Source organism: Falco cherrug, chromosome 9 (assembly GCF_023634085.1).
Source record: "Falco cherrug isolate bFalChe1 chromosome 9, bFalChe1.pri, whole genome shotgun sequence".
Classification (NCBI taxonomy): Eukaryota; Metazoa; Chordata; class Aves; order Falconiformes; family Falconidae; genus Falco; species Falco cherrug.
The window spans coordinates 52,270,801-52,331,748 of record NC_073705.1 but is presented as its reverse complement, the minus strand read 5'-3'; the positions used below and the strand labels follow the sequence as shown (position 1 = coordinate 52,331,748).

Sequence of the window (60,948 nt, the reverse complement as noted above, 5' to 3'; positions counted from 1 at the left end):
CTGTACAGAAAGAAAAATAATTAGCTCATTCCTTTTGAAGCCTACGTTAAGGTATTTGGAAATTCCCTGTTCAGTATGTCAGAAGCTGGAACTGAGTCCATCGCTTGGTGAATTTTTAATCCAACAGACTACATTCTTCCACACAGTAAAATGTTTGTATTTTAATCAGAGACATTAATTTGAAAGACAAAATAGAATTATTGCTTTGTAAACATTCCTTCCTTTGATTTTAAATTCCACGGCTCACCTAACAGATTACTTTAGCTTGGAAATCTCTGTATTTTATAAATAAGCACAGATACATTATTGTTTCAATGTGAAAATTAGCATTAAAAGCAATAGTCAAAATAATTAGAATATTGTATAGTCGCAATTCTAGATGCCATGGTAAGATCAATTATTACATTTCCTTTCCAGACATGATCTATTACTTCTCCCCAAATTAACTCTTCCTCCCATTTAATACACCTTGGAAAATTTATTGATACCTCATTCATATTTTCTCTCTAGCTCACAAAATTTTGAGCCATTAGATAAATAGTCTTAGAAGGATGTGAGAATAAAATTGAAGACGAGGAAAACGATAAAATGACTGTATCAAACAATGCATAACATTAACGTTTAAAATATTTCTTCATTGTTTAACAGGTGTTAGGGTTGCAAAGTTATTCTAAAGCACTTTAAGAGGCTAGGACTTGTAGATAAAGGCATCACAGCTTCTTACAAATGGCACGTATGTGACTGCCGCACTGCCGTCAGTGAAGCATTTCGGTAGTTCGTAATACGTGATGTTTGCCCTGTAACCATCATGGATGATGCTGACCTTTGATCTCACATTACCCCATGAGAAAATGGTTTCTTCAGTGCAGGTCTTGCCAGAAATCCGGCAAGAACGAAAACGGCAACGGCCAGGACGGCAGCAGCAGCAACGACGGGTACGAGGGGATTGTCAGCAGCAGTGGGACCCGCCTGGGGAGGAGGCACAGGAGAGTCCAGCCCTGCAAGTGAAGGCAGGAGGGGTTTGATCTCGGTGTATTAAGCATCAGGGCATAAAGAGCTGCTACATTAAAAGGGATGGTTCCCAGACCAGTCAGAAATAAGCTAACTTCTTACAGGTTCATTGCTTTAAACTATTTGAACAGGTTTTATGTTAGCAGGGATGACAACTGAACTAAGCAAATTTCATAAGCAGAAGGCAACTGAGGGAATTAAATGTTTCCCAAGAGAGCTGGGAGTTTGCTCCCCGCTGGCCATCACGTTACACAAGCAGGCTGGAGCTAATTAGGTCAAAGGACTCATAGCACTAAAATGGGTTACATGCTACCTCTCCTTTGGGACCGCCACAGCAATTGTACTTTTTATATGTGCATGTGAAAACAGGGGGGCTGCAAGGTGTTAAAAGAAAAGATTTGTAGACATTTGGGTCAGCCAGACAGTCCCTTCTTTTTTATGGAGAAGTTAGCAAAAGCCAGTTTCAGTGGTGCCAGAAACGCAGAGCTCTGGCTTTCCTTGAAGCCCGAAGTAGTCTTAGAGTAAATACGAGACAAATTTATTTGACTTTACCCATATTCCTGCTCTGAGCACCCCCTTCTCGAAGCCCAAGTGGTCCAACAACCACATTCACTCTTTCCTCAGCAGAACGTGCATCTCTCTTGGATCTGTTCATACAGCCCTGGTAGCAGCGGGAAGCATAGTCCCGGAGCCGGCACACCACCAGCTCGCACTGCAGGTAGACCAGCCTGTGGCGGCTGATGAACTCAAAGGCATTAAATCTGAACCGAGCAAAGTGGCTGTAGGGGGACTGGTAGGTAGCATAGGAAGAATCTCTAGCACATCTGGAAAGAAGTGAAAAAAGGGAATTAACCTTCAGGGATACACACGTGAACATTCCTGCAAAAAGCCAATAGATTAAAACAAAGTTATATCGTAGCCAGGTACTAGGAACACAATGGGATAACAATGCAACTTTGTAGCACAGTATAGACTTCAAAAATATTGACTTAAGTCCTATGAAGCAGCTAGAGCATTGGTGACTTTTTTTTTTTTTTTTTCCCAAGAGAAGGGGACTGTAAGTGGTGAAGAGAGAAGAACAGACTCTTACTAATGTCTGTGCTTGTACTAGGCATAAAAAAAATGAGTCTAATGCTTGACCTCTTTTTACTGAAATATATAATGCCTGGGACAATAGATTTCTGCTGCCAGTTTTCACTGTCTCATCTACCTCACTCCCACTACTTTGAATTTTGCATATAGGACAAGAATGAAGTAAGTGAAATAAAATGTTAGTAAGGTCTAAATGTAATTTCTTATTTTGAGGCTCATACTGTAAAACTAAAAAAACAACAGCCCTTTTTAAGAGTCTGTGGATAATGAGATCGAAACCAATTCAGATTGGCTCTCTTATTTTAACTAAAGGCAGAAAGGGTATTACAGCCAAGCTTCTAATGACTTTATCGATAAAGCTCTTACCCATTCTTGATTATGTCATAGGCCAGAGTGCTAAAATCATGAGGATCAGGTGATGCCACACATGTATCCACAAACACGATCAGATTTGGGTCAGAGCTGTGAAGAGAAGCTTGAAGGTACAAATTTTGGTTCAAGTCAATGTAGTATGGAGAGTCGTGCACTTGCCGCAAGAATGATGAGGAATCATAAAAAGAGATGTTCATGTCATATCTTCCAAACTGATTTTCATTCACATCTACAGTATCTTCAGCAGCATACATTATTTGCATCCATGTGTTGTGTAGCATTTTGCAATTGATATGTAAGTGAATATTCTTTTTCCTCTTGATTATGTACCCAGAAGATGTAACTTTGATCATGTTGGAATAGTTGATTGTATCATTGTTCTCCTGTTTAACATATAATTTAAAATGAGGAACCACATTTTTTTCATGTTCCATGTTCTAAGCTTTGGTAGAGTAATAGACAATTTAAAAATGCAGATTCATCTTAAACTCTTTAAACCAAGAAACTCTGTGTGGGTCTTTTCTGCTCACACATTGTAAATAACCTTACTAGAGTATGTAATTAAACAGCAATCAGTGGAGAAAAACTCTGATAAATCCAAGGCAGAGGAAACTTCGTTGAGCATCTGTACAAAATGCCAATTGTGTTGTATGCAGCCATCCCAAACCTGCACGGCACTTACAAGGCTACGTCTACTTTAAATCAGGCAAAGTTGATATAGCTTCCTTCCACACTTTCCTCCCTAGAAGCTCATTTCTATTAAGCATGGGGATTCTCGAAGGTATGGAAAGCAAAAGCACTAAAACCCTCCAGGTCTCGCTGGTTCACTTCTTCATGCTGTGGACCACAATGGCCCTGTCATGACTCTTTTCAAAGTGAGTCCCGCAATCCAGTGTGCACAACGGTGAGCGTACCTCTCGTATCGTCCCACAGCTGTTGTAGGGAATGTTGAAGATAACCTCGTGTGACGTGACCGTTGGTTTACAGCGGTTGTCATTCAGGGTGACCGTCTGTGCTGAGTAGCCCTGAGCCTGGAGATAGTCTCTGTTAACCACAGCGTGCATGTAGTCTGGCAAGCACAGGAGGGCTGGTAGAAGAAGAAATGACAATGTATTAGTGACTTCAGGAACTTGTTAATTATTAAAGTTTTAATTGTACCATATGTTGGGTTTTTTCTTCATTTAGAAGGCAAGCATCATATTTTAGACACATAATTTCATTTCCCTAACATCTTTAAATATACACAAATATTTATTTTGCAAACAAAAGCAATAAACAGGCTTGTTTATTGGGTAAGAGCTTTCCCAAGTCATTAGAAACAGAAACGCTGTCTGGGAACTTACTAATGTTGTGATTTGATGGAATGGAGGAGTAGTGAGCCTGAAACCCTCGGAAGGTGTATCTAGAATCGCTGTGAAAGTGAATGGTCATCATGTTTGAAGAGGATATGTACGTGAGAAAGGAACCAGAACAAAGTCTCCCAAGAAGCGGGGAAGAGTGTGGAGGCCCATCGTAGACTTCAACATAGTCGTACTGGCATCTGCTGCCTTGCATCCTGGTGAAGAAATAGCAGCACCTTGTCAAATGTGTTTCAGAAACTCTGATGTGACTGCCTAACGTGATAGAATCTTTCAGCACTCAAAGTTTTTACAGCAGAGGTTTTATTTGTTTTGTATGTAGATGTCACAGAAAATGGTGGGTAAAAAGTACTGCAGTAATCCAGATTTTGTTCTGGCTTTCCAACTGCTGGATGTTATTGGAAGTATCTTTAAAATTGGGAAGGTTGCTTGTTTCAAATAAATTTTCAAACTTCTCATATAGCTTTTAACTTTGTTATTTGCCCAGGAAATCAATGTTTTACTTACACAATATCTCTAAATGTGAGCATAACACGGAAATTGTTCTCTACTTGTATTTCCCACATGCAGTCAGCGTTGTTTGGATATCTTCCAGGGAAGAAGGGGCTCTGCAGCACCCCAGAAGAATTTGAGATTGAGCCACCGCAAAAATAAGGTGCTGCAGAAAGAAATGGAAGATAATTCACTTACAGTAACCCCTATAAAATTGAACCCGAGCTGCACACGTCTCATCGGCAGCTGCTGAAAAGCAGATCTCCTGCTGACTGGAGGTGATATTCTGCATGACCCAAATAAAAACAAATATTTGGTTTTGCTTTAGGTTTACTTTTGTGATGGAGTTGGGATTCCCTGTCACATCTATGGTGTCAGACCACCCTCTGCAGGCTGGGCTGGTAACACCTTGACGCTTTCTGATCTGGTGTCTCCTTTCTGCAGTCAAGGAGGTGTCATGGAAGTACCTTACTGAGCAGACAGCATCCCTTTGGTTACTCTGCTGCTTCTCTTTATTCCCCTGAAGACTTTGAAGGATAAATTAGCTGCAAGTCTTCTAGGAAGCTCTGTAATTTTACAGTCTTGAACTAAGCACTCCAGGATGCTGGGCCAAGTCTTAAATATACCTTATTTCTCCTATAAGCACAGCTGCAAAAATCTTTCATGTTCCTGCCAGCATGAATGACATAATTCTTATGTTAAACAGAAAATCCTAAAAGTTTCCTTATAGGAAGGAGAGCACAAGCTCTGAACTTAATTCTTAAAAGATGTGAAACATAAAGGCAATAACACCCCATTTTATTTTCCTGCACAGGGACACCCCCCAGATCAGCACACTCCTCCCTGCCTCAGGTTTTTGGGATTCTCTGGTTATTCCAAGCTTGGGAGCACCAGCTGTACCCAGACACTGCCATTCCTCTGAGCTGACTCGATGGGCCTCTCAGACACCTTCACTTTCATACTATTTCCAGTTGTAAATGGTTTCGCTTTAAATCAAAAATCCGATTTCTAAGGCAAAAATAGCAGGCTGAAGACCATAGCACCTTTAGCAAACAGAAGAGCCAAAAATTACATTTTGCAATACTTGAACACCACACTTCCAATATTGATATATGTTGTTAGAAGTCAGAGGTTTAGAAAAAACTTCCTAAACCTTCACCCAGCTGAAGATCTCAGTGAGAAAATGGCTTGCCCAAAGCCAAAGAGCATAACAACAAAATAAGCATCACTGAAATTCAAGGGGTTATCGTAGCCTGTCTAAGAATTAGCATGCAACTGTAAAGTCATATTGCCACAGAAGCAAAAATCAAATTTAAAAAAGCCCAACAGGGAGACAGACCACAAATAAACAAGGTGAGAAGAGCCAAAGAAGAGCATTACCTGCTGAAGGTGTTGGCGTGGTCATGGCAGCTGTGGGTGTGAGGGAAACAGAGCTGGAGGTGAGATGTGTTGCTCAGGACAAAGGTGCTGGGGCACAGACATGTCCCCACATTGGGGCCATAGGGTACCACAATGGGGAACGCAGTGAAGAGGGGACGGAGATGCAGGGGGCCAGGCACAGAGGGCTGTGAGACCCATGGTATAGCCAGTGGCCTCCGCTATGTCACGGCAAAGGGGAGCAGCAGCCCTGCACCCAGCAGGCACCAGCCAGCAGCTCCCCCTGCTTGCTGTAAGGCTGGGAACAAGCTGGGTGGGCACAAATTACCTGTTGTGTGCGGCCATTCAGCAGGAGGAGTTGCATGAGGGGTTGAATGCACATCTGCAAGGAAGAAGAGGGAGTGAATGAAAGCGCAGCAAATGCAGCAGGCTCGTGGCAATGGGTGGCTATGGCCATGGCAGTGGCTATGCGTATGGAAATGCAAGACTGAGGCATTAATTCAGGGAGAGACTGTGCAGCTCTTTTCTGACATTCCCCATCCAGGCACCACCTGGACATGTCCCCAGTGCTGCCCTGACCTCCCCACATTGCAATCCCAAAATCCTGCTCTTTGCAACCATGCTGAGCCGCTTCAGCTGCGAGCGTGAGGAGCTGGCTGTGCCCTCTGTGAGTGCTTGCAGCACCAGGCAGCAAAGGCCCCCAGGCTCGCCACTCCGCTCTGCCTCTACCCAGGGAGGTAAGCATGGCTGTTCCAAGGGAGGGCACCGAAACCTGCCTGGTGTGATCTGCCGAGAGCCGGTGGCCTCCGCTGCCCACGCACCTGCACAGATGACGCCGGCGTCCTCTACGTGCCCGCAGTTGTGCATGCCCCAGCCGTTGTGCCGGCACATCCCGAGGGAGGTCTCATCCCCGCGGCACTGCACGTCATCCAGGAGGATGCTCCCGGAGCCGAGGCCGAAGTACGCGCTGCCCGGGGCGTTGGTGGGCTGGCCACAGCCCAGCTGCTGGCACACCACCTGGGCATCCCTCAGGTCCCACTCGTCATCGCACACCGTCCCCCAGCTGCCGCCGTAGTACACCTCCACACGGCCCTCGCAGCCGTTCCTGCCACCGGAGAGCCGCAGGCGGGCACCTGGGGTGAGGCATGTGGCACTGGGTCAGTGTCATGGACCCCAGCTCCCTGGCTGCTTCAGGGATTTGGCCACAGTGACCAAGAGCTGGGGTGGGGCAGACCTGAAGGCTCTGGGGGAGCGCAGGGGCTGAGCAAAGACCCCAGGTATTTGGAGGGCAGATTCACCCTGCCCAGGGCCCTGGTGGGGGATACATGGAAGCTTCCTGGGGGTCCTGGGGGCTGCTCAGGGCATGGGGGCATTTTGCGAAAAACATCCTTTGTGCACATAGAGTATGGCTCATCCCCTGAGGGTGACCACTGATGCACCCTGGAAATGTCACGGCAAAGGGGAGCAGCAGCCCTGCACCCAGCAGGCACCAGCCAGCAGCTCCCCCCGCTTGCTGTAAGGCTGGGAACAAGCTGGGTGGGCACAAATTACCTGTTGTGTGCGGCCATTCAGCAGGGGGAGTTGCATGAGGGGTTGAATGCACATCTGCAAGGAAGAAGAGGGAGTGAATGAAAGCGCAGCAAATGCAGCAGGCTCGTGGCAATGGGTGGCTATGGCCATGGCAGTGGCTATGCGTATGGAAATGCAAGACTGAGGCATTAATTCAGGGAGAGACTGTGCAGCTCTTTTCTGCCATTCCCCATCCAGGCACCACCTGGACATGTCCTCAGTGCTGCCCCGACCTCCCCACATTGCAATCCCAAAATCCTGCTCTTTGCAACCATGCTGAGCCGCTTCAGCTGCGAGCGTGAGGAGCTGGCTGTGCCCTCTGTGAGTGCTTGCAGCACCAGGCAGCAAAGGCCCCCAGGCTCGCCACTCCGCTCTGCCTCTACCCAGGGAGGTAAGCATGGCTGTTCCAAGGGAGGGCACCGAAACCTGCCTGGTGTGATCTGCCGAGAGCCGGTGGCCTCCGCTGCCCACGCACCTGCACAGATGACGCCGGCGTCCTCTACGTGCCCGCAGTTGTGCATGCCCCAGCCGTTGTGCCGGCACATCCCGAGGGAGGTCTCATCCCCGCGGCACTGCACGTCATCCAGGAGGATGCTCCCGGAGCCGAGGCCGAAGTACGCGCTGCCCGGGGCGTTGGTGGGCTGGCCACAGCCCAGCTGCTGGCACACCACCTGGGCATCCCTCAGGTCCCACTCGTCATCGCACACCGTCCCCCAGCTGCCGCCGTAGTACACCTCCACACGGCCCTCGCAGCCGTTCCTGCCACCGGAGAGCCGCAGGCGGGCACCTGGGGTGAGGCATGTGGCACTGGGTCAGTGTCATGGACCCCAGCTCCCTGGCTGCTTCAGGGATTTGGCCACAGTGACCAAGAGCTGGGGTGGGGCAGACCTGAAGGCTCTGGGGGAGCGCAGGGGCTGAGCAAAGACCCCAGGTATTTGGAGGGCAGATTCACCCTGCCCAGGGCCCTGGTGGGGGATACATGGAAGCTTCCTGGGGGTCCTGGGGGCTGCTCAGGGCATGGGGGCATTTTGCGAAAAACATCCTTTGTGCACATAGAGTATGGCTCATCCCCTGAGGGTGACCACTGATGCACCCTGGAAATGTCACGGCAAAGGGGAGCAGCAGCCCTGCACCCAGCAGGCACCAGCCAGCAGCTCCCCCCGCTTGCTGTAAGGCTGGGAACAAGCTGGGTGGGCACAAATTACCTGTTGTGTGTGGCCATTCAGCAGGGGGAGTTGCATGAGGGGTTGAATGCACATCTGCAAGGAAGAAGAGGGAGTGAATGAAAGCGCAGCAAATGCAGCAGGCTCGTGGCAATGGGTGGAAATGGACGTGGTCACGGCAGTGGCTATGGAAATGGCCATGGCCATGGCCATGGAAAAATAAGGCTGAGGCTTTCATTCAGGGAGAGATAACATGGCCCTATCCTGCCATTCCCCATCCAGGCACCACCTGGACATGTCCTCAGTGCTGCCCCGACCTCCCCACATTGCAATCCCAAAATCCTGCTCTTTGCAACCATGCTGAGCCGCTTCAGCTGCGAGTGTGAGGAGCTGGCTGTGCCCTCTGTGAGTGCTTGCAGCACCAGGCAGCAAAGGCCCCCAGGCTCGCCACTCCGCTCTGCCTCTACCCAGGGAGGTAAGCATGGCTGTTCCAAGGGAGGGCACCGAAACCTGCCTGGTGTGATCTGCCGAGAGCCGGTGGCCTCCGCTGCCCACGCACCTGCACAGATGACGCCGGCGTCCTCTACGTGCCCGCAGTTGTGCATGCCCCAGCCGTTGTGCCGGCACATCCCGAGGGAGGTCTCATCCCCGCGGCACTGCACGTCATCCAGGAGGATGCTCCCGGAGCCGAGGCCGAAGTACGCGCTGCCCGGGGCGTTGGTGGGCTGGCCACAGCCCAGCTGCTGGCACACCACCTGGGCATCCCTCAGGTCCCACTCGTCATCGCACACCGTCCCCCAGTTGCCGCCGTAGTACACCTCCACACGGCCCTCGCAGCCGTTCCTGCCACCGGAGAGCCGCAGGCGGGCACCTGGGGTGAGGCATGTGGCACTGGGTCAGGGTGTCCAGATGGGCTCCTGCAGCAGGGCCTCTGCATGGCTGCTGCAAGGTCAGAGTTGGGTCTGGTGGGCTTGAATTACCTGTTGAATATGGCCAGTCTGTGGTGGGCACTGGAACAACAGATATGAGTAAGAATTTAGTGTAAATGAAAAAAGCAGTCAGCACATCATGCACACGAAATTAGCCTGTGTTCATGGAGCTCCTGTCCTATGGTACTTCACATCATGTGGAGGTCTTTCATTCAGCAGAAATGACTATCGTGAGTTCTCTGTTTCACACAGTCACCTGTTCCTGGGCAGAATTCTATCTTCCTTTACAAAACATTCGGTGCAGCAGCTCTCTCTTTTTCCTGTCCCATCCCAAATCCCAGAACTTGTCTAGGAAATAGCTATGGTACTACCCATGCAGGATCTGGAGGGGCAAAGGTAGAATGAACCTTTGTTGCCATCCCTCCCTGAACAGTTTCCTTCACCAGCAATTCCTACAGAGATCCTGGCCTTAAGCCTCAGCACCCCCAGTTTTCCATCTCTTCTCCATCCTCCCTGTGGACTTCTGTGCCAGGAATGGCCTAACTGGAGTGGCCCAGTGATGGGAGACTCCCTCCAGTGCAATCAGGTCTAGGAAGGGAGATCAGGGGCAATAAGAAGATCAGGGAGTGACAGTGGACAGCGTTACCTGGTGTGCTTCTCTCTGTTGTGGTAGCCATTGTCTCTGTGGTCATCACTGTCTCTGCTAGGGTCGTTGTCTCTGCTAGGAGAGTGGTTGGCACTGTCGTGGTTATGTCTGCTATGGAGGACATCCACACTATGGAAGTCGTTGGTGCTGCGACAGTTGTCTCTGCTAGGGAGGTCATTGCTCCTGTGGTACTTTTCTGCCCCATGGAGGTCATGTCTGATATGGACACTGTAGGCAGTGTTGAGGTCTTTGGTACGGTGGAGGTCAACAGCGCTGTAATTGTCTTTCCTGTGAATATGGAAGAAAAACACGCTGCACATGAGGACCATGCTTGTGCAATAGGCACACCTGTATGTTAGTTACAACCCCAGTTCCTCAAGGATGAAGTGAAATCAGGACAAATTATTCTGATGTGATACTCCATCCTGACTGGGGTCAATGGAGAGAATGGGGGTGGGTAACAGTCAACTGAATTTTTTTCTTGAAAATGGTATTGCCAGATGGTGACAGCAGGGAAAGGTACTGATGGGGCATCTGCTGCCAGCTACAGGACACCACAGCCCAGGCACAGCTGGACGCTGTCCTCTTGCAGGCTCCTGCCACAGAGCCAGGAGCTGTAGGGTTGCTGGCAACAGCAAGGCTTGGACCTATCACCATCTCAACACCCTTCTGCAGAGGCTCAGGTCATCCCCAGGGGCTGCCCGGTCAGTGGTCTTGGGGTGGTGCTTGGTGCAAGGCCAGGAGTGGGGCAGGCCAGCGTCAATCACCTGTTGAATACGGCCAGTCTGTCGTAGGCACCGGAGCTGCAAACGCAAGCAAGAAATAAATGGCACTTAAGAAAACACTGAACACAGCACACAAATGGTAACAGAAATATCACAGAGAGTTTTGCTGTTTTCTTCTAAGGCCAAAGCACTGATGTAGCTAGCATTTTCTTCCAGCATGAATTCAGCTCTTTAGGCTCTTCCTCTTTGAGGAAATGTAGAAAACTGCAATATATATAAAACACCTGAACACCCTGTTGTCATTAGCCATGCCTCAGTTCATGATGATCTGTTGTTAATACAGGAGAAAACAACATACAGATGAACTACCTTTTCTTAAAAAATACGGGGGGAAGCAAAACCTGAAACCCGCAAGGTGACGGAGTACTCAAAATGGACGGATATTTGTGGAGGAAAAGAGTATTAAGGGACCTAAACTTGAAGGAAAATTTGAAACATACAGAAACAACACAAAGTAAGTTGTCAGCTATGACATTTTGGGTTATGACTGTGAAATTATTATTGCTCATAATGAATGCATTAAGGCTTACTGTAAGAATATGGGTTTCAACTAACCCCATTCCTCCCTGATGAACGTTGCCTATCAGACATAGCTTTGCCTCTAATTTCAACTTGTTTTGTTATTTGCTTTCTCACTGCTGGGTGATTAGAAGGAATAAAAGTTTTACACATTGCAATGAACATATCTGATCCTTGGGTTTTTTGATTGCTTCGCATGGAGTGAGCAAGCACAGCTGGTATACTACCCTAGTGAGAAAAACATGAGTCCATGCTGGCTCTGCAGGGTCAGTGGAGTGAAAAGACAGGGTGGTTGGGAGATCAGACCCTGCTTCCTGAGAACAGGTCTTTTCAGAGGGAGTGTGCCCTTCACAGATAGAAAATTCTTCATAATAAAGTAGAAAGAAAGGTTAGACATTTATCTGGTGTATCCGATATCGCTTTCCATCTGAATGTTATCTCAGGAGGAGAATATCTGCATGCCCCCATGCTGGCACATGTATATCGAGTGTAATTTATAGCAAAAGTATTTTGAAAAGAAAAATGCGACAGCACCTGAACAGACAACACCAGCATCTTCATAGTGGTCACAGTTGTGTATCCTCCATCCAGGGTGATTACAGTGCAACAAGGAGACCTCACTTCCATTGCACTTCACATTGTCCAGCAGGATGTCACCCGAGCCTTCCCCAAAGTAAGCGTTGCCTAGAGCTGTAATGGCCTGGCCACATCCCAGCTGCCTGCACACAACCTGGGCATCAGAAATGTCCCAGTAATCATCACAAACTGTCCCCAGCCGTCCTTCGTAATAGACCTCAACGCGACCTTCACATCTGTGCTTTCCGTTCACCAGCTGGAGATGGGTCGCTTTGGGAGACAGGACATCGAGCACAAACACAGTCAGATAAATAAGCTGGAAGTGACCTTAAGAAGTCATCTCTTCTGTCCCGTCACCCCATCGTTCCCAGTAGGTGCTTGCCTAGCCCAATATTAAATGCCTGTAAGGACAGAGGTGATACCCACCTTTCTTCTTCCTCTCTTTCACATCTCAAAATCAGCTGCATGTATTTTATGCAAGGTTTCTACAGAAAATTTAGACAGTAAGATGGGCACCAACCATTTCAGCAAAAAAGGAAATTATTTAATAGTAAGAAAATCATAACAGGAAAGTAAAGAGGAGACAATTAATTTCAGTATCTGAAATCCACGTAAAACTGTATTAAGAAAGTAACTTGACATTTTTTTCATTTTGTTAATAGGAAGAAAACGGCATGTTTTAAGAACATGCCATGTTTATGTATTTCTTTTAGCCATAGTTAAAAGGTTTTATGCTACAAAACAAGGAAATATCACATTTTGCATTGAATCCTAGCAGGACTGAGGATGTACAGCACAGCTTTCCTGCCCTCAACCTGTGTCATCCCAGAAGCACAGGTGTATAGCAGTTCTACATGATGTACAAACTTTCCCAAATTTATTCTCATGGAGCTGCTACAGTGCTGCCATGTAAAAATTGCCAGGCAGATAAATGGCAACTGAAGGACAACAAGCAGTACACTACTTTGCTTAAAATTATGTCAGAATTAGCCAAGTGAATCCTTCAGAAAAACTATGGAGTTTTACAGAAAAACAATAGCCATTCTTTATATTTCTCCCTGCTTTATGCAATTTAACTAGGATTTATCTTATTCCTCTAGAATTTTTAGGAGAATTTTAAGGATCTAGAGTTCACACATCACAACCAAATCATATGGTTTTTAAAAGTAATTTTAGTGGAAGAATTCCACTAAGTGTTCAGCAGAATGGGCAATGGTCTCAAAGAGATTGTAAACATTTCAATAGGAATCCTGCAGCTTTATTTCTTATACGCCAGTAAAATGTTATTAGAGTTTGAAATAAAGAGATACCTGATAACCTGTCATGTATAGATCAGGTTACTGCATTCATTCAGGTAAAGCCCATCTGCTTTCCAGTTTGACTTAGGTTGTTTATACATTCTGCAGTGAACAGTATGAAAATCCTGATTTTAGAGATCCATTTTTAGTGAAGTTTATTGAAGACTTTACCACTAAGTGTGAGCAAATAACTGTTGTAACTTAAGATTTGCAGTATGTACACTTTGAAAATCAAAACATGCACGCTGTGCTTGTTATACATTACATTTCTGCTCAATACATATTTAACTTGTTATTAAACTCTGAATAAGTCCTCCAAAGCAAAACATTCTGTTTGGAGAAGCTCCTCCCAGTTTCTGTACTGAGCATGATGTTCTATGGCATGGAATATCCCTTTGGCCAGTTGGGGTCAGCTGTCCTGGCTCTGGTCCCTCCCGTTTCCTCATGCACCTGCTCACTGGCCGAGCATGGGAAGCTGAAAAGTCCTTGATTTAGAGTAAGCACTGCTTAGCAACAACCAAAACATCAGTGTGTTATCAACGTTATTCTCATGCCAAACTTAAAACACAGTGCTGTGCCCACTACTAGGAAGAAAATTAATTCTATCCCAGCTGAAACCAGGACACACACTCATAGGATTTTTGAGAAGTGAAACAGCAAACCTGGCAAAAAGTCAGAGTGGGATTAAGAAATTAAAGCTGATCTAAACCAGTTTCATTTGTTCTCATTCAGGGTCTGTCACCACTGTGAGAGCATAGCCATCCGCTGGGCTGGTAATTAGATAGGTTGCATCTTGCCTCACACTTCAAAGGTGTCAAAAAGACAAAAGCCAGTGATTGTACAAATACAACACTTACTCTGACCCAGGAGAGAGAGGCAGAGTTCTGGGGAATGAAGCCAAGAGCAGGGAGAACTAGAATAGCCAGAGTGAGATGGCTTATCACCAGGCAAGTAGAGGAAAGATAAAGAAAACTGGGTGAGGTAGATGATGGCAAGATAAATTATCGTAATCATGATTATAACCCTTTGCAGTTATTCTAGGATATACATAGAACTATTTAGCTCAAAGTCACCCAAGTCTCTTAAGAGATAGAAACTAGTCATCTAAGGAAAAAGTCCATGACCATTAAAAAGTTGAACTAAAGGCACTTAATGCATTTCAATATTTTTAGATGCCCCTCATTTATCTACAGTGCTAGATTATGAAAAGTAACTTCTTGCTATATTTTTTTAAAATTTTACATGAGATCAAGAAGAATCAAATAATACAAGCAATATTAAATATATAGCAAATGTATGCACACATATATTCTTGAATAAATACACATTTTCTAAAAATTCTTCCCTAATTCTTACATCAGATTTCTGGAACTGGAAGAATAACTCTTCATAACGTACAGACACAATTCTTGCAATGATATAAGGCACTAAGACAAGTACAACCCTGTGGCAGCAAAATGAACTCCACTAAATGGTTTAAATCCTTCTTACCGTTCAGTACGACGGTTAGTTCATAATTTTAGCAGAACAAAAGCGTGCTAGCCCTTTCACCCAATTTCCCCGTTAATCTTTTGCCCAAACCAATACCAGCATGAATGTGGTTTCTATTCATGGAATCAACAGAGAGGACATCAAGCAGTCTTTATATTTATTTTATGCATCCTGGAACAAGTCTAAGTGCTTTACCTGATTTGGCCTCCAGAACTGCTGGCCCCAGCAAGAGGAGCCATGTCAAAATCATAGTGGTACCCAGCTCATCAAGGTTGTTGACAGAAAGGACCGTCAGAATATATAGTCTCTATTTCTGAAGGGGAGTGGCTCTGTAGGTTTCTTTTTCTACAGGAGAACAATAAAACAACCACAGTCCTGTGATCTGAAACAAACATATGTTTGATTTGCTGTTTAAGTTTTTAGAACTTCCTGGATTTTGCAGAAAGATAATAGATCAAGAGTAACATTTTCCACTGCCTGGGAGGAAATATTTATGCTACCATGGGTTTCACAATCATTTCATTGTACAAAGAAATGGAGCTCCTATCCAAAGATACCTTTCAATTCCGGCTGATGAATCTCACTATTTTTCTTATACGAAGAGATTCCTTGGCAGGTCTGGGGAAGGTAGTGGAATCTTGAAACTTAGACTGACTCTCCAGCAAAGGAATAAAAAAGTTTCATAACTGGATGCCAACTAGTGTGACAAGTCTCTCTGAGGAGCCGTGAATGTCTTAAAGCTTCAGCATATTTTAAATAAAATAAGACCTGGTGGCCCTGTTTAAGTATGACTGGGTGGTCTCAGAAAAGCCTTGCAGTTGAAGTCAACACCTCCAGCCCCAATATGATCCCACTCCTTTTTGGCACTTTTAAGTTCAAGTCAAAACACAGTTCACTGAGAGACTTAGATTGCAAGAAAGTGTCAAGAGAAGCAGGGTCAACCAATAACTTTTCATGAAAACTGCAGAAAAATCAATGGATTTTATGCATATTTAAGTAAATCACAAAGGTTGCAACTTAACTTTATTCTAAAATTTCTTTTGATCCTCTGCACCATCAGATAGCTGGAGGGGGGAGGTTCAGATTTCTATTAAGAATCTTTCTAAATATATTCCTTGTTTAATTGTGCATAATGACTATTACAGCTGTATCATTCTTTAACAAATGAAACCAAAACCTTTCCACAACATGAAATAATGCTTAATTCTCATTCATCATTTTCTTGCCAGAGTGGTTACTTTTCGTTATTTCTGTGTTTTAACCATTTAATGAGAAAAAGCTGGCAACCATTCTAACATTGAAGAGACAGAATATTGCTCTTCATCTGATTCCTACCTCTAAGAAGCCATCGTGTCTTGGATGGCATTATCAGGAGTTAAAATTTGTGGCACAATTGTTGCTGTATATGGATTTATTGTCTCCAGAGGCAGTCATCAAGGGTAAAGACTAAAGTCCAGGAGCCCAAGAGAAAAAGAGAATGACTTAGAAGGTCTGTCCACAGAGGCCAGCATTATTGGAAGGGAAGAAGGAAGTGCAAAACACAAGATGCCAAAGATCATGTTGGAAGCCTTGAAAGTGAATGCTGAGAAGGGTAAATATGTTTCTTCTTTATACAAACAACTGCATTCACACACGAATGAGGAAATGTATACAACACCTGGTATTCACTCTTCATATTCTTCTGGTTTTGACAACTTGGCAAGAAGCAGAAAAAAATCAGTATATTTGACTGACCAGTCAAACACGGCAATCAATGAAGCAAGAGTAAGTGGTGGATAGCAATTCTTCTCCAAACTCTTGTAATAATTGAAAAAGGTGGGGAGGAAGGGGAACGTGAAAGTGATTTCCGGGTGGTTCAAGTGAAAAACCACACAAGTCAAACTGTCCAAGTAAGTGAATAACGCTGACTGATTAATTATTCACTCCTTTCTTCACTAATTAATTCTTTATTACAGACTTCAAAGACCTAGGTGTTTCTAGTGATCTTGATTATCAGACAATCTCTGCACAGCAGGACTAGAGAAAGGTTGTGCTCCAATTAATTTGAATTAATTAATTAATGCAAATACCATACAGGACATGTCATCCTACCCATTGGCTAGGTAAGTCTTTTGCAGTAACACGTTTTTGTTCTCTAGGGTCTCTTCTGGCAACTTGAAGTGTTTCTCAGCACATTGCTCTGTGAAAGAAGCTCCACCAAACTTTTAAAACACTTTCTCTTCTGCTGACTATTGTTAGGAGACTTCTCCAGACATACTGGCTTTTGTGACATCCAACCAAAACCATTGAAAGGACAAAGAAGATTAATCAGCTTTTAGCCATGACTACAAGAAACTACCTACATAGGAATAAAGGTATCCAAGACTTCTTCACAAAGGCGTGATAGTTTGAATCCATGCATTATGGTGCAATGTGGTAGCTTAGTCTTATTTATTTGGTTCCCTGATGGTCTCCTGGGGGCTGTCGCCTGTCTTATGTGAACCATGTCATTGCAAATTGATTTGCGTTTGTTCAGTGGTGAGGATGCAAGTGGATCAGAACTGTCTGCTGTTGAGAGTCAAATCCACTGGATATGCCAGTAAAAGATTTCCTGAACGTGGTGAGGCAGGAGGTGGGAAGGAAGGTTCTTGGCAGAAAAATCACTCACCAGGGACATGTACTTTAGAACACAACCCTTTCCTCATCATCAAATCCAGTTCTCTTGAATCCTGCATTTCTAGAATACTTGTGGATCAAGGAAGATGGCAGGAAATAAGGAGGATGAGTCTGAGACACTAACTACTTGAACAGTTTAGCAGTGTTTTCTACAGCAACATTTAATATGGAAACCACTGAACTCGGTACTTCTGCCTTGCATTCTGATACAACCTTGGTATGTCTCCATCTGGGACCCATGGCACAGACATAGTACGGGAAGACTCAGCTCTCAGCAGCACAGACACATTGCAGATTCAAGTACCAACATCCTAGGTCTAGGATCTTTCTGCTTGTCTGATCACAATAATATTCAGAGACTAGGAGAAGTAGAAGAAGTACCATCAAGCTATGCCCTGAAAAATGGTGGGGTAGCAACACTGCAGCAGCAAGATCACAGCAGGAGCAGGGGCAGGAGAGAAAACAGAAGTCTGGGCAGAGCAGAGGGGAAGGTCCTCTTCTAGAGAGGCAGGAAAGCCCAGGTCCAAGAAAGTCTTCACTGTGCTGAGCAGGTCAGTGGATTCCTTCAAGCCTGGACAATCTCTGGTCGACACAACAGGACTAGAGGAAAGGCAGGTCAGCCTCCTGGGTTGCTCTGCCCTTCAAGGTGTCTGTAGGCAGAGAAGAGGGGAGGACTCTACTCATGTTCCTCATGTTCCTCGTTACTCATGTGTGACAGATGCATTCAGCCCCCTAACCAAACTAGCAGTAGTTTGTTACAGTCTCCAAAGGAGGTAAAGGCCTGAGCCATAGGTGGGCCAAGAGCCCCTTTAGAAAACCCACGAAGGAGCAGAGCGACCCAGCGAGCGTTGATGCATATGGGCTTGGAACACAGATCATACAATTAACACATGAACAGTGGGTGGCTTTTCCAAGACTCATTTACCAAGGAACAAAGCAAGTTGTGGGTACAAGGGGTTTCATGCATACCTCCCCGGTGTCTGCAATTTGACTATGAGCCAACCACTTCATCCCGTAAATATGACAGCCTGTGAGCCTTCTTTGGGCTCTCCCTGCTAGGCAGCATGGCCACATAGTGGTGATGTTCCCTTGAGATGGGACACCCCTCAAAGCTGCTCCTTGAGGCAGAGAGACCTTTTTATCAATGACAGATTTTTGGATGAGTCCAGTTTGAGCTTTCTCTAAATTACAACTGGACTGCACACCAGTGACTCTCTCCTTGAACTATGACGCCTCTTAAGGTTTGAGATTCCTTACCTGAGGCCAGGAGATTCTTCCCTACCCAAGGTGGAGAGATCCCTTATTTGAAACAGATCCTTGGTAAGTAGCTGATAGTATGCTAAATTGCTACTAATGAAATCCATGTAGCTAATTCCTTTAGACATAAAGCATTGTCCAATTCTGAGACTAAGATTGGACCTAGACGCACCTAAGCTCCATCAGGAGTTTAGAAAGCAAAGGAGTTGGTCCACTTTGAACCTTGTGACTCAATGGGAGCGTGTCCCTTACCCTTTGCTTCTCTGGTCTCTACATAAATCTTCCTAGCTCAATTCTAACTCGATTTTCCTTTGTATGTTTCATCCATGTAGTAAGTGGTAGAGTGAACCTTGCCATCAAACTTTGTTAAATTGCACATCTACAAATTAATATTAAAACTCTTTTTGCTAATAACTTTGATGATGATTCTTGGAACGACCCTAAATCACTCATCCATGACATCATGTGTAGACAACAAAATTCATTTCGACTTTCTGTGGGCAATGTTAATCCCTCCTTGTATGGTGCCTTCTCCACAGCATGGAGAAGTAATGAAAGGCCTGCCTGGAGTCACCAGGAAAAGGCAGCTTGAAGGAAGAAATGGCACAGGAAGTAATGATGATTCCCGTCAGAGCTGCCCACATCCTCCTCGTCAGGTCAAGATGTCACCCTAGAGTACAGCTCACCTTCCTTACACGTCACTACTTTGTCTCTGACTCACCTCACGCATAGTACATTATACTGTTCCCAAAAAACTTTCCTCTTTCATAGCTGGCTAGAAAACAGAAAAGTCTAAAGAAGATCATTTCTCAATCAAATACCAATGACCTTTCCACCTGTAATGTGTAGTTTCTTCCAAACAGGTTCTTCCTTTTTTATTGTTTTTATTTTCTTTTCGCATGGAGACAAGAGACAAGTCACGCTTCCTTATGACAACTTACGTACATTCTCTCCCTCCTGCCCCCATTAAAGGTGTAGAAATGCGTAAGAACAAGAGCAGAAATCATCACTTGGCAAAGCCACTGTGTCAGAAGCCACCTTCTCCAACCTGATAATGCGTTAGCTGGGAGTTCGGACACTTGGGTTGTATGTGTGCAAGTACACAAAAAAAAGTAGTGCTCAAAAGATGTTTTCTTTCCTGCATTTTTTAATTACCCATTTAAAATAAGATTTGATTATATTCATCCTTTATACAAAATCTTATAAATGGCCTGCATTTTCTCAGAGGAAAATGTAATTGTGAAGATCCGTACCCCAAAAAACAAGGAATGCTGTACAGGAGCAATTCCTTATGTGCAGCCCCTGTGCATTTTTGGCTATGACTCATTACTGAGATATTTTTACTGCAAAGAAACATTTTTCTTGGACTATTTTCCAGACTACCTCACGGTGCTACACAGGTGTTTTATCTGCATATCAGCAATGGCAAAATAAGTTAGTTCTTTCTCAGGTCACCCAAATCAGTCTTCTTAGATGGACACTCAACCAGGAGCTCAACAGAGATGCTCTGAAATATCCAGCGTTGAAGATGGCCACTTATTTGGATGCCGAGATGGAAGAATCAACATTTCTTTAGATCTCAAGTGTATTTGGACTTGAGGATTTCAAAGCCAAGCTCCTTTATAAATTCAGTTCATGGTAACACCAGGTGTTATCTTGATATAGTACATTTTTCAAAAAAGATAAAAGATCTGGATGGTGGAATAGTCAAGTAAGAGTTACTCTCTACGCAGATTGCAACATTAATGAATGCAGTAGGTGGCGGGTGAAAACATCTTTCCAGCTTCAAGTCTTGGGTTTCCTTTCACATTATCTGGTATGGTATGGGTTCTTCAGTTTACACTTCAAAAGAAATGCTCCCACCATGAGAACAGCAGCTAAAAGCACCACAGTGGTTACAGCCAAAGAAACGTGGGAGCTGGCAGCAGGCACTGAGCTCTGAGACTCCCCTTTCTCCTGAATGTCAGAAGCCAGCTTTGTGGGAAAAAAAAAAAAAAAAAAGAAAAAAAAAAAAAAAAAAGAGAGAGAGAGAGGGGGGTTTAATTTCCTTTTTTCCTGAGCTAGTTAATCTCAAAGGTAATGAGGCAAAGAGAACCTGAATTTAAAAAGTTGCAATCTGGATCTGATCAGAAACCAAATTGTTTTATTGTGCATTGTTTCACAAATGATTCTGTGGCCATGCCAAACAAGTAAAGATTATGGTAGGAAATTGAAGAGCAACTAAGAGTTTGTAATGATTACACTCTAAGACCATAAGATGCTGGGTTTTGATAGTGGAAACAGCAGCTACAGGACAGTGGGAGACAATATTTCCAAGAGGACCTACAGACTGGTTTCTAATAAATAAGAGACATGTCCATCAGGCACAGAGAGCTTTGAAAAATTAATATAAATCCTGCAGGGATATGAGTTACATCTCATCCTTCTTCCCACGGAACCAAATCAATTGCCATTTGACATGTGCAGGACAAGTAATGGATCTACACTATGACAGAAAGGAAGTAGCTGGTAAACCTTATAAAAAAAAAAATCCCCCTAAGAATTATAGCAGAGTTGTGAATAAATCAGCAAAGGTTTGTCCAGAGCTGGATTTCGAGTTCGAACTGATGCACAAACATGCAGTAATCTACAGAGTTTTATGTCATTTAAGTTTTTTAAACTTACCAGCAGTCCTTTTTCCAGTGTCAGCTTCCCGAAGTTGGATAGGTCCAAGAACAACATTCATTTTTTCATGGGAAGAGCCTACATTCCTCTTGAACCTACTAACACAGGCCTGGTAGCAGCGGGAAGAGTAGTCACGGTACTGGCACACCACCAGCTCACACTGCAGGTAAACTGATGAGTGTCGATTAAAGAATGAAAAAGCATTAAATGCAAACCGAGTAACATTGTGGTATGGTGAATAGTAAGAGGAGTAGGTAGGATCCTTAACACACCTGGAAAGATATAAAATTAACAGATTAGCTATTGGGAATACAAACACTATTTCACTATCTCTGTGCAATATGTTTCAACTTTAAATATAAAACCAGAAGGTAACGGTATAAGAGAACTCAACAGGATTAAAAAACCAAGTATTCTTAGCAAGAAGGGAAATTAAGAAACAAAAAAAAGTAACAGTGGCAGTGATTTCTACCACAATAATATATACAGCACAGAAATTTTGTAGCTCATCAAAGTTTCTGCAAACATGAGTAGCTGAAAAATAACTAGTGGTGAAGACCTGATTTGCATTTGCAAACAGGATTGCCTATTTCCAAATAGATCCCAGCAGATCGCTGCAGAAAGTGCCCCTTTCTATTCTGGAAGAACAAAATTACTTCTAATACACAACTTTTTGGGGAAAGAAACATGCTTTCTAGTCCTTCAGTGTTGGTAGTGTACCTTGCTTGAATCGTGACACCTGACAGAAATCTCCAGGTTTTTCGCAGAACAAGTTGCTAAATTAACTTTTCTGTCAATGAGTTTCACTTACTGTCAATTACTAGCCTTAGAAGTTACCTAACTTAGATCCTAGTCCATCTGGTTTAATTTAACCGCCATGAAAAAAGATCACAATAATCAACCCAGAATTGTTACTCCAGGATATGTCAGAGTTGCCCTTAATTATATCCGTGCTCATTTCCCTAATAAATACACCAAGGATTTTAAATCCTTCTCATTCCTATTTTATTTTATAGCGCAGTGATATCCCAACACACTTTATATTTACAAATAGATATTACTGATTTCAGATTCAGTAAATACATTTGCTTTTGGCACAGCTCCATGTCACATGAATAAAAATTAACTGGAATCACAAGCCTAACTTGCAGCTTCTCAGCGGGTTACTACCCTGCTAAGGTTACTGATGTGAACACCCTCCTAGCAGGCAGAAAAATTCACATGCCACCAAGCACAGAAGGGAAATAAACTAGCACAAGCCTTTCATTCCTGGAACAAAATGGCACAGTGAGAGCCACACTTTTATGCTTCCAGCTCCATCAGTTTTACATTCTTTACAAGAGTCCACAACTTTCCCATTTCAAATCAAAGGCACATCTTGTATCAAATCAAGCAAAATGTTTTAGGTTTCTAGAATAGCAAGAAAAAACTAAGGGTTTCTCTTCTTTTTCTTTTTTATTTTGATGTATGGAACCATAAAGCTATTGACATCTCTATGTTTCAGAAACAAATTCAGACCTCATTTTCTACACTACCTCCTTGAGTAAAGTCTTAGTGCTTGCCTGCAAACTTCTGAATGGCATTTCTTTGACATATTATATTTTATTCAGGCTTTGCCAAGAGGCCTTTCTTAGAAGTATATTTATATTAAGAATTGCAAGCACCGTATACCAGCCCTAGAGCAATTCTTTCATAAATTAAGCTCTTTCAGAACTATGCATAGAGCTACTTTTAAAGTGATTCTTTAGAAAGTTCTTACCCATTTCTGATCAATATATAGGCCAGTGTTCTAAAATTGTTAGGATCAGGTGATGCCACACATGTGTCCACAAACACCACAAGATTTGGGTCAGAGCTGTGAAGAGAAGCTTGAAGGAACAAATTCTGATTCAGGTCAACGTAGTATGGAAAGTCATGCACTGGCCACAGGAAAGATGAGGAATTGTAGAATTTCAAGTTCATGTCGTATCTGCCATACTGGGTTTCATCAACGTTAATGACATCATTGGCATCGTACATTACTTGCACCCAGGTGTCCTGGAGCATTTTGCATTTGGTGTGCAAGTGAAGGTCCCTTTGCCTTTTGATGATGTAACCAGAAGCGGGCACTGTTATCACATTGGAGTAGGTGATTGTTTCATTGTTGCCCTGTTTGACACATTAGATAAGTACAAAATTACCACATATAGTCATGTCCACAGTGAGTACTATGACCTTCTCTGTATGTGCCAGGTCCTAGTATTAGTCAGTAAGAACATGGCATACTCAGTGTCATACATACAAACCCAAGCATCCTGGATGGGATTGTTTGCTTAACTCTCTCCTATACTTTGTTCTCTAGAACATCACTGAAATAAATACAGGGATTACTTAAACCCTGGGAAGGACAACCTCCAGGAACACATGCTTCTTTTCTGTGTTTTGAATACCTGTGGGCCACAACACCCTTTGTGATTCATGACAGTTTTCCAAATATCTATTAAATTTCCATGCCCAGACTTAGACATCTCTCCTAAAATATGTTGATACCAACCTGTCTCTGTGTACCACAGCCGTTGTATGGAATGTTGAATATAACTTCAGTTGATGTAATTGTTGGTCTACAATAAGAGTCTGACAAGCTGGCGTTCCACACTGAGTAGCCACGTGACTGGAGATAGCGTCTGTCTATAACTGCGCGCATGGAAGTTGGCAAGCACACAAGGGCTAGGGAATAAAATATTAATTATTAGTGATTTCAGGTACTTGATAATGCCTGCATGTTATGACTTCAGCAAATACAATAAATTCTGTCATTTAGGGGAGAGAATTCATAAGCCAAACCACTTATTTTTATACCTTAGACCTTAATATGAATAAGCAATGGTGTCTGACAAACTTCAGCTGACCTTCAGTTAGTCTCCTGACAAAAAGTAGCTTACAATAGGCTGCTGCTGAGACCTTGGGCCAGTATCACCACTCGCATGAAGATGCTAAGTGGAAGGTTTTATGAATAAGAATTCAAAAGCTCTTGTGGAAGGTGTAGAGCTAAATGTTCCCATTGGCTTGCAGAAACACTGTTTGGGTGGGAGAGGATCCTGAAACCACCTCCACGACATTTCACTGAATCCATGACATAAAAAAAAAAAAAAAAATGATCCCAGGGAGATTTTGGCTTTTGGTAGAGAGAGATATTTGATAACAGGGACCAACTGGCAATGCAAAGCCTCTTGAAAGGCAGTTACAAAGACAACAGACCCAAATGTGATGGCCATTGTTTGTGCCTGGCATGGCTGTGAGTGCACATTAGATAAACTTTCCCACTGGGACTGCAGGACAGAAGTGCAACAGGACATCCAGAGAAGTGGCTTTGAAGATTTCATCTCCTGAATGTTTCTAGATACTCATATATAAATCCATAATGTACCTGAACCGCTGTTGGCATAGCTCTGCTTTGAATAGTTTGACTAGGAAGCCTCCAAAGGTCCTTTCTAACCAATATATCTATGAAAATATGTTCACAAAGGTAGAAAAAAGATATATGAATAATGACATGATAAGAAGAAATATGAATTTAGACTGGCCATCATAGAAAACATGTAAAGACAATTTGATACTTGAAGATTTTTTTTTTAAATAAAATATTTTTTTTTTGTCTGAAAGTGATCCAGCAGTAACCAGTCATGAAATCCAAGTAGGAATGTTATCTATGTGGGATTTCTTCAACAACATCAACAAATCCTTATTTAGCAACTAGAATCAGGGTATTAAAGATCCTTACCAAAGAAAACATTACAAACAGAACAGAAACTCACTGGTGCTCTGGTCTGCTGGAAAGGACTGATACTCAGCACGAAACCCTCTACTGGAATATCCAGAGTCACTGTGAAATCTGACAGTCAAAAAATTTGAGGATGATGTGTACGTGAGATAAGAACTAGAACAAATTTTTCCAAGCAGAGGAGATGTTTTGGGAGGCCCATCATAGATCTCAATATAGTCATTCTGGCATCCACCTTGCAACCTGGGGAAGAAATGTGAATATATAATAAAATGCATGAGGTAAACTCTGCTTTTTAAGTGATGAACAAACAATAAACTAAGATACCGCACTCACACAACTCCCACGTAATATTTATACTTCATTTGAAAGCATGGGAAATGTGCTTGGGAGCTGTGTTTGTAGTTGAGATTTGGGACCCATTTATTGCCAAAGCAAGAAGTGGCTTACTTACTGAATGCTTATAAATGTGAGCATAACACGGAAATTATTTGTCACTTGTATCTGCCATAAACACTCAGCATTATCTGGATAATTCAAAGGATAAGAAGGACTCTGGATGGTTCCGGAGGAATTAAAAAGCAAGCCACCACAAATATATTTTTTAGCTAAAACAAAAAACAAACAAACAAACAAAAAACATAAGATACGAAACTTAATAATTTAGATTTACCCCTCATAAAACGAAAAATACATTTTATGTATCTAAGCAAAAGCAACAGCAAGTTAAATCTCCAGAGAAACTGAAATATTGTGCTCTTCTCATTCAGGCTACAAGACTGATGACCTCCAGAGAACGGTGACGCTTCCGTGTCCTTTTACATTTGGTAGGCTTAAAAAATAAGTATCTATGAGAAAAAGCAGAAGCTCCTACCTTAATAACATTGAAACTAGAAAAGAAAGAAAAGATTTCCCAAAAAATCAATTCAGTGAAATCAGGCCAAGCAATAGAATCACATAGAAATAGGAGAACAGTATGAAGGATTTGAAATGTAAAAAAATTTTTTGAAAAATTATAACAATGTAAAACTTGAAAACCTCAAATATATCAACGTATAAAAAAACCACGTCAAAATTAATACACTGGACAGAAGAAAAAAGCTGACACACCTGCAGTAGTAAATGGTGGACTCGAAACATTTGTCATGGCCATGGCATCTGTAGGGGAGGAAGAGAAAGGAGCAAGTGAGGACCTTGTGGATGAAGGACAAGGGCACGTTTTCTCCCAGAGTGGGGATGCTGGGGCCACCCGGTGACACAGATGATGCAGAACCTGGCGGTCTCACCAGGGTGGTCTTCCATGGTGGGAACAAGGCAAAACAAAGCCCTTGAGCACCTCTCCAACACATAGCCAACAGCGGCCAACAAGGGCTGCTTCTTGAAAGCGTCCCGGTGTTGAGGAAGGACAAGCAAGGGTACCTGAGCACACCACACCAGCATCTTCACCGTGGCCACAGTTGTGGATGCCCCAACCATTGTTCCTGCACTCGAAGAGGGACGACTCATTCCCTGTGCAGTGCACGTCATCCAGGTAGATGTTGCCGGTGCCTTGTCCAAAGTAGGCACTTGATGGTGCAGATACAGCATAGCCGCACCCCAGCTGCCTGCACACGACCTCGGCATCCTGCAGGTCCCAGCTGTCATCACAGACGGTGCCCCGGTTCCCATACTGGTAAATCTCTACACGCCCCTCACACCGGCTGCTGCCATTCACCAGGCTCAGGGAGACACCTTGGGAAGGAGGAGACATGGAAAACATGGGAGACCCCTGGTCACGCGGACACCTTCTCTTGCTGCCACAATGGCAGTGCTCTCCGAGTTTCAGGCCACCGGGACGGCCGCCCTCAGCATAACTACTCTGTGTGGTTCCCTGGCTCTGCTGTGCCGTGGAGAAGACCAAGTGGTACCGCCAGAGGCAGTGGCCAGCAAAACCGTGACAAAGTGAGACCCACCTGGAGGAATGGATACTGTGAAGCTGGGTGCGGTCGTCCTTGTGGCATCTGTAGGGGAGGAAGAGAAAGGAGCAAGTGAGGACCTTGTGGATGAAGGACAAGGGCACGTTTTCTCCCAGAGTGGGGATGCTGGGGCCACCCGGTGAAACAGATGATGCAGAACCTGGCGGTCTCACCAGGGTGGTCTTCCATGGTGGGAACAAGGCAAAACAAAGCCCTTGAGCACCTCTCCAACACATAGCCAACAGCGGCCAACAAGGGCTGCTTCTTGAAAGCGTCCCGGTGTTGAGGAAGGACAAGCAAGGGTACCTGAGCACACCACACCAGCATCTTCACCGTGGCCACAGTTGTGGATGCCCCAACCATTGTTCCTGCACTCGAAGAGGGACAACTCATTCCCTGTGCAGTGCACATCATCCAGGTAGATGTTGCCGGTGCCTTGTCCAAAGTAGGCACTTGATGGTGCAGATACAGCATAGCCGCACCCCAGCTGCCTGCACACGACCTCGGCATCCTGCAGGTCCCAGCTGTCATCACAGACGGTGCCCCGGTTCCCATACTGGTAAATCTCTACACGCCCCTCACACCGGCTGCTGCCATTCACCAGGCTCAGGGAGACACCTTGGGAAGGAGGAGACATGGAAAACATGGGAGACCCCTGGTCACGCGGACACCTTCTCTTGCTGCCACAATGGCAGTGCTCTCCGAGTTTCAGGCCACCGGGACGGCCGCCCTCAGCATAACTACTCTGTGTGGTTCCCTGGCTCTGCTGTGCCGTGGAGAAGACCAAGTGGTACCGCCAGAGGCAGTGGCCAGCAAAACTGTGACAAAGTGAGACCCACCTGGAGGAATGGATACTGTGAAGCTGGGTGTGGTCGTCCTTGTGGCATCTGTAGGGGAGGAAGAGAAAGGAGCAAGTGAGGACCTTGTGGATGAAGGACAAGGGCACGTTTTCTCCCAGAGTGGGGATGCTGGGGCCACCCGGTGAAACAGATGATGCAGAACCTGGCGGTCTCACCAGGGTGGTCTTCCATGGTGGGAACAAGGCAAAACAAAGCCCTTGAGCACCTCTCCAACACATAGCCAACAGCGGCCAACAAGGGCTGCTTCTTGAAAGCGTCCCGGTGTTGAGGAAGGACAAGCAAGGGTACCTGAGCACACCACACCAGCATCTTCACCGTGGCCACAGTTGTGGATGCCCCAACCATTGTTCCTGCACTCGAAGAGGGACAACTCATTCCCTGTGCAGTGCACATCATCCAGGTAGATGTTGCCGGTGCCTTGTCCAAAGTAGGCACTTGATGGTGCAGATACAGCATAGCCGCACCCCAGCTGCCTGCACACGACCTCGGCATCCTGCAGGTCCCAGCTGTCATCACAGACGGTGCCCCGGTTCCCATACTGGTAAATCTCTACACGCCCCTCACACCGGTTCCTGCCGTTCACCAGGCTCAGGGAGACACCTTGGGAAGGAGGAGACATGGAAAACATGGGAGACCACTGGTCACGCGGACACCTTCTCTTGCTGCCACAATGGCAGTGCTCTCCGAGTTTCAGGCCACCAGGACGGCCGCCCTCAGCATAACTACTCTGTGTGGTTCCCTGGCTCTGCTGTGCCGTGGAGAAGACCAAATCCCACCCTGTGAGCCACAAAGTGGTACCGCCAGAGGCAGTGGCCAGCAAAACCGTGACAAAGTGAGACCCACCTGGAGGAATGGATACTGTGAAGCTGGGTGCGGTCGTCCTTGTGGCATCTGTAGGGGAGGAAGAGAAAGGAGCAAGTGAGGACCTTGTGGATGAAGGACAAGGGCACGTTTTCTCCCAGAGTGGGGATGCTGGGGCCACCCGGTGACACAGATGATGCAGAACCTGGCGGTCTCACCAGGGTGGTCTTCCATGGTGGGAACAAGGCAAAACAAAGCCCTTGAGCACCTCTCCAACACATAGCCAACAGCGGCCAACAAGGGCTGCTTCTTGAAAGCGTCCCGGTGTTGAGGAAGGACAAGCAAGGGTACCTGAGCACACCACACCAGCATCTTCACCGTGGCCACAGTTGTGGATGCCCCAACCATTGTTCCTGCACTCGAAGAGGGACAACTCATTCCCTGTGCAGTGCACGTCATCCAGGTAGATGTTGCCGGTGCCTTGTCCAAAGTAGGCACTTGATGGTGCAGATACAGCATAGCCGCACCCCAGCTGCCTGCACACGACCTCGGCATCCTGCAGGTCCCAGCTGTCATCACAGACGGTGCCCCGGTTCCCATACTGGTAAATCTCTACACGCCCCTCACACCGGTTCCTGCCGTTCACCAGGCTCAGGGAGACACCTTGGGAAGGAGGAGACATGGAAAACATGGGAGACCCCTGGTCATGGGGACACCTTCTCTTGCTGCCACAATGGCAGTGCTCTCCGAGTTTCAGGCCACCAGGACGGCCGCCCTCAGCATAACTACTCTGTGTGGTTCCCTGGCTCTGCTGTGCCGTGGAGAAGACCAAATCCCACCCTGTGAGCCACAAAGTGGTACCGCCAGAGGCAGTGGCCAGCAAAACCGTGACAAAGTGAGACCCACCTGGAGGAATGGATACTGTGAAGCTGGGTGCGGTCGTCCTTGTGGCATCTGTAGGGGAGGAAGAGAAAGGAGCAAGTGAGGACCTTGTGGATGAAGGACAAGGGCACGTTTTCTCCCAGAGTGGGGATGCTGGGGCCACCCGGTGAAACAGATGATGCAGAACCTGGCGGTCTCACCAGGGTGGTCTTCCATGGTGGGAACAAGGCAAAACAAAGCCCTTGAGCACCTCTCCAACACATAGCCAACAGCGGCCAACAAGGGCTGCTTCTTGAAAGCGTCCCGGTGTTGAGGAAGGACAAGCAAGGGTACCTGAGCACACCACACCAGCATCTTCACCGTGGCCACAGTTGTGGATGCCCCAACCATTGTTCCTGCACTCGAAGAGGGACGACTCATTCCCTGTGCAGTGCACGTCATCCAGGTAGATGTTGCCGGTGCCTTGTCCAAAGTAGGCACTTGATGGTGCAGATACAGCATAGCCGCACCCCAGCTGCCTGCACACGACCTCGGCATCCTGCAGGTCCCAGCTGTCATCACAGACGGTGCCCCGGTTCCCATACTGGTAAATCTCTACACGCCCCTCACACCGGTTCCTGCCGTTCACCAGGCTCAGGGAGACACCTTGGGAAGGAGGAGACATGGAAAACATGGGAGACCCCTGGTCACGCGGACACCTTCTCTTGCTGCCACAATGGCAGTGCTCTCCGAGTTTCAGGCCACCGGGACGGCCGCCCTCAGCATAACTACTCTGTGTGGTTCCCTGGCTCTGCTGTGCCGTGGAGAAGACCAAGTGGTACCGCCAGAGGCAGTGGCCAGCAAAACTGTGACAAAGTGAGACCCACCTGGAGGAATGGATACTGTGAAGCTGGGTGCGGTCGTCCTTGTGGCATCTGTAGGGGAGGAAGAGAAAGGAGCAAGTGAGGACCTTGTGGATGAAGGACAAGGGCACGTTTTCTCCCAGAGTGGGGATGCTGGGGCCACCCGGTGACACAGATGATGCAGAACCTGGCGGTCTCACCAGGGTGGTCTTCCATGGTGGGAACAAGGCAAAACAAAGCCCTTGAGCACCTCTCCAACGCATAGCCAACAGCGGCCAACAAGGGCTGCTTCTTGAAAGCGTCCCGGTGTTGAGGAAGGACAAGCAAGGGTACCTGAGCACACCACACCAGCATCTTCACCGTGGCCACAGTTGTGGATGCCCCAACCATTGTTCCTGCACTCGAAGAGGGACAACTCATTCCCTGTGCAGTGCACGTCATCCAGGTAGATGTTGCCGGTGCCTTGTCCAAAGTAGGCACTTGATGGTGCAGATACAGCATAGCCGCACCCCAGCTGCCTGCACACGACCTCGGCATCCTGCAGGTCCCAGCTGTCATCACAGACGGTGCCCCGGTTCCCATACTGGTAAATCTCTACACGCCCCTCACACCGGTTCCTGCCGTTCACCAGGCTCAGGGAGACACCTTGGGAAGGAGGAGACATGGAAAACATGGGAGACCCCTGGTCATGGGGACACCTTCTCTTGCTGCCACAATGGCAGTGCTCTCCGAGTTTCAGGCCACCAGGACGGCCGCCCTCAGCATAACTACTCTGTGTGGTTCCCTGGCTCTGCTGTGCCGTGGAGAAGACCAAATCCCACCCTGTGAGCCACAAAGTGGTACCGCCAGAGGCAGTGGCCAGCAAAACCGTGACAAAGTGAGACCCACCTGGAGGAATGGATACTGTGAAGCTGGGTGCGGTCGTCCTTGTGGCATCTGTAGGGGAGGAAGAGAAAGGAGCAAGTGAGGACCTTGTGGATGAAGGACAAGGGCACGTTTTCTCCCAGAGTGGGGATGCTGGGGCCACCCGGTGACACAGATGATGCAGAACCTGGCGGTCTCACCAGGGTGGTCTTCCATGGTGGGAACAAGGCAAAACAAAGCCCTTGAGCACCTCTCCAACGCATAGCCAACAGCGGCCAACAAGGGCTGCTTCTTGAAAGCGTCCCGGTGTTGAGGAAGGACAAGCAAGGGTACCTGAGCACACCACACCAGCATCTTCACCGTGGCCACAGTTGTGGATGCCCCAACCATTGTTCCTGCACTCGAAGAGGGACAACTCATTCCCTGTGCAGTGCACGTCATCCAGGTAGATGTTGCCGGTGCCTTGTCCAAAGTAGGCACTTGATGGTGCAGATACAGCATAGCCGCACCCCAGCTGCCTGCACACGACCTCGGCATCCTGCAGGTCCCAGCTGTCATCACAGACGGTGCCCCGGTTCCCATACTGGTAAATCTCTACACGCCCCTCACACCGGCTGCTGCCATTCACCAGGCTCAGGGAGACACCTTGGGAAGGAGGAGACATGGAAAACATGGGAGACCCCTGGTCACGCGGACACCTTCTCTTGCTGCCACAATGGCAGTGCTCTCCGAGTTTCAGGCCACCGGGACGGCCGCCCTCAGCATAACTACTCTGTGTGGTTCCCTGGCTCTGCTGTGCCGTGGAGAAGACCAAGTGGTACCGCCAGAGGCAGTGGCCAGCAAAACTGTGACAAAGTGAGACCCACCTGGAGGAATGGATACTGTGAAGCTGGGTGCGGTCGTCCTTGTGGCATCTGTAGGGGAGGAAGAGAAAGGAGCAAGTGAGGACCTTGTGGATGAAGGACAAGGGCACGTTTTCTCCCAGAGTGGGGATGCTGGGGCCACCCGGTGAAACAGATGATGCAGAACCTGGCGGTCTCACCAGGGTGGTCTTCCATGGTGGGAACAAGGCAAAACAAAGCCCTTGAGCACCTCTCCAACACATAGCCAACAGCGGCCAACAAGGGCTGCTTCTTGAAAGCGTCCCGGTGTTGAGGAAGGACAAGCAAGGGTACCTGAGCACACCACACCAGCATCTTCACCGTGGCCACAGTTGTGGATGCCCCAACCATTGTTCCTGCACTCGAAGAGGGACAACTCATTCCCTGTGCAGTGCACATCATCCAGGTAGATGTTGCCGGTGCCTTGTCCAAAGTAGGCACTTGATGGTGCAGATACAGCATAGCCGCACCCCAGCTGCCTGCACACGACCTCGGCATCCTGCAGGTCCCAGCTGTCATCACAGACGGTGCCCCGGTTCCCATACTGGTAAATCTCTACACGCCCCTCACACCGGTTCCTGCCGTTCACCAGGCTCAGGGAGACACCTTGGGAAGGAGGAGACATGGAAAACATGGGAGACCACTGGTCACGCGGACACCTTCTCTTGCTGCCACAATGGCAGTGCTCTCCGAGTTTCAGGCCACCAGGACGGCCGCCCTCAGCATAACTACTCTGTGTGGTTCCCTGGCTCTGCTGTGCCGTGGAGAAGACCAAATCCCACCCTGTGAGCCACAAAGTGGTACCGCCAGAGGCAGTGGCCAGCAAAACCGTGACAAAGTGAGACCCACCTGGAGGAATGGATACTGTGAAGCTGGGTGCGGTCGTCCTTGTGGCATCTGTAGGGGAGGAAGAGAAAGGAGCAAGTGAGGACCTTGTGGATGAAGGACAAGGGCACGTTTTCTCCCAGAGTGGGGATGCTGGGGCCACCCGGTGACACAGATGATGCAGAACCTGGCGGTCTCACCAGGGTGGTCTTCCATGGTGGGAACAAGGCAAAACAAAGCCCTTGAGCACCTCTCCAACACATAGCCAACAGCGGCCAACAAGGGCTGCTTCTTGAAAGCGTCCCGGTGTTGAGGAAGGACAAGCAAGGGTACCTGAGCACACCACACCAGCATCTTCACCGTGGCCACAGTTGTGGATGCCCCAACCATTGTTCCTGCACTCGAAGAGGGACAACTCATTCCCTGTGCAGTGCACGTCATCCAGGTAGATGTTGCCGGTGCCTTGTCCAAAGTAGGCACTTGATGGTGCAGATACAGCATAGCCGCACCCCAGCTGCCTGCACACGACCTCGGCATCCTGCAGGTCCCAGCTGTCATCACAGACGGTGCCCCGGTTCCCATACTGGTAAATCTCTACACGCCCCTCACACCGGTTCCTGCCGTTCACCAGGCTCAGGGAGACACCTTGGGAAGGAGGAGACATGGAAAACATGGGAGACCCCTGGTCATGGGGACACCTTCTCTTGCTGCCACAATGGCAGTGCTCTCCGAGTTTCAGGCCACCAGGACGGCCGCCCTCAGCATAACTACTCTGTGTGGTTCCCTGGCTCTGCTGTGCCGTGGAGAAGACCAAATCCCACCCTGTGAGCCACAAAGTGGTACCGCCAGAGGCAGTGGCCAGCAAAACCGTGACAAAGTGAGACCCACCTGGAGGAATGGATACTGTGAAGCTGGGTGCGGTCGTCCTTGTGGCATCTGTAGGGGAGGAAGAGAAAGGAGCAAGTGAGGACCTTGTGGATGAAGGACAAGGGCACGTTTTCTCCCAGAGTGGGGATGCTGGGGCCACCCGGTGAAACAGATGATGCAGAACCTGGCGGTCTCACCAGGGTGGTCTTCCATGGTGGGAACAAGGCAAAACAAAGCCCTTGAGCACCTCTCCAACACATAGCCAACAGCGGCCAACAAGGGCTGCTTCTTGAAAGCGTCCCGGTGTTGAGGAAGGACAAGCAAGGGTACCTGAGCACACCACACCAGCATCTTCACCGTGGCCACAGTTGTGGATGCCCCAACCATTGTTCCTGCACTCGAAGAGGGACGACTCATTCCCTGTGCAGTGCACGTCATCCAGGTAGATGTTGCCGGTGCCTTGTCCAAAGTAGGCACTTGATGGTGCAGATACAGCATAGCCGCACCCCAGCTGCCTGCACACGACCTCGGCATCCTGCAGGTCCCAGCTGTCATCACAGACGGTGCCCCGGTTCCCATACTGGTAAATCTCTACACGCCCCTCACACCGGTTCCTGCCGTTCACCAGGCTCAGGGAGACACCTTGGGAAGGAGGAGACATGGAAAACATGGGAGACCCCTGGTCACGCGGACACCTTCTCTTGCTGCCACAATGGCAGTGCTCTCCGAGTTTCAGGCCACCGGGACGGCCGCCCTCAGCATAACTACTCTGTGTGGTTCCCTGGCTCTGCTGTGCCGTGGAGAAGACCAAGTGGTACCGCCAGAGGCAGTGGCCAGCAAAACTGTGACAAAGTGAGACCCACCTGGAGGAATGGATACTGTGAAGCTGGGTGCGGTCGTCCTTGTGGCATCTGTAGGGGAGGAAGAGAAAGGAGCAAGTGAGGACCTTGTGGATGAAGGACAAGGGCACGTTTTCTCCCAGAGTGGGGATGCTGGGGCCACCCGGTGACACAGATGATGCAGAACCTGGCGGTCTCACCAGGGTGGTCTTCCATGGTGGGAACAAGGCAAAACAAAGCCCTTGAGCACCTCTCCAACGCATAGCCAACAGCGGCCAACAAGGGCTGCTTCTTGAAAGCGTCCCGGTGTTGAGGAAGGACAAGCAAGGGTACCTGAGCACACCACACCAGCATCTTCACCGTGGCCACAGTTGTGGATGCCCCAACCATTGTTCCTGCACTCGAAGAGGGACAACTCATTCCCTGTGCAGTGCACGTCATCCAGGTAGATGTTGCCGGTGCCTTGTCCAAAGTAGGCACTTGATGGTGCAGATACAGCATAGCCGCACCCCAGCTGCCTGCACACGACCTCGGCATCCTGCAGGTCCCAGCTGTCATCACAGACGGTGCCCCGGTTCCCATACTGGTAAATCTCTACACGCCCCTCACACCGGTTCCTGCCGTTCACCAGGCTCAGGGAGACACCTTGGGAAGGAGGAGACATGGAAAACATGGGAGACCCCTGGTCATGGGGACACCTTCTCTTGCTGCCACAATGGCAGTGCTCTCCGAGTTTCAGGCCACCAGGACGGCCGCCCTCAGCATAACTACTCTGTGTGGTTCCCTGGCTCTGCTGTGCCGTGGAGAAGACCAAATCCCACCCTGTGAGCCACAAAGTGGTACCGCCAGAGGCAGTGGCCAGCAAAACCGTGACAAAGTGAGACCCACCTGGAGGAATGGATACTGTGAAGCTGGGTGCGGTCGTCCTTGTGGCATCTGTAGGGGAGGAAGAGAAAGGAGCAAGTGAGGACCTTGTGGATGAAGGACAAGGGCACGTTTTCTCCCAGAGTGGGGATGCTGGGGCCACCCGGTGAAACAGATGATGCAGAACCTGGCGGTCTCACCAGGGTGGTCTTCCATGGTGGGAACAAGGCAAAACAAAGCCCTTGAGCACCTCTCCAACACATAGCCAACAGCGGCCAACAAGGGCTGCTTCTTGAAAGCGTCCCGGTGTTGAGGAAGGACAAGCAAGGGTACCTGAGCACACCACACCAGCATCTTCACCGTGGCCACAGTTGTGGATGCCCCAACCATTGTTCCTGCACTCGAAGAGGGACGACTCATTCCCTGTGCAGTGCACGTCATCCAGGTAGATGTTGCCGGTGCCTTGTCCAAAGTAGGCACTTGATGGTGCAGATACAGCATAGCCGCACCCCAGCTGCCTGCACACGACCTCGGCATCCTGCAGGTCCCAGCTGTCATCACAGACGGTGCCCCGGTTCCCATACTGGTAAATCTCTACACGCCCCTCACACCGGTTCCTGCCGTTCACCAGGCTCAGGGAGACACCTTGGGAAGGAGGAGACATGGAAAACATGGGAGACCCCTGGTCACGCGGACACCTTCTCTTGCTGCCACAATGGCAGTGCTCTCCGAGTTTCAGGCCACCGGGACGGCCGCCCTCAGCATAACTACTCTGTGTGGTTCCCTGGCTCTGCTGTGCCGTGGAGAAGACCAAGTGGTACCGCCAGAGGCAGTGGCCAGCAAAACTGTGACAAAGTGAGACCCACCTGGAGGAATGGATACTGTGAAGCTGGGTGCGGTCGTCCTTGTGGCATCTGTAGGGGAGGAAGAGAAAGGAGCAAGTGAGGACCTTGTGGATGAAGGACAAGGGCACGTTTTCTCCCAGAGTGGGGATGCTGGGGCCACCCGGTGACACAGATGATGCAGAACCTGGCGGTCTCACCAGGGTGGTCTTCCATGGTGGGAACAAGGCAAAACAAAGCCCTTGAGCACCTCTCCAACGCATAGCCAACAGCGGCCAACAAGGGCTGCTTCTTGAAAGCGTCCCGGTGTTGAGGAAGGACAAGCAAGGGTACCTGAGCACACCACACCAGCATCTTCACCGTGGCCACAGTTGTGGATGCCCCAACCATTGTTCCTGCACTCGAAGAGGGACAACTCATTCCCTGTGCAGTGCACGTCATCCAGGTAGATGTTGCCGGTGCCTTGTCCAAAGTAGGCACTTGATGGTGCAGATACAGCATAGCCGCACCCCAGCTGCCTGCACACGACCTCGGCATCCTGCAGGTCCCAGCTGTCATCACAGACGGTGCCCCGGTTCCCATACTGGTAAATCTCTACACGCCCCTCACACCGGTTCCTGCCGTTCACCAGGCTCAGGGAGACACCTTGGGAAGGAGGAGACATGGAAAACATGGGAGACCCCTGGTCATGGGGACACCTTCTCTTGCTGCCACAATGGCAGTGCTCTCCGAGTTTCAGGCCACCAGGACGGCCGCCCTCAGCATAACTACTCTGTGTGGTTCCCTGGCTCTGCTGTGCCGTGGAGAAGACCAAATCCCACCCTGTGAGCCACAAAGTGGTACTGCCAGAGGCAGTGGCCAGCAAAACCGTGACAAAGTGAGACCCACCTGGAGGAATGGATACTGTGAAGCTGGGTGCGGTCGTCCTTGTGGCATCTGTAGGGGAGGAAGAGAAAGGAGCAAGTGAGGACCTTGTGGATGAAGGACAAGGGCACGTTTTCTCCCAGAGTGGGGATGCTGGGGCCACCCGGTGACACAGATGATGCAGAACCTGGCGGTCTCACCAGGGTGGTCTTCCATGGTGGGAACAAGGCAAAACAAAGCCCTTGAGCACCTCTCCAACGCATAGCCAACAGCGGCCAACAAGGGCTGCTTCTTGAAAGCGTCCCGGTGTTGAGGAAGGACAAGCAAGGGTACCTGAGCACACCACACCAGCATCTTCACCGTGGCCACAGTTGTGGATGCCCCAACCATTGTTCCTGCACTCGAAGAGGGACAACTCATTCCCTGTGCAGTGCACGTCATCCAGGTAGATGTTGCCGGTGCCTTGTCCAAAGTAGGCACTTGATGGTGCAGATACAGCATAGCCGCACCCCAGCTGCCTGCACACGACCTCGGCATCCTGCAGGTCCCAGCTGTCATCACAGACGGTGCCCCGGTTCCCATACTGGTAAATCTCTACACGCCCCTCACACCGGTTCCTGCCGTTCACCAGGCTCAGGGAGACACCTTGGGAAGGAGGAGACATGGAAAACATGGGAGACCACTGGTCATGCGGACACCTTCTCTTGCTGCCACAATGGCAGTGCTCTCCGAGTTTCAGGCCACCAGGACGGCCGCCCTCAGCATAACTACTCTGTGTGGTTCCCTGGCTCTGCTGTGCCGTGGAGAAGACCAAATCCCACCCTGTGAGCCACAAAGTGGTACCGCCAGAGGCAGTGGCCAGCAAAACCGTGACAAAGTGAGACCCACCTGGAGGAATGGATACTGTGAAGCTGGGTGCGGTCGTCCTTGTGGCATCTGTAGGGGAGGAAGAGAAAGGAGCAAGTGAGGACCTTGTGGATGAAGGATAAGGGCACGTTTTCTCCCAGAGTGGGGATGCTGGGGCCACCCGTTGACACAGATGATGCAGAGCATGGTAGAGGACGAAATCCCACTCTTTTAGCCATTTTTAAGCCATTTTTTTCAGGGAAATGAGCCGTAATTTCTTTGTCAGCATGGGAGGTTGCAGTTATCACTGACCTTGAAAAGTTTAAGGTCAGGTGGAACACTGCTCTGAGCCATCTTCCTTCTGAAAATGTCTCAAATCATTACTGGTTGGCTGGACTAAATTACTTTTGAAGTTTCAGTCTCAGGCATTCCTTAATTCTTTGGTTCTGTGATTCTGTGATTCTTGTAGTAAATTGCTGTTTTTCATTCAATTACTATGTTTGACAGGGAAAGTCGTAAAGAATTTCAGTTGATGTATGTTTTCCCTAGATAGATGCACATTTGTTGATGCGGGGTGCTCTACCGCAGACCTTTGCTCTCGCCAGGTTTTATGCTGCATGCCTGATAGCCTCCCAAGGACATGGCTGGCAGAACAATCTCCTGCCCTGGGGCCTGTGGTTCACAGTACCATGCTCTTATGTGTCTCTCCTGCTACCATGCCGCTTTGGCCCCCCATGCTTGGGTATTAACTATTACAGCTCAAAAATAATACATAGACAGAAAACATGAGAAATGTAGACACACCTGAAGATGTTAGGATGGTGACATTTTGGATCTTATTTGTAATTGTGAAGGGAAGAGGAGAAAGAAGCAAGTGAGGAATGTTTTATCACAATAAAGCTATAAAGATTACTCTCCCAGATCCATACATTTCAATTGTGGGAACTATTTCAGAAATTAAAAACAAAACAATGATGTGGAACTTATTTTTTAAGGTCACATACTCGTTCCACGTGGTGACTCGTACAACAGAATACTGACTCACAGCTTTGGACAAGACAGGAGATTTGTTGGTGAGATTTGTTGAAAAAGATTTAAGAAAAGAGTGTTGCATATTTTGCCCACTAATATGCATCCACTGAAGATACGGAGGCATCCCTTCCTCTAGGACACATTAGTAGTCAATTTTTAAAACCGCTTTATTAATTTGCTAATTTTTGCTAGTAATATTTGCCATATGTTCCTGGCTTACCACCCTTAACATTACAAAAATCCAGGGACAGAGCCTATGTATTTTATGCATGGATAAGTGTGACAGTGATTCATTTAGCTCTGAAAAAATATATATAAATACATATATATTGGCAAGGAACAAGTGATGGTTGAGCTGACTGTCAGAAATTGTCCTTTGCATTGTTTTTTCTTTCTGCTTTGATGACATACAGATTGTTCTTTGCTGTGCAATTTGTCAGATAAATGCAAGACTCTTTCCAGCATTAGGTCAGGTCAGCCGTGGCTTTGTGTCTACACAGCAAGCATTGATAAACTCCAAGGACTGGGAATCCCTAACCTTTGTTGTAGCCTGAAGCAGAAAGTGTAATGTTAAAACATTTAATTAAAATTTAAGGTAGCTCCCTTCTGTTAAACTCAATGGAATATGGCTAATCTATTCAAAAGACAGAGGGGAGGGCAATGCTGCACTGTAAGGTCAATCTGCATGAGAGACTGGCTTACAAAGCATCGTCCAAGCATTGCAGCAAAGTGCACTGCTGTATGCTAAAGCTGTGGTGCAAGGTCTCTGGGAAATAAGAGGCAATTAGTGGTGCCATGTGCCACAAGATCTTGGTAGACTCCCAGAATTATCTTTTCAATTCATAAGACTGTTAGCAGAGACAACTGAGGACAAATCTGCCATCTAGCAAACCAATTTTTCATACATACAGCTTTGGATAAGTGTTCTGTCAGACTAAGGAGAACAGTTTGGATTTTTGGCTAATATTTGAATTGCCTGTGGTAATTCTTAGTGTGTATTTGCTAGCAATAATGGACAGAAGGTGCTAGGAGCTAAACAAATGAAGCATAGCACAGTCTTAGTGTCATGACAATAAAAAGCAACAGTCATAGTTTACAGAAAGACATGACTGGGTGGGAGTAATGTAGAATATTCGTGGTGCTACCTTAAATCTGCACTTCTAATTTGAGATACCCACAGTATTTTAAGTTGTGGAACACGTTGTTTATCTGCTATTGTGTTTTATTTTCTGTAAACTTAAATGTGTAGTAAAAACATATAAAACAAGTATGAAGAAAACTTACGTAAGGTATTCATTTCATACGTAATAGCAGAAATGTATTCATGATTTTCACATAAAGTAGCGACATACTTATCCATGGCCCATGGTCTGATACAGAATTTTAGAAGTGTTGTGCATTTCTCAAGCTTTTTTTGAGTAGCACACACAAAAACCTTGGTTATTCCCACACATTCAAAACGTGACTTTATACAATGAAACAGATACCAGACTTTAATGTACAATGATCAGCAAACAGCAATCACTATATAAATTCCTACATACATTTCCAGGCTGGGTCATGTAAATTCTATTGGGCTTCATGATTAAAACATATATTCTTGTAGCAGGGAAAAATTTTTGGAAAGCCAGAGTAACTTTGGCTTGGACATGGTCCATGCATTCTACAAAACTGCACAACTTGATTTGAAACAAACAAAAAACCCCAATGCTCACTTCAGCCCTCCCCAAATGAAGTACTTTTCTTTAAGAAATTATGTATAAATCCATGGGTTTGAGTCACACCATTATGTTTGTATAACACATAGTTTATTCAAGTCATCTCTCATCTGAATAATACTCTAATCCATTGTAGATGTAAGTCAGGCTGCCTACAAAAATTTCAAACTCTGCCTTGCTTTTGGTGTTAATTTTTGGGCTTCTTTATTCTATTATTTTATTTTTCTACATGTCTCATCCTGATTTCCTTGGCCTAGTTTTTGTTCCACTATTTTTAGACTTTTTTTACTGTATTTTTGAAAGCAGTGAGCAACACACTCTATATCCCTCATATTCCTGGGGATGACGGGTGTTGTATTATTTATAGCTGCAGAGAACAGGCAGGTGTCCTGATCAGAACAATTTCTGTGCAGGAACACAAGACTTTAAACCTCTTCTCTGAAAGGAGAGTAAGGATTACGCTTTTGTTTTTCTTTTTTTTTGCCTTGCTCTTACAAATGCATGTGCTTGAAGTAGAGCAGGGATATCACCTTGCCAAGGCAAAGTGAGGGGCTAGCAGGCATGATACAACTCAAGAGGTGTTTGCTGCGAGTAGTAAATCTAAGATTTCATCCCTGTAAAATAGCGACAGTATTCAGACAGTCCTCAGCAATGATAAATATTTTTTTCTGAGAAAACCCAACACTGTTCTGATTTAGAAATGTGGAAATGTGCATAATGGATTGCTACAGCCTATAGGTTTTTGTTCCACATGCATGAAAGTTTTGAGGGTCCAACTGTGAGCCAAATGCGTACCTCTGCGACTTCCTGATAGCATACAGGATAGCAACCGTGTCTTACTGTTATGCTTCCATTAAATTATGTAAAGTAAGTATTGGGTGGTTCCATGTGCATCTGAAAGGTTGAATTTGAAGTCTTTTAAAGCAAATATGCATTGCAGCCAAAGAAACTCTATGGCCTCTTAATTCCATACTGAAAACCGCGGATTTATAGGAACAAAGTCTTTCAGTAGTATTGTCATGGTAGGTTTTGGTTTTTGTAAAATATGGTTTAAACTATGCTACAAGACACTGCTACAAAACAATTAGAGCAATATTAATTTCATTACACTAAATGTACTTCAATGTGAATAACAGTTAATCATGATAACGATCAATTAATATTTTTAATAAGAAACATGATGCTATCTAATTTCAGTCTGTCTTACTTCTAATCTTTACACAAAGCTGATTGTACTAGCGTGTAAGTTATGTGTATGGAACCAGTGTAGAGGAGTGAGATATCCTCTTTTTCCTACCTTTTTTTGAAGAAAGTTCTTTAAAGATCCTAAGCGGGTTATCTGAGGTGGCATCCAGGAGTGCTATATTTAAGAGAAATAACCACAGCAAGTTCTTAGTGGTACACATCTTGTCAAGAGATACCAATAAAGCAAGACATCAGAATTTATACTCTGTGCTTATGAAAGAGTGAGGGTTCCAAGGTCAGTCTAGCCCATGTAATGTCTGATCTCTTATGCAATATTTTTACGACTACCTGATCTTTACAGAATGGTTATATGCAAACGGTAAATTTTCCATTTCCTGTGCCCTTATTATAAATTATCTTAACTATATGTGCAGGCCCAGTGTTACCTTTGGAACCAGACTGGTGAATTTATGTGTTTCTTTGCCCCCACCATCCAAATTTTATTTATTTACTGCCTGTAGTTAATGACTTTACTAAGCAGACTAATACATTGCAAGGTGAGGCAGCAAATTCATAGCAGGGTTTCTGATAAATCCTTCACCAGAGAGCTCTGGTGTCATACATGTTCATATTACTGATGGTTTCCACTTGAAATTACAGGCTTGTTTCCCTGCTGCTTGTACCTAAACAGCACACAGTAAATGGGACTATGATGGGTATCCAAAGCAAATTAATACCAGTTATTTGCAACATACCCTAAGTGGAACTCACTTGGGGACCTCTGTTGAGCTTGCTCTATTTTACTGACGTCTTCCCTCAATCTTCTGCTACAGTCCTTAGCTGAATTTGCCAACAGGACTTCCTTCAATCCTTTGAATCACAACATTTTAAAAAAGGGAAAGAAATAAGGGTTGAAGTAAAATCCAAATTCCCACTGAGCAGGTTTCCTTGGATGTTCTGTGTGAAATCTTAAGCAGTTATAGATCGCTTAGGGCACAACAGCCCATAATAATCCTGTCCTGCTGATCTGTTTGCTGGAGTCCTTATATTTCACTTCTACCGTTTCTCCTCATCTGATGAGGAAAGAAACAGGCCAGCTAGAAACAGGCCAGTTGTTGGTTTGATGTTCTGTTCAGTACACTTCATCCAGGCTGTACCTATCTGTTCATTTTGGCTATGATACAAATGGCAACCAAACCACAACAGTTGACATGACACCTGCTGGTATATTCCAGCCTTCTTCCTGCAGAAAAAAGCACAGCTTGGGTCTAGAGACAAAGGGGATAAAGAGTCCTCTTTCTGCAAGAGGAAAGAAACATGAAAGGCCAGAGTTCAGAAACAGAATCAGAAGCTGTCAAAGCAGTCGCTGAGAAGAGCAAACAAACTGGAAGACAATGGTAAATACAACTGATTGTATTCATATGTTAATAAAGAAATGTAAGTCTGAACATTGCTATTCACAGCTCTACTGTTCCTGTCTTCCTGACAAAAGCAAAAACAATACCATGTGCTCAGTGGAGTGATCACACACTGTCATTGGGAAGGGGCTATGGGGTCATAATCCTGCCTTTAAATTCTTGAAAAATAAGACCTTTGTACAGACCAAAGAGTCCAAGCAGCTAGAAAGCAGTTTTTCAGAAAAGGACCTGGGGGTCTTGATGTACAATTGACCATGAGCCAGCAATGCGCCCTTGCAGCAAAGATGGCCAGTGGCATCCTGGTGCTGCGTTCAGAGGAATGCTGCTAGCAGGTGAAGGGAGGTGATCATCCCACTCTGCTCAGCACTGGTGAGACACTCCTGCAGTGCAGGTTCCAGTTCTGCACTCCTCAGTACAAGAGAGACATGGACATGTTGGAGCAAGTCTAGCAAAGGGCCACTAAGATGATTAAGGGACTGAAGCATCTCTCGTAGGAAGAGGGACCCAGAGAAGAGAAGGCTCAGGGAGATCTCAATAACATATACCAATACCTGATGGGGTGGAGTAAAAACAGAGCCAGAATCTTCCCAGTGGTGCCTGGTGACAGAATAGGAAGCAACAGGCATGAGCTGAAGCACAATACATTCCATTTAAACATAAGAAAAAAGAACCTCACTGTGAAGAGGGTCAAGTAGTGGAATAGGTTGCCCAGCAAGATTATAAATTCCTCCATTCTTCAAGATATTGAAACCCAACTGGACACAGTCCTGAGCAGCCTGCTTTATCTGACACTGCTCTGAGCAAGGGGATGGACTAAAAGGATCTCCAGATCATCCAGCCTTAGCTAGTCTATGACACAGTGAACAGAAAATTTATGGATGACGTCAAGGAGATTCAAGATCAGAGGATGGCTAAATGTGCTGTGATTAAATTTATCCACAGCAATTCAATCTGCTGGCATGGCTCTTTGACACAAACTTGGCTGTCAGAGTTCTTGCCAAGCCTCACCAATTCCAGTTTACTGGTGCATTTCTAACATTTCCAGTAAATGTTCTTTAACTTGTACGAGGACCTATGTCTCCAAGTTAGGTAAGAGGCACCTTTGATGTGCAGCTGGCTAAAATGCTGGCGTTGTCTGTACAAAACATGCCATAGTTATTACCTCTCCTTTCTATTGCACATAAAGACGTCAGAGCAGGAAGAAGTTTGCTGCAAAATAAAGTATCATAAGAACCTGGAAATAACCTGATATACCAGGCTGCCTTCCTGATAGCGTATCAGCAATCCCTTGCTCTTCTTACATCAGTAATAAATAGAAACTGTTGCCTTGGCTCTTGACCATGTATCACTGAGACAGAATACATGAGGTCGAATTTGTCTTACCGTAATACAAAAGATGTCAGGCACATGAAACCTAAAGAGGCTTGTCTAAGAAAATCAGCCTCAGTTAACCCATGATATCTTCTGTCAGAATTCAGCTGTTCACTGGAACAAGTGTTCACTAAATTATACTGTTATACTTGGATTAAGGAAACACATATTATTATTTCTATGCTATTTTAATAAAAAATGCAGGTCCAAACTACCAAAGATTGAATTTTTCAAATGCAGTTGTCATTTTTAGTGGCACTTAGAGCTGTTAAAGACTATAGAAAGTTCTGCCATCTCTCTTGATATTTCCTTTCAGTTTGAGAAAGAAAAAAAATGAAAGATTTTACTTACTATAACACTCTGTGTTCTAGATCCATGGCTGGTTTTCTGTGGTGTGCTTTTTGCAGGATGGAGCTTGAACACATCAATATTCACCTTGATCCTCTGTATCTGCCCAGGAATGCCCTGCAGGACTTAAGTTTTTGGATATGTTCCCATTAATTTCATGTTGTACATACACAGATGGGTAATACCCCACCAGGAGAGTACCCAGTATTCCTCAGACTTTTATTCTTAGTCTGCTTTGCTTTGTTCCTACAACATGTTCAGCTGTAAGTCTAAGAAAGCGGCAAAAAACCATATTTATCAGAAATCTTATGAAGAGCTATATACAGATGAAATAAAACTGTACACCACTTGTACTTAAGTCTAACATTTGGATAGCATCTTGGTTGGGTAGGGTCTCACATCCCCAAAACAATCCAGAAAAGCTAAAGAAAATTTTAATCAAGAGTTTACGGCAACATCTCATTTCTTGAATGCTCAATTTCAAACTGATTCTTTCTACCTATAGCAGAAAAGTCAATAGCAAAGTTTTAGCTATTTGTCACCTCTGGCTGCCAGCACATTTGCACTTGGAATCTGAGTACAGCCATATTGGATAGCATAGAGTGATTTTTCTGCCCTTGTACAGGCATAATCAGGCAGAAATATAGAGCCTTTTGATGGTTTTCTTGAGGATGGGCATATCAGGCACCTATAGTATTCTGCATATGCCTATATGGCAGCTGTTCAGCTAAGTAGCTGACTGCCCCAGTCTGGCACGTAGAGTTGAATACATGCCCCTAAACCTTTTGTAGAGCTGTTTATACTTATTAAATAGTAGGCATACCAAAAGATTAACATATATTCTGCTAAATCCCTAAGTATAAATCCCTTTCTATAAAGATTTCAAGTGATGCATTACCAACGCCAGTGGCAGACCACACCACTTGATCTGGTCATGCCTAAACCAACAGTCCAGTCTTGCCTCCTTTACTGTCCCTAGCAATTACCTCCTTATTCTAATAGTCACCTATTTCACGCTACTTTTACCTCTTTTACAGTTTTACTGCATTTGTGTTCTCATTGCCCACTCTCCTATTTGATTTAAATTCTTCTGTAGATCTCTAGTATGCTCATCTCTGATTTCTGTGCACTGCTTAGCTTACACCTCCTACATTGAGTCTGGGAGGGTCCAGTAAGATTGCAAGACCTCTGGCAAAAGCAGGATAAAGCTGGCAACACCTAGCCACGTTGAGCAGAATTTCACAGTGCTTATAGTTAATTGCTAATATGTAATTCATACATTTTTGGACTCTCGTTTTCTGTGAGCTTCCCTGCACTATCCGCCAGTTTCAAGGAACACGTTATGTTTGCAGACCCTAGACAGCCAGGGTCCAACAGAGATGATCTGGGAACAGGTAGCACAGCTGCCTTCCAGTGATATGCCTGGAATGTGGGATGTACTAGTCTTCAAGGATGCAAACCAACCTGCAAGCCACTTTCCCATCATATGGACAGACCTGCACTTGTCTCATGATGTGATACACGTGCATTTTGGTCACATAATGAATGAAAGTCCTCAACAGTCAGAACAACCTACATTTGAAGGGGTTTTGGAAGAGAGGTTCAGTACAACCTCGGTGAATGCTTCTTACGGGCCGTATCTGTTCCTGTGGTATACTGCACTGCAGCTGCATTCTTTCCTGCTGCTTAGATCTGATCCTCAAGCCTGGCTTTTGCCTTACAGCCTCTTTTTATACTCCTCTATCCAAATCATCCTTATTTCTTTGAAGCATTTTTAGTTGAGTGATTTTTAGTCTTCAAGTAATGCCAGTTTTCTTTCTAAGCTTTACTCAGATAAAATATAACAGATGTGGGGGACCGTGAGGTAGCTGGCTACTGGAAGAGAAGGTGTGAACTGAGAAGACAACTTCGGTCCAAGACTTCCAGCTCTCTTCAGTGTTACCATCTGTTCATCTTCATGCCCTGACCTTGCCTTCAAACCAGGAGAAGGACCAGCAGGAAGGAAATGATGCTGCTCGTTGCCAAAGGGAATTACTCAAGGAAAGTCACCATGTGCAAAAATACCTAGATGCATGAAAAGCCACATGCTCCCAAAACAGAGAGTCCATCAGAAGTGTTGTACAAGTGCATGCTATGTGATTTACATATAAACCCAAAGAAAGTATATAGGGAAGTACTACGCATTTCTTGCTGTGTGAAAGATTAATATGAGACAGAAAAGAAGTTAGTCAGCAGTTTCACAGTGATTGCTTCTCACGACCAATCCACTTATGTGTTGCTCAACTTTTATGCTACTTTACAGCTCATACAAACCAAGAAACAGCAAAGCCCTACAGAAAGCTAAAAGTGACCTGTACATACCATTTTGTCTAAATGCTTTTAACCGTTCCAGCTGCTTTCAAGAACGTGTTTCCATGTCTGGTTTTAGTTAGCCTCCATATTTTTCCCTTTGTTCTCACAACTTGACAACAATAACAAATCTCTGAAGCCTTTTAATGACCCTCTGAACTTTGAAATTGTATTTAAATCTAATTCTCTGGCCACAATATGGTATCTTTGTCAAGGACCTTTTGTTTATCCTGCCACAACTTGTCATCATCCAAAAAAATTTCTTAAAGCAATTTTTCTTCTGGTTAAACATAGAAATGCAAAGAAAAAGCCGAATTAAGCTACTTAAAAATTAATACATTTACTTGGAATGTTATTGAATAAAAGCATTGCTAATTTTTTTGTATGTATGGTGTTCAAGTAAATTCAAAAGCTAATAGAGTAAGAATTCCTTTTTGTGATGGTAACTGTGGTGCTGGATTCCAGTGCCATGTCTCATCATATTTGTGTTTCAAGTATATGTATGTGCAGAGAAACACCTGTGGTTCTAAGGGAGAGAAAAAACACATTAAAATTACTTAATGCTTTTAATTTTAAAGAAGCCAATTGAACTAACATCCTCGTTGCGCAAAGATGTAAGTCAACAGTGCTAGCCAGTGCTGCTTTCCATGATTTCCCCACTCTGCCCAGCTCAGGCAAGACCTTCCCAAATATTCCCAAACTGGTAGCCTGGACAGCAGATGTCTATGTTGTGCTGCGTCTCTTTCAGGAATTTTATCTTTTTTTGACAGGTTAATAATCAGAAGAAACAAAGGGCCACAATGGAAAAGGCAGGATTACTGATTTTAGATTTTTTCAAAGCCCCAAGCATTTGTACCTGTCATACAAAGGTTTTGTGCCTTGATTCATCACCTAAAGTAGAACTAGATTGTCGTTTGTATATATCATATTTTTAACACTTTCTAGTACTTTTTATTGCATTTCTTCCTTGCACTAATCAAAGATCTGAAAGGCTCGAGCAGTCTGACTTTGGAATGTGCAGTCTTAATAGTTAACATCTGCACTGAAGGAAAAATTAGCAATTAGAAAAAAAAAAATTCATATCTCTGGTCTAACACCTGGTGCAACATGGCCCAGTTTTCTGAGCTGCATGTTTGATTTTCTCTGAATCACAAATATAGCAAGATAGAATGCAAAGCACTGCATGTGCCATTTCCATTTGCTTTCTTTTTTTCCCCTATGAAACTGGGCACATAATTTCTGCCAGCATGCTTGAGGCAACAGGACCACAGTGTTTACTTAACAGATGGGCAATGACAAATATAAGTACATCTCATCTGTTCCTCCCCTACCTTCCATTATTAGGCATTATATAACAATTCATAGACAGGGGAAAGAAGTGAGTGGGTTTTGCCACACTAGATGAAATCAATTTTACACTTATATTGCTGTATTAGATATTGCACTATGTATTGACATTTAACTGGGAGCCAAGATAGCTCATTAAAATTAAATATTTGAAATAACAAAAAAACCTTGTGAACATTTAAATAAGCTATGTGCATAACTTTTCTGCTATGAATAGTCTCCCAAAATCTTTGAAAATTATTGAGATAGTTCAACATTTGTCTTAACTTCTGCAAGGTCAGGTCTCCAATACTTCTCAAAATCCACTCTGATGATATCTGCTGAAATTCTTACTGCTCAGCTGATGCACTGAGTCCATAAATTTCACAATGAAGATGCATACTGAGGGCAACATACCTCAACCTCCACATCGGAAAACTCCCAAAACCAAACCAGATTGTGCTATGCCTTTCCAGAGCCTGGCACAACCAAGGCATGACCATACCAATGCCAAGCAGTAGGTTTAGTTCTTTAGCATAAAAAGAAAGCACAGCAATGGTTTCAGGTAGTCTGAGCAAGTGATAAGGTCTGTCCAGTGGGCTCCAGGTTGTGTTTACCATTACGTAAATAATCAAGAATTAGTATAAATTTAGAGAGCCTAGAAGTTGTCTGTAGCATAAGGCATGGGCCACACTGACTGCCCAAATGCTCACAACCTGCTGAAAAGATTAAGCAAGGCTTAGCTGCCTAACCCAGCCACTCCAGACTTTGCTAGATAAGAGGAATTTTGTCTTGGTCTATTTATCTCATAAAAAAGCAGAAAGGAAAAGAGGAGAAAAGGGGTGGAGACACCCTAAAGTGAAGTGATATGTCTTCTTAGGGCTTTCACTAACATTCAGTTTTATTACTTTGATTGTAAGCTCGGTAAATATGGTCCACAAACAGTGCAGATTTATAGAAATGTTTAAAATACTGTAAAAAGCTTCTGCATTGTGTTTGCATGTTATCTGTCACAGGAATCTCATACATCTCATCCCTTGTATGACTTAAATTTTTTTCCTGAGGAGTTCACTGTGCTGCAACTGCCTTTGGCTTTGGCATTCCCTGGTTCACGTGAATACAGTAACACAATGAATCTACTCTGTCTTGTCATAAGGATGTATGTGTCATCCCCTAAAAAGACAATAGCCATTGACTTATTCCGTTGTGCCCTTTGTAGCTGTCACCCTACAGTGTAGGAAAATTGGTGTAGTTTTGAACCAAGAACCTGAGCTAAGAACAGTAATAATGTAGGCTTTTACTGAACTTCCAAGCAGCCTGGAAAGAGAAATAAATACTAACACAGGCCTTTTGAAATAAAAATTAGCAGAGGACTTAAGGAAAGAAAGATTAAAAAAAGGAAAGGTAAAAGTAGATGTCAGTTATTAGCAATCAATATTTGTATTTACTAAGACCACTTCAGTGACCTCAAATTTGAGATTTAATATATAGATGGAGGAGACTCACCATACATAACCAAGAAGTGGTGGAGAAAACTTCACACCTTAGTGCAAACATGACAGCGTAAATATCGCTATAGGAATGCTTGTATCTTTTCTATTAATTCACCAGTGTTCTACAGAGGCAGAAATTATAGAGACATTTGGGGGTTTGCTGCAATTATGTACGCTGTAGTTTCATGATAACAGAAATCTAATATAGCTGTATAGCTACTGTGCACACTTCAGTCTTAAACATCAAGTACTTGTTAATCATTAAACCTTCACCCAGTTCAGTCCTCAATCTATGTTATCTTTTAGCTTCCTTCTTCAGGTACCTTCCACTAAAACTTTTCCCCTGACTGTATGCAATTGTGTTATCACAGTGGTAATGTGATAAGTCAAAAGGCATTGAAGTCTAATCTATGTTTTTGACCTTGGGAAGTTTTGAACTTGTTCCAAACCAGGAAGCTGTAACAGTAGCTCAGTTTACTTAGTCACAGCTCCATTACACCTAAGAAAGTTAGTCACCTTCTCCAGTATCCTAAGCTTTTAAATCATAGAACCATAGAACCATTTAAGTTGGAAAAGACTTCTAAGATCATCAAGTCCAACTGTTAAACACCACTGCCAAGGCCACCGCTAACCTGTGTCCCTAACTGCCACACCTACACCCCTTTTAGACACCTCCAGGGCTGGTGACCCCACCAGCTCCCTGGGCAGCCTGTGCCAGGGCTTGCCCACCCTTTTGGTGAAGAAGAACTTTCCCTGCCACCCAACCTAACCCTCCCCTGGCGCAACTCGAGGCCGTTCCCTCTTGTCCTGTGGCTGGTTCCCTGGGAGCAGAGACCGACCCCCCCTGCCCACAGCCCCTGCCAGGGAGCTGAGAGCCATCAGGGCCCCCCGAGCCCCCTTTTCTGCAGGCTGAGCCCCCCCAGCTCCCCCAGCCGCTGCCCACCAGCCCTGTGCCCCAGCCCCCTGCCCAGCCCCCTGCCCGGCTCTGGACACGCTGCGGCCCCCCAGGGTCTGTCTGGGAGTGAGGGGCCCAGAGCTGAGCCCGGCTTCGAGGGGCGGCCTGGCCAGTGCCCAGCGCAGGGGGACGGGCGCTGCCCTGGCCCTGCTGGCCACGCTGCTTCGGCTACCAGCCAGGGTGCTGCTGGCCTTCTCGGCCCCCTGGGCACACGGGGGGCTCATGCCCAGCCGCTGCTGCCCAGCCCCCCAGCCCCTTTCCCGCCGGGCAGCTCCCAGCCCCTGCCCCAGCCCGCGGCTGCCGGGGGCGGCTGTGCCCCAGGGGCAAGGCCCGGCACGGACCCGGGGTGACCCTCACACCGGTGGCCTCGGCCCCTCGGCCCGGCCTGCCCAGGTCCCTCTGCAGCCCCCTGCCCCCCGGCAGGTCAGCGCTCCCCCCGGCTGCGTGCGGGCCGGAACCTGACTGAGGGGGCACTCGATCCCCTCACCCGGGTCATCGATCAGGAGATTAAACAGAGCCGGCCCCAGCGCCGAGCCCTGGGGAGCACCACGTGTGACGGCCGCCGGCGGGGGGTGACTCCTGTCACCACCACGCTCTGGGCCTGGCCACCCACCAGGCTTGTACCCAGTGAGGGGGACACCTGCCCCCGCCAGGAGCAGCCAGCTCCTCCAGGAGATGCGGTGGGGAATGGTCAATGGCTTGGCTCACGCCTCGGCAGACAACATGCACGGCCTTTCCCTCATCCACCAAGCAGGTCACCTTGTCACAGGAGGGGGTCAGGTCAGTCGAGCAGGACCTGCCATTCACAAACCCACGCTGGCTGGGCCTGATCCCCCGGTTGTCCCGTACGTGCCGTGTGACGGCACTCGGGATGAGCTGCTCCGTAACCTTCCCCGGCACCGAGGCCAGGCTGGCAGGGCTGTAGTGCCCCGATCCTCCTCCAGCCCCTCCTGTAGACGGGCGTCACATTTGGTAACTCCCAGCCAGCTGGGCCCCCCGCTCAGCCAGGACGGGACAATGATAAATGATGGAGAGCGGCTCGGTGAGCGCTGCCGCCAGCTCCCTCCGTGCCCTCGGGTGGATCCCATCCAGCCCCATGGATGGTGTGTGTCTCAGTGGTGGAGCAGGTCACTGACCATTTCCCCTGGGGTTGTGGGGGCTTCACGCTGCTCCCCATCCCTGTCTTCCAGCTCAGGGGCTGGGTACCCTGAGAATGACCGGGTTTAACTTTTATAGACTGAGGCAAAGGCAACACTAATTACCTCAGCCTTTTTCTCATCCTCTGTCCCTATGTTTCCGCCTGCATCTAACAAAGGATGGAGATTCTCCCGAGCCCTCCTTTGGTTGCCAGTGTATTTATAGAAACATTTGGTACTGCCTTTTACAGCAGTAGGTAGATTAAGTTCTAGTTGGGCTTTGGCCCTTCTAATTTTCTCTCAGCATAACGCTGCAACTTCCTTGTAGCCATCCTGAGTTGCCTGCCCCTTCTTCCAAAGGTCATAAATATTGCAATGAAGGTACCAAAGGTCTATTGACTCAGGTGGTGCTTACCTGAAAGCAGACATTGAAGCCCATTTCCACCTGCCTTGGCCACAGTCCAGGGCTAGCCTTGATCACACACAATCTGGCTCTAAGGATTAAAATGCACTTTTCAGAGACAGCAACGAGGGCTCTGATGAAGGGGCTCCATTGAAGGCTTCGTTACCAACAGCATCATTCTCTGCCTCTACTGTGCCTTGTGTTTCACCACGGTCATCAGCGGTGCAGCAGGAGAGTAACCCAGCTCACACAGGCAGCCACAGGCAGGGGACAAGGAAACATACCACTTGTTCAAGGCACCAACTTCATCAGAGTTCTTTCTAGAAGCTGCTTGTTGATGGCCTGACAAATGAGGATCTCCCAGTATCTCGACCCAGCATATACCATCCACAATATTTATTACTGTTTTGTAAAACAGGAGGTAAAGTCTTGCGGTTGAGTTGACTGATGGTTGTGATGGGTTTTGCCTTCTGGAAGCTGCAGTCGGATAGTCAAGACTGATGCTGCGTCAATTTATACAGCAGTTTGCTCTTTTCAGAGCCAGTGATGACCAGATGTTATGTGCAACAGTTACCTGAAGGGACAAACCTTGCTAGGTCACCTCTGCAACAACTATGGCACTGACCCAGCAGAGCTGTGCATGCACTGAGGAGTCTGCAGCTCCTTTGCAGCCTGGATCAGAAGCATTGCAGCCAGGCATCTTGCAGTGATAGCCCTTTTGCCATCCTGCAATCACTAAGATTTTTGTGCCACACAGTACTCCAGGAAGGCATTATTACCCCTGGTGATGTTCACTTATTGCTGCTGGTAGCTGGTTGTTTTTTTTTTTTTCCTGCAGAAATGTAAGCAGATAAATTGACACCTTTGCCTGATATGAAGTAGAGCTATGGTATTACCTAAAAAAGTTATACTGTCACCATTTGACCTAATTTATTAACAAAAAACAAAACAAAACAAAAGCCAGAAAAACTAGACATGGGACTTTTAAGTTGTTTTCCAGAATGCTTTTGCCTGACGGTGAAGTGCTAGGTTATGATGTAGCAATAATTATACCGTTAGAGTAATAGTATAATAAGGATTTGTATAAATTTTACAGAGGTGCCTGGCTTAGGCAGCAAGTCATAGACAAACTATTATGCAGGGCTGATCTCACAGCAGATCTTGACCACAAATAAGATCTTCCTGAATTTTTCCAGAGCTCAAGTATGTGATATTCCGGTATTCTTGCAGAATAACCCCATATATGGACAACATATTGCTTGGAAAAAATTTTAATTACAGTTGATGCTCTTCAAGACAGGGAAATTTTGAGTTCAAATGCAGAGCCACTTTCAAGAATCAAGACAGAAATATCACACTAGAAATACCGTCTTCCTGGTTTTGTAATTACATAATTTATATTGGAAATCAGCCATAGATGAAAATAGCTCAATAGCTAATTTTCTCAATAAAGACCTCCCTAAAGAACAAGTCACAAAATATTCAGACATTATGACTGAGGATCCATATGTAATCAGAAGAAAAATTTTTCAGTCATGCATGGTTGTCTAGGTATTTTTAGCTACATAAAACCTTCTCTATTTGAAACATTTCATTATTTCATGCAATTTTTGTGCAAAATTTGATGTCCACCTCAGAAAATTGGAAGTGATTGATAGAAAACAGGACTTCATAAAAGGCTTATGAGAGTACAATGGTAGCACTTGCATTCCAATATTTTGCTTGCCAGCACTGACTGCAATGGAAACAGAAAACTTTACAGGGCAGTTTCAAGCCTGCTAGCCTTGCCTGAAGGGTAAATACATACATTACATCACACTGAGATTTACTGAAGCACCTTTCAGAGGTTTGCAGGTGGGCTATCACTCAGAACACATCTTGTGTTGTACACACAACTTCCTACAGGAAGGAACAACTCTTCATCTTAACATACAACCGAAAAAGTGGGAAAAATCCTCATGTTTGGTGTGGAGCAAGAGCTGGCCATCTGGGTTCCCCACAACCCAGGCTGTACTTTTCACTAGCAGAGTCAAGGTAGCCGCCTTGAGAGGAGGAAGCTGATGATTCAGGCACTGTGTTAAGATCTGAAAGCATAATATTGCAGGTGGCAACTACTTTGAGGGTTGTTTTTAGGCTGTAAACTTTCCCTGGTCTTCTGGCTTCCTTCAATGCTGAGTTGTTATGTCAAGCCCACCTTTTTTTCATGACATGAGCCATCACCACTGAAAAAACCTTTCATACTTGGATTTTAATCTTGAATTGTCAATGAAATTAGTCAATGTGAGGAAATTACTCAACCCATCAAATTGCTCAACCAATGTGATCAGCTGCAGTTGTTTACCAAGGCTTACAAGATCTGATATGGAATTAGTTTTTTTGCTTTATGTTTCAAAAGAAACCCAACAAGCGTGAAAACAGCAACTGCCCGGGTCCTGACAGCAATAATGATGCATCAGAAATATCTGTTGGAGCAGGAGCTGAATTCGTGTTCTCCTGGATGACAAAAGAGTCCAGCTCTGAGAAAGATGAGAGGACCTCTTCGCATTTGATCCCTCATCTTGTTATCTCCAAAATATACAAAAATAAAAAAAAAATTAAAAAAATGGTATTCTAGATCAGATTTAAAGATTAATCAATTTCTTGTACTCTGATACATCCAAGTTCAGGTTTATAGAACTTAAACTGCAACTTAAAGATTTCAGTTTTACCATTAAGAATTTAACAAACAAAAAGCTTAGAGATTGCAAGTTGGTCGGGGAAGCTTTCAGACGCGGTAGCTACAAGTTGCAGGCAGTTGGGGACCAGCTGAGTTCCACAGAGCTGCCTGTGCCCTGTCTTACCAAACTCCCCACAGAACTGCTGAAGTGGCATTTTCGTTGTATGGGGATGAAGACAAATGATGTGAAGTGGGATTAACAGGCATAAATCAGCCAGCACATTCCTAACATTTGTTGTAGAGCTGCTGGTAATCCAGCAGCAGCATAGTTTCTTTCAGAATTAAATTGGCATTTAAAGATGCTGCCAGTCAAAGGAGGCAGTTCTATTTAAAAATCATGTGCATTCCTATTCTCAGCATCAGCTTCCTGAAGCTGTATTGGGTCAGCAACAACAGTCACACTTTCTTGGCCAGAGCTCGCTTCTCTCTTGGACCTACTAATACAGCCTTGGTAGCATCTGGAAGAATAGTCGTAGGCCCTACACACCACTAGTTCACCCTGCAGGTAAACCAGTGGATTGTAACGAATAAACTGGAAGGCATTGAATTTAAACTGAACTATGTGTCTGTAGGGTGAGTTATACATTGCATAGGTAGAATCTCAAATACACCTAAAAAGAAACAAAAAAGCTCTCATGAAGGCAGATTGCAATCAGTCATTTACATGCAATATAACACATAAAATGAAAAGTGATTTTTAAACATGATGACAGTGGTTCAGAAACCTGCAATTAGGAAAAGCAAGATGCCCTTCTTTGGCAGCATTGAGCCGTGTTACCTCCCCTCAGCCTGTCATGTGTCTGGATACCTAGCATTTGTATGTTTTTCTGAAGGTAAATTATCCTTACCTCAGATATGTCACTGTTAGCTCTTTGACAATAACAACCCACAACGAACTGGCAATAACCATTTAGTCTATTTGTCATTCCAAGCTGGGGGGTGTGTGCATGTCATATTTTGGGTCAATCCATTCCCTTTACCCCAGTAAACCCCCACATGCCCATGTTCATTAATTTGTTAGAAGCTGACATGAGTGTACGCTGTATTCACACTATTCCATTTAAAAAAAAAAAAAAAAAAAGATGGAGGAGTTCCAAGGCGGTTCTAGCTGCAATTGTAATGCATAAGAGCTTACCCATTTCTGATTATACCACAGGTTACTGTCATAACATTGCTGGGAGTGGGAGATGCCACGCGTGTGTCCACAAATAACACCAGGTTTGGATCAGAGCTGTGCAGGTAAGCTTCAAGGAACAAATTCTGGTTGATATCAGCATAGTATGGTAAGTCATACACTGGCCGTGAGAAGGATGCAGAATGATAAAATGTGAGGTTTACATCATATCTGCCATACTGAGTCTCATTGACTTCAAAATTGTCTTCCGCAACACACATTATTTGTGCTTACGTGTTCTGGAGCATTTTGCAGTTGACATGCACGTGAAGAATTTTATTTCTTGTGATTACAGTGCCAGAAGAGGATCCTCTAATAAGGTTGGAATAGATTATTGTATTGATATTTCCCTGTTTGGCACACAAAATAAAATGCAAAATTAATTCATACAGTTAGATTTCCTATTATGCATTCTAAACTTTGCTGTATCCTTAGGGCAATGTGCACAGTAAATGCATTGTTTCCCAGAAATTCTTCCACGGAGAAGACCGAACCTTAATTTCTGTTCTCAAGATAAGAATCTATAATCTACATGTAATACTCAGTGCCTACAATGTGGGCCTAGAAAACTACTTACATTAAATGCAGACATAAAATTACAATGCTTTGAACACTAAGAGTCTGAAGGTTTGGATCAAAGTATTTAAGCTGAAATCTGGCTTAAAACATGATGGGTCATACTCAGTAAAAGCTCTGAGACCTTTTCAACCACAGCACTCAGCTTGGGACCTTGAAAATGGTAAGTATTTGCTTCCTTGCACACTTTATTCCTTAGGAGAACAGTAACAGGCTATAAGTGAATATTCTGGCAGCGGATGCAGGAAATGCAAGTGCTAATAAACCTCATCCCTCAAGAGAGGGAGAGGAAGTCCATAACCACCGGGACACTTCCAGTCCCCACAGAGCCCAGTTTGTGCTGGTTTTGAAAGTGAATTCTTTGGTTTGAATTTTTACACGCTCACAATTTTTGCACTTTTTTTTTTGAAACATTTAAAGTCATACTTCTCTCACTGTGCCGCAGCGAGCGTATGGTATGTCGAATGTAACATACTCTGACGTAATGTTGGGTTTGCAATCGGGATCATTCAAGGTGAGATTCCAAGCAGAGTAGCCTCGTGGCTGAAGGTAGTCTCTACTCACAGCTGCACTTATGTAGTCTGGCAAACCCGGCAGTACTAGCAGATGGCAAAGAAAATGTCACAAGCTCATTGAAGTGACCCAAAAAGATTACAAGTTGTGACTTAAACAATATCTTTTACAGGAGCAGTGGATATTGCAGAAGGAGCTCAGAATCCAAACCATATATATTGCATGTCTATGAAATGCTACAGATTTAAATTAAAATAACATGAAATGGGTGATTCATTGAAGTGGTAAAACAGATTAACAATCAGTGAATTAGCAAATAATTGAGAAGCAGGTTTCTGCTTTAAACGTGAACTTACTACTGTTCTGATCCACTGGAGTGGAATAATAGTCAGCCTGAAACCTTCTGTATGTGTATCATGAGTTGCTGTGAAATCAGCCAGCAGGTTTGAGGAAGATGTGTATGTACAAAAAGAACCAGAACAAAATTTCCCAAGGAGAGGTGAGGTATGAAGTGGCCCATCATACACTTCCACATAGTCAGATATGCATCTGCCACCTTCCATCCTGGGGAGCAAATATGACTGCTTAGTTAAATGTTTAATTTTTATTTTATTATTTATCGTACTTTTTTTTAAACTCAGATTAACTGTTCACAGCAAAAGACTAGTAGATTTTACTGATTTGACTATCAAATCTTTGAAACAGAGAATCCAATTTCTGTGTCATTAGATGCCACCCACATTATTGCCTAAATAAACAAAAATTAACAAATATTTCATCTCAGATGTACTAAAAGCTTTGAAATAGACCCTTGAAGTCAAGCAGCTACCTGCTTAGTGAGTCAAAGATGTCAATCCCATACATTCATCTTCCCAAGTAATACATTTTTACTTACTGAACATCTCTAAACATGAGTGCGACATGAAAATTGTTTTTTACTTCTATTTCCCAGACACAGTTGGCATTGTTCAGGTAATTTCTGGTGTAAAATGGACTTTGTAATACACCAGATGGAGAAGAAAGGAACCCATCACAAGATTAATCTTCTGCGGAGGAAACTATGAGAAGAAAAATATACATATAGACCATTTAACGTTGCTTTTAGAATATGTCTAGATAGAATTTTTAAGTCTAAAATTTAGAGGCAGTAACTTCTACCAGCTTCAGTGCTCTGCTGATTCAGATTAGATTGCTATATCATCTGAATGCAGATTAGGATATGCTAAGCACACTGAATGGCTTTTATAATGCTGATCTTTGGTGTCTGCACTAGCAGGACATGAGTTTTTGTCATAGAACTGCAAAATTATTGAGGATGGACCCCTGGAGGTCAGCTGTTCCTTGAAAAAGTCACAACTGAGCTTGGTTTGCCTTTATTACAATTGCTAATGACCAAACGGAAGGGGAAAAAAAAGAGATAGTATTATTTTGTTTCTGAATTAGAGTGCTGACAAATATCCAGTTCATAAACATGACGATCTTATGTTACAGTCAAAAAATTATATGAAATTTATATATAGATCGGTTGAAACCTAATCAAGTAACAAAGGAATATCTAAGAAAGTTCAGAAGTAAAATAAAGTAATGGATTTATAGGATACTTTCCAAGGTACTTTCAAGCCCAAACTAGTCCAAGAAAAGAGAACTATGTAAATGGGCACAATCTTTTGAATTATATTCTGAATTAGAAAAAATGCACATTTACTTCTTTTAACCTAAAGAATGAACAAGAGACCTACTCAGGCCCAAGCGATCTTTTATTTTCAGCTTCTAGCAAATATGAAAAAAACCCCTTCTCTCACTGACCTAACATTTACTATGTGAACAATTGCACTATCCTCAAATGATGTGCTTGAACAAACCAAAACAGGAATTGGTGGAATAACAATGCATATGAAGTGGTCAAAAAAAATGCTTCCTACGCGCTTATAAAATTATTGCTCAACTGCAAAAAAAAATAACTACACTGGGTGTGAAATTACTTGCACTGCTATTTTTTTATTATTTCAGGTGTTGTTCTTTTCTTACTAAATGAAGAGGAGTATGCCTCAAAATTATGAGCAGTAACATTCCTCTCACTGGCTACAACCAAGACCAAGCAATTCCTCTGCCTGCACTTACACACACAGCCCCAACACAGACACAGGAACCTTTCCACCTGGGGACCCCATCTCAGATGTTCCATATATATTCGGCCTGAAGATCAGGAAACACTGTTTTACTGGGAGGGTAGCTGCGCATAATGGGTGCCGGTTGCCCACAGAGGTGGTGGATTCTCCATCCTTGGAGACAGCCAAAAGCCATCTGGACATGGTCTTGGGGAGCCAGCTCTAGGTGACCTGGCTTTAGCAGAGGGGTTGGACTAGGTGACCTCCAGAGGTCCCTTCCAACGTCAACCATCTTGTCATTCTGTGATCTGTAACTGGGAGCAGAAGTAGTCAGACCCGTCACCTCCCCTGAACCTCTGGCAGGAGGAGGGGCTGGGAACAACTGTCTCCTCCTCCCTTTCTCCATACCTCAAGAACAACAAAGCTACCCCACAAACCTAAACAGAAATGAAGATAACAGAAAACTATTTGGGGAGATGGTCAGAGCAAGGCCAGTGGCAAGGGAGGCTACGCAGCCCATTATCTTCCTTCATTCTGCACATCTGCAGGCAAGAGAGTCTTCCAAAAGCTACCCATGACAGGTTTTGCTCACATTCCCACCACATTCAAGCGACTCTCATTCCCTTCCCCTTCCAACACCACTGATTTCATCCTACCTTGCTGCTGACCACAGCTGGTGGTATGAAGTCTGGGTCAAAGAAGGGGTTTTTGTTTCGGGCTCTTGCACAGGACAGTTGATGGTAAGCCCTCCAGGTGGTACCGACAGACAGTGTTTGTGTGACCTTTTCCTTTCATCTGACCTAGAGAGTTAGGTTTTGAGATAGGGCTTTGTGGGTTATTGAAACCCGGGGAGAAGGACAGCGTGTAGACCACCATTACCCTTCTGTGTCAGGGCTGACAGCTCTCCAAATATCCTCAGAAGATTATGCAACATTCTTTTTAAGAATTGTCTCATTCAAACTCAGCTACACTCAGGCAATTACATGTCCTTGTTAAAGTGAATATGCATTTTATGTACTGGAATATTTAATGATGTATTTCGGGATGTAAGTGTCCTTTGGCAGACAGCTTGCATTGTTAA

General features: G+C 45.5%; 1 protein-coding gene across 1 annotated transcript; it reads right to left on the bottom strand.

Moving 5' to 3' along the window:
* Positions 1-242: 242 nt before the first annotated feature.
* On the bottom strand, positions 243-37,864 carry LOC102058493 (deleted in malignant brain tumors 1 protein). The gene is made up of 27 exons (XM_055720653.1): positions 37,522-37,864; positions 36,658-36,981; positions 35,765-36,139; positions 34,952-35,275; positions 34,110-34,433; positions 33,230-33,569; positions 32,261-32,749; positions 31,499-32,063; positions 31,123-31,144; positions 30,635-30,999; positions 30,281-30,302; positions 29,793-30,157; positions 29,417-29,438; positions 28,954-29,293; positions 27,985-28,473; positions 27,223-27,787; positions 26,869-26,890; positions 26,381-26,745; positions 24,661-24,682; positions 11,847-12,159; positions 8,990-9,310; positions 7,747-8,078; positions 4,341-4,518; positions 3,819-4,030; positions 3,390-3,562; positions 2,470-2,858; positions 243-1,835 (listed from the first exon to the last, which is right to left on the bottom strand). The coding sequence occupies exons 1-27, from the start codon at positions 37,862-37,864 to the stop codon at positions 1,550-1,552; spliced, it is 7,887 nt and encodes a 2,628-aa protein (XP_055576628.1). The 3' UTR covers positions 243-1,549.
* Between the last annotated feature and the right edge of the window lie 23,084 nt (positions 37,865-60,948).

What these genes read in the sequence shown, in the direction of transcription:
- LOC102058493 (XM_055720653.1), bottom strand. Translation starts at nt 37,864, where the DNA reads ATGTCTCCTCCTTCCCAAGGTGTCTCCCTGAGCCTGGTGAACGGCAGG. An exon ending in GCTTTCAAGAAGCAGCCCTT is followed by an intron (nt 31,145 to 31,498) that starts GTTGGCCGCTGT and finishes ACGGCACAGCAG; the next exon opens with AGCCAGGGAACCACACAGAG. An exon ending in CTATGCCAACAGCGGTTCAG is followed by an intron (nt 12,160 to 24,660) that starts GTACATTATGGA and finishes TGTCTCCCAAAG; the next exon opens with CGACCCATCTCCAGCTGGTG.